The following is a 72,089-nucleotide window of genomic DNA, read 5'->3' as shown; positions in this document are numbered from 1 at the left end:
GAGATATCTGCACTCCTACATTTATTGCAGCATTAATCACAATAGCCAAAGTATGGAAAAATCCTAAATGTTTGTTGATGGATGAATGAAGAAATATGATTATCTATCTATCTACCTACCTATCTATCTATCTACCAATTAACATAATGGAATATTATTCAACCTTTAGAAAGTTGGAAATCCTGCCATTTAGGACAACAAGGATGAACCTGGACAGCATTACGCCAAGTAAAATAAGCCAGACAGAAAAAGACAAATACTGCATGGTATCACTTATATGTGGAATTTAAAAAAAAGTCAAACTCATAGAAACAGAGAGTAGAAATGTGGTTGCTAAGGGCTGGGGGTTGGGGGACATAGGGAGAGGCTGGTATTGATAAAATGTACAAACTTTCAGTTATAATATGAATAAGGTCTAAGGGACTAATGTATAGCACGGTGACTACAGTTGATGACAGTGTATTGTATAATTGAAATTTGCTGAGAGAGTAGAACTTAAATGTTCTATTCCTCCCACCCCATCCAAAAAAAGGTAAGTACGTGAGGTGAGGTGATGGATGTGTTAATTAACTCAATGTGCAGGGGGCGGGGGGAATCCTTCTACAACGTATATCACATCACAACGTTGTACACTTTAAATCTCTTATAGTTTTGTCAATTATACCTCAATAAAACTGAAAAATATATCCATTTCTCTCCTCCCCCCCCCCCACTTAGCCTGTCTGTCTAGTCCCTACTGTGACGTGTATCAATATCAGCTAGTATTGTGCATCCATTAATAGCATTAGATTTGATTTAATCTTTTGCTCCCAATTAATAATTATAAGATACTTAGCAAGCTTATCCTAATTTTCAGATATCTCCCGAATTCCCCCCTTGTTTTTTGATGTTGTATTGTGTCTATATCACCTCGATTCTGTGCTATGTTTTCTCTCTTAGAGCCTTTATTTTATCATAGGACTACAAATATATAGGGTGGCTTGTCCTCTTCTGCTTGGATTTCAGGATTCAGGGGATACTTTGTCACTTAGTTTTGTTGTAGATGTTTTGGTATCATAGTTGCGATGTCTATTTTTAGGGAAGAGATTCAAAAACTATGCCACTACCACCATCGTCTCAGAATTCTCAATGTCGCTTGAGTATTTAGTAGTTTTCCCTTAAATGTTTATTTTACATATACTCTATGTAAAATAGTTCATGCTTTTTAGTTCATGCTTTTACATAATGTGTTGTTTTTTAGGAATGCATATATGACATGACACCAGAAATGCCTATCATAACAGTATCTTATATTCAGATTTGAACACAGAATTTTGAAAGAAATAATATTATAAAGTACTTTGAGCATTTATCACTAAATAAAATATTATTTCTGTATTGTTTCCAATTTGCATTTCCAGAAAATGATATATTCTTTGGGTATATAAATGTTAAATATGTAATTAGATATAAGAAGAAAGAGGAGGAAGAGAAGGAAAAGGAAAAAATGTAATATTATACCAATAACCTGTGCTTTATTCATGACTTAAACTTTGCTCAGATAATTTATCAGTTCTTAGTGGAGCAATAAAGCACTGGATTTAGGTTCATTGGTACTTATAATGAGATTTCTTCCTTCAAGTAAATCCCTTATTTTAGAAGAAAAGTAAAACGTTAACTCTTAGGAATCATTATGCAATAACAAAGAGAGCAGTAAAATTTTATAGGAGTTGGACCAAGTCCAGTGACTTTCTGGTTGTGAAAAGTTCAGTGAAAATTGGGTAAATGGCTCATGTAATAGGAAGTTTAAGTAATAAAATGGGGGTGGTGGAGAGATGAAGATTTCCCCAGTCCCAACCCACTCCAAGTACATAGAGTTTTTGGTGATTGTTGCCTTATAATGTTGTGCTCATTATAGTCATAGGAAGAATATCATAATAAGGATGCACTTTTGGTGTTAAAAAAAAATAATCCATGGTGGTAGGGTCTTGGGGCTTAAATGGAACTTGGAAGATATTATTATAAATGTTGTTTTCCAATGATCCTCATCTTTGCTCCCTTGGTGCTTAGAAAGAAAACTTCAAATAGAGTAATGTGAACTACTAGGTGTTAGGTTCTTACCATATAGCTAAGAGCTAGGGATGTTACACACATGGGACTTATTTGGTCCTCCCACCTATGAGAGACATAGGTGAGGAAAGAGATACACACAGAAGTTAGGTGACTTGCTTAAGGTCACAGAGCTAGTAAATTGTAGAGGCTGGGTTTTATCTCAAATTAGTCTGACTCTTGACCTGTGCTCTTAGCCCACTGTTTTGAGTGTGTTTAAAAAGCCACATAGTTTAATGTGGGAAGGTGAATCTTTTAAAGGGTTTCTATTACTACCCAATCTAAGTTTCACTTAGAGAGCCTGGGGGTGCATCCACTGTGCAGAAAATACAGTTCTTGACAGAGGATATCATAGTCCCCCTTCAGTACATATTCAGCAGAGGATCAATTCAGTTGCTCAGCTGACTCAGTTCTTCTCAGTGCTACACAGTATACCAGTCTTCAGGAACATGAAAATGGATGAGACACAGTCTCGGCCCTTGGGTCCTTTGGAGGGGCAGCTTTCATAAAAAGGTATATATGTATGAAACAAAGTAGAAGCTCAATTCTAGAGAATTGCCGAGGCAGTCTTCAAGCTGCAAGTCTGAGGGAGGCAAGTAGGGGAGTGATGAGTGGTGGTTACCTAAGGGTAACCAACTCCTCTTGGTTTGCCTAGGACCTTCCCACTTTTAATACCGAAGGTCCCACATTCCAAGAACTGTCTCAGTTGGGCAGACTGAAATGGCTGGTCACATAGGTTTCTGCTGATTTGGAACATTACCAACTTCCCATCAGGGAACTAGTGAATCCCTAGTCAGTACTATGAGGGAAATCAACGTTCATGATCATCACCCTAAAAATCATGGTCTAATTTTCTATGAGCAAGATTGTAATAAAGCAAACTTGATTTGCTGCCTTATTCAAATTGTAAGTTCAATGAGTTTCCTTTGCTCTTATCTGGTAGGAATCCATGTTGTCATCAAAGACCTTACAACCTAACTGTGAAGACAGAGGCAATCTTATGTGGGCCCAGACAAGGTAACAGGTACACATAGACTGCTTATGAGGGAGCCGACTGTTTAGTGAATAAGGAACTAGGTTAGAGAGGCTCTGAGTTCAAAAGTCAACTGGCAGGGTTTCAACAACAACATCATCCCTAGAACCGCCCTGGGAGTGCAATCACATACCACGTCAGCAGGATCATCACCAAGTTTAATATACCCATTTACAGCTCACAGGGCATGGGGCTCGTTATATGATTCACCAAAGGCATTCTTTTATTGTTTTGAACTTATGGTGTTATTTTACTGTTTTACAACAAGGCTTGTCTTGTCATATTCCCACTATAAAGATGTCCAGAAACTTGGAGAATTGTGTTTTAAGGTATTATATCACATAATTAAAATTTTGTTTTTCTCTCTCCTTTTTTCCTTTCTCCCCTCCCTTGAGACCCCTTCTCATTCCATCTTTTCCTTTTTTCCTTCTTTTTCTCTCCTCTCATCTTCTTTTCTACCCCTCTCTCTTCTCTCTTTTGCCATCCCTTTCTCCCTCCCCCCATGCCTTCTCTCCTCCCTCCTTTATCTCCTTTTCCACCCATCCTCTGAAGAAACAGGGGATTTTGGTTCTCTTCAGATGCAGGACTCATTTCCTCTCAGGTGCTTCTTATCACAGAACAACTAGGAGGGTGACTTGCTGAGAACTTAACTAGAATTTTGTTTTCATTGCTGTAGCAAGAAGTCTCCCTGAATATTTCACAGCACAGAATGTATGGGGCTGACTTTCTAATGCCTGAATGCTCTGTGCAAGTTCCTTAAGTTCTAGTACTGGTGAAAAGAAATAGTGCAAACTCTTTTGGGTTAGAGTAAAAAGAGAAGGAGGTAGATGCTGAGGGGAAATGAAATGTTTTGTTTATTGGTTTTTTTGAGGAAGTGGGAGAGTTGGGGGACAAGGAAAAGAAGAAGAGCAAAGCTCAGGAACTGGGACAATTCTAATACTTGAGGCCCATTCTTAAGTTAATTTTCAAATTGGTGGTGGTTCCAGAAGTGCTAGGGCCATTGACCCAGGAATAGGACAGCACTGAGGGTCCTCTTATGAATTCTCTAGTGCAATCTGATTAGAAAATCCATGCCAGGACCACATCTTGGAGACCAACTAGCATCTTTGGCTACCCCATATAGCAGCAGATGCCTTGTCTGACTCTTCCCAGAAGCCCCCTGTGAATCATCCTGCCACCTCGTGAAGAAAAACTCTAGCAATATCTCAGAGAGAGCATTCAGTGGCAACTGGAAAACAAAAAGCCTAAAGAAGGTGCTTGGTTACCTGTAATCCAGGGAAACAAATGGTGCACCTTCCTGCATCTTGAGATAGCTGTGGAGAGAGGGATGTGTCCACCTCTTTTACAAACCAAACACTCACAAGATCAAGACAGATGAGCCTTTATACAGATTGTCTATGTTAGGAGTATATGAGAGAGTGGAACCTAGTAATGGAAAGGAAGAGCTGACATTTTAATTTTAGCTCTACTGTCCTCCAGCAGCTATTTACTTGCTCTGTGAAGTTGGCAATTAACTAAAACTCTCTAGTCTTTTTTTCATTTGTGACATGATCTCTTTGAGTCTCTTATAGTCATTCTTTCATTAATTTCGGAGGCTGGTACACTTCCGGTGAGGAGAAAGATTCTTTAAAATAAAAATTATATTGAATTTTAACCTATTTGACTTTTTAAACAAAAATTAAAACCTCCCACTTCATGTATATCTCTAACCAGTCCTTGAGATCTGAACTGATTGAATTCAGATGACTCAGTGTGTCCCTTGGATAATGCACTGAGCTTGGGAGAGCAAGTCTGAGCAAGAACTTTTCTCCACTTGATATATCATGTAAGCCACGATACTTCGCTATCTTCTCAACTCATTTGACTTCATAAAAAATATACTGCCTAACCTGTTTAACCAGGCAGGCCTCCAGGAAGTGACTTTTTTTCTTTTTTTTCTGTTTTAAACCATAGATTCTTGACTAAATTTTAAAACAGAAAACCAGTTCCTTGCCAAGGGACTTTATGACTGTGTTACTAGCCAATAAACCAAGGAGCTATGAAAAATAGTTGCTCCGTACCTTTACCGGGAGAGTAACGGAATGCCCAGCCAACACAGTCATTATTGTACACTCAGAATTTTAACTCTAGCGACAATGGAAAAGTTTCTCCTCTGTCACAGGAACATTATTACATTTTACTTAATTTCTCTGTAGGATGCTTGAGAAAAATACCATCTCAAACTACTGTATATAGCACAGGGAACTCTATTCAATACTCTGTAATGACTTATATGGGAATAGAACCTAAAAAAGAGTGGATATATGTATATGTATAACTGACTCATTTTGCTGTACAGCAGAAATTAACCCAACTTTGTAAATCAAACTAAAGAACATTTAGAATAAACATTTCGAAGAAATAGAACATCTCTTTATAAGGTCGTATATTTCACCTTTTGGAAAATAGCCAGACACAGCATGTTGGGTAGCTCTGTCACTGGAGTATTGGTTTAGGAAAGAAGAAAATTGTAGAGAGACAACAGAGAAAGAGAAAACTATTTTCCCTAAGAAATCGTAACAGAGGAAAAAAACTTAATGTTCATAATGTGGTAGGTAGTAAGGCCTCAGTCCTGTGTTTTGGTTTATCAGAGGTATAAAAAGTTGCAACAATAAAAAAAGATATACTAAAATTAGGAATAATGGGAGCACACTGACTTTAATTTAAGCCTTAAACTATGTCTTAGGCCAAGAATGCTTATTTTTATGAGTTATAGTATAAGAAATACTGGGTAAAGAAGATAAAAAAAAGGCATGATGGCATGATACTAATTTCCTTCAACTAATTTCTAGGATGTTCTTGAGTATTTTGAACAGACCTAAATTCCCTTATTTTGTGTCTGTTTCAGGTAGTAAACTAGAAACAAATGTCATCTCACTTGTGGGGGAATAAATGAATAAAACATTGAAATGCCTCCCTTTTTTTCCACACATTGAGGCATTTTCTTCCTGGGAACATGAAATATCCAACTAAAAAAGAGTCTAAAACCAAAATCAAGGCTTAGGTCTGAAATCCTATGGGAAAAATACAGTAACATAAACTTTTCACTGATATTCTCAGTCCAAATATTTAAAAATTCAAATGGACATTAAAAATTTTCTTTCAGATAGTCTATCTAGAAACACAGAACAAATTAAACATACAAATATACTGTTAAAAACTGTACAAAAATATTGAATATTCACCCATCTTATTTAAAAAGCTCTAACATTCTTTGCTGATAACATATTGACATACTTATTCTATATATCAAATGCTATTTAAAGAGCAGGGATTAGTCTACAGAAAGCTAAATAATGATTAAAAGTTTAGAAATTTTTTCTTAAAGAATGTAATCAAAATCAGTTTTTGAAGGGATACAAATTCTAAAAACATAAGAAGTAGGTAAATTACAGTGTTCAGGATTTTTATCCTTTCTTCCTTGTTTTTCAGCACTGGACAGCACAGTGACCCTAACTTTTGCAGGGAGACGGAATGCAATTCTTTCCAAGCCTTGAAAACTTTTGAAAATGCTTTGAGTGGCACCACTTCTGTTTATGCACATCTACCAAGAATAGAAATTAAATTCATTCAATGGCATCTCATTATGTTGCAATATATACAAAATATCTTGCAAAATAATCAAAGGTAGTTTATGATGGAAAAATAAAAGTCTTTATAGTGGCAATATATAGATAAGCAGAAGTAATTTGGAAAAGGCAAGTCAAACTTAAGTGCAAAAAAAAAGGTCTTGGCTTTGCTGACTCCACAAAAGCTTATCCTACTTTATACTCCTTGAGGAAAATGAAAACCCTGTAATGTCTTTGATGAAGGGAGTGGGGAATGAAAGTGGAGAAAGGTGAAATAGCATGTCTTCTTTTCTTTTTTCCTCCCTCTTTCCCTCCTCCTTTTCCTCCTTCCTTCCTTCTTTTTTCCCTTACTTCCTCCCTCTCCCCCTCCCTCCTTTCCTATCTTTCTTCTTTCCTTCTTTTCTCCCAGCCTGCCTTCTTTTCGTGATTTATTTTCAACAACCATTTATCAAGCATCTGTACATTTTATGCATCATGTTAGGTCCACTGTGAATGAAGATGGCTGGAAAACAAGATGTGTGCAAAGTTAGAAAGGAGAGCTGTCTGGAAAGATAGATTGAGTTTACACTGTTGAGAAAACTGAATGTCGGATTAAATTATGGTAATAGCTAATATTCATTTAGTGCATGGCTCTTCTAAATATTTTACATATTTTGACAATTAATTCTTTCAAGTATCTTATGAAGTAAGTGCTATTATTATTCTCTTTTTAAAGGTAAGGAAACTAAGGCACAAAGAGTTTAAATAACTTGCTCAAAGTCACACAGAGGTACATGGCAGAGCTAGAATCTAGATTTTAGGCTGCCTGGTTTTATAGTTCGTGCTTTTAACCATGATGCTACCCTGTGAGTCGATTTCAACTTTATTTTGCAGGAGCCATTTTGTTCTTGGGCTTAGTTTTATTCAGTTAGTCCCCTCACCTGTAAAGTAAGGATAAATAACAAAAATACCTACCTCAGAGGGTTGTAGTGAGGATTAAATAATATATCAGAAACTGTTTTGAAAAGTTATAATGTGCCATATACCATTATTGATATTCTAGTAGTAAACATAAAACAAGTATTCAAATAAATAAAACCTTGGGTAGTCGTTATTTACCAATGGGCACAACACTTACTGATATTATCAACTAAGTATTGACCTTGATTAAATGAATGAAAAAAAAATCCTAGAAGGAAGGGCAAATTGAGAGGGGATAACAATGGTCACCATAGTGACACTGCTGGCGAAACTATGATCCATGTGACAAATATTGTTGCGTGCTTACTGATAACGGGGCACTTGACCAGATTCTAAACAAGGTCCCAGCCGTCATGTGCTTGCAGTGATCATTAAGATGTGCACCACACTTCATGGCTTGTGAAAGGTTCTCAAAACCTCTACTGCATTTGATCCTATCATCCCTTGAAAAACCTGCATGAGAGATGAAACTATTCCCATTTTCTAGATCAGGAGTTGAGGCTCAGAGAACTTGAGTGACTTTTCCAATGTCACACAGGGAGAATGTAGAAGATTCAGGACTCAAACCTAGGTCTCTTGCTTTCCAGAACACCATTCTTTCTGCAATACCAGGCTGTCTTATGTCATAATAATAATACTTGAGCACTCACTGTATGCCAGGCATTGTTCTAAGGGCTTCACATAAATTAGCTCATTCAACCCTGACAACAACCCCTTGCAGAATATATCCTATATTGCTTCTGGGAAATACCAGACTGTTTGTTAAGGTAAAGTAATGTCTTTTGACACACATTGATAGACTTCTCTTAGCCTGACAGTGCCTCTGTGAGGGCATTCAATTCTATGATTAATGAGTCTGCCCACTTGAGATGCGGGAGCTAGCCTCGAGCAGGAAATTCTCTCCAAGCTGGTCTGAAAGTAACAGTGGGAGAAAATGTTCCTTCCTGTTAAGGGAGAAGAAAGATTAGTGCTGTTGGAATCTTCTTCTGAAAACCATAGTTCTGTGTTTCTTCCATGGCAGTAGTAACCTGTCTAGAGTCCTACAAAATGAATCTCATGACTAAGTCTGCCTCTTTCGTCTGCCTCTTTCACAACTGAGATGTGAGAAAGTTGAGATGACTCCCTCCCCTGATATACTAGCCTGGGTCAAGGCTAGAACATAAATAGCAGAAAATGGAATGAGTGAGTGATAGCACCCAGCTGGAAACCAGAAACCTGGCACCCTTTGACCTTGTTATTACTAAATGTTCTTTTTTAGAAACAGAAAGACTGTTCAAGGGGAACAGTGAGAACTGATCATTGATAACAATTCAACAGTCATAAGGAGAATAAAACTTAAAAAAATAAAGTCTAGGGCATTTATATGAGGTCTTCATGTGGGTGAAGGTCACGGCCTGTATATAATAGCAATGATTTTCCAAAGGCATTTCATAGGAAAGAGAAATTATGGCGATATTTGATCTCTTCCTCACTCTAACTCCCCAACCTTGTAACCCTAGGACTTCAGCCGTGGAATTGCACACCTCAAATCAGGTGGCTCAGACTGGCCTGATGTTTCACTCATCTTTTTCTGCCAATGAAGCACTGAGAATTGTATACTCATACACCCAGCAAAATGCCATGTTTTGAGTTTAGAGAATCAATACTTTGTTTGTTTCTAATAGAATATTCTATTCTTATTCCTAGAGGTTTTGTGTGTGCATGCGTGTGTGCATGTGTGTGTGAATGCACACATATGTGCTTTTTTGGTGGTGGGGAAGGTAAGGGGGGGTTTGAATTGGGGTAGGGAAAAGGCTAGTTCTCTACATCAGGGGTAAATTTTCATTTTTTGATTCTATCATTTAATTTATTTAATTTCTCCAAGGGTACAGTTTTCTTTCTCACTAGCAGTGTTCCTGAGAAATCAATGCAACAGATTAATCACATTTTTAAAATGTTCAAGTTTACTGACATGAGAGAAGAGAAGGATGAAAAAGAAAGAGAGCACTTTCCTCACTAAATAGAAAACTTCTTTAAAAAGTCTTTGGTAAAGCACTTCTAGCGAATAAGCTGTAACAGCTGGGTGGGACACTGAGATATTTATTTATTTTTTAAATTAAGGTAGCTAATGCAGACATTTGACAATTAATAAAGAGATAACTCTGGAGCCAAAATGATGTTGGGCACTCAAAGTGGATTTTAGTTTAAAAAAGGAAAAAGAAAAACTCCACATACTCTGAAAATGTATTTTATGGGAAGGAAGGAACCCTGAGCAAATTAATCAAGTAAAAGAACTTATAAATGCACTTCAGTCTCCTCTGTAATAAATAACCAGTAATCAACTGTTAAAACACAGTCGTCTTCCTGGGCCTCTATGTATGCTAAAGATTCACCAGCCTCTTCTCTTCTCTCCTTGATTGTAATGTAGTAGGTGGATGTTGCCTTTGACACCTTTTCCATTCTCTCCCAATATGTGGCATTAGTGCAATTTGAATTTAGTTCCAAGGTGGACTCTGATTGGCTGAATTCCATGCCCTTTGCTAGTGATTGCTTTGAAAGTCCAGAGCTAAGCCAATCTTTTCATAACTTCTGTCTGGTGCCATAAGTGAGCTCCTTTGAACAATCAGATTGAGGAAGGACTTTTGTTCCATGACTGGGAAAGAGGCACACTTTATTTCCCTCTGCATGTGAAAAAGGGAGTATGCAGCCTTGTTTATCATTGGCAATTCCCTTGCAATCATGAGGTTGGGGAGAAGAAAAGAATCTAGGTCCTTGATGACATTGTTGACTTGTTTGATTAACCTACTGTGATGTCTGCTCTTCACTGGACATCCATATACTTGAACCAGTAAGTGTCCTTACTGGCTTTCAGGCACTTGTTTCTAAAACCGTTTTGATCTATATATATAGTGCAAGTCTTTCCTCTTGGTGATGAACATAGGGGATATAAAGAGAAACTTAAAATTCATGCAACATTTACACTACTTTCTGTGAAAAAACAAATAAGTACAAATGAAAATTTTATTTTAATTTAAAATTTAAATCTTTGCCCATTTAAGATTTCACTCTCAACATCAGAGAATAGGGACAATATCTAAGTTATCTTTGTGTTCCCAGTACCTAAAATGGAAATTGAATAAATGAATAGTCCCATCTAAATAGTGTCTCTACCACATGTAGTTTAACTAATATACTATTTATTTTTATTTATTTATATAGCCTGTATTAGCTCAGTGGTTTGCAATCTCTTTAGAATTATGACATTTGATTGCTTGATTTTGAGTACATGGAACACTCGGTGAGCTCACTGCGTAGTCGGGGAGACAGACTGTAAATAACCATTTATAGTATAAAGTAATAGACTTGGGAATAAAATCCTCCCAAGGCCTGTAGGAAGGAGCACCTGTATCTGACTGCAGTGTGGTCTTATCAAGAAAATATTTCCAGATAACTACATTCTTAAGAGTTGTGTAATAGTTTGCCTGGCAAGCATGAGGGTTGGGGTGGTGAAGAGGGTACATTCTAGGCCAAAGGAATAGCATCTGTAAAAACAGTTATGTGGAAAATAAATCGTGGCATGTATAAGAAAATCTAAATAATGGAACATTTCTGGAGAGGAACAGAAAGGAATCAATATTTGTTAAGCAACTAAGTTGTGCTAGGGCCTAAGCTAGATTAATGTATATGATCTTATTTAATTCTCACAACAAACACTTCATAGATTAGGAACAGGAGGCTCAAATAGCTTTGGTGACTTGGTTGTTTCCACACATCTAGTAAACAGTGGAGCTAGGATTTGAATCTGGATTAGTTTGGAGCTGATATTCAGGCTTTTGTCACTAAAATGTGATGCCTATCTGAGTCTTAGGGCACATAGAGGCCACAGCAGGAGATAAAGCTTCAAATTTAGGGAAGTCAGATATGAGGAGACCTGTGTTCCTTACTGAGAAGTTTGGATCTTACACAGTATGGAGATGTCCAATAGGGAGTTGGAAGCACAAGGCTGAGATGATTTAGCTGGTGATAAAAAAAATTGTCAGTTACCATCCTATTGGTTGTTTTCATCACATATGCATAGTCAGAATCATTCAGTGATAACTTTAGGGTGTGAAGGGAGACGGCCAAAACAGAGCTTTGGGATATAATATTTAAGGGGTATTTATGAAAAAAGAGCCAGAGAAGGAGACTAAAAGGAGTGTCCTAAGAGTTAGGAAGGAAACCAGGAAAGGGCAGTGAGGTGGAAGCCGAAAGAGTTCAGAATTTCAACCCAGAGGTGGTAGTTAAGGGTATCAAATATTTCAAAAGAAAGTAACAGTTAATTAAGCTTCAATAATGTAGGTTACCCTATCCTTATCCCTGTTGTAATCTAGTAAATGATGGGTGGGTATAATTAAAAAGCAGCTTCTTGGGACTTCCCTGGCGGTCCAGTGGTTAGGATTCTGTGCTTCCACTGCAGGGGGCATGGGTCCATCTCTGGCCAGGGAACTAAGATCCCACATGCTGTACAGCACGGCTGAGGGGGAAAAAAAAAAAAGCAGCTTCTCACTCATATTCATAAAAACATTCTTACATGAGTGGTCCCACAATGGGAACAATATATTTTGGGAAACACTGATACTGGAATCTGAGTTGGAAAAGGTGTCAGAATTCACCTAGGCTCTATCTTATATAATGGATGAACTAGTTGTATCCTTATGTCAACACTTGCCCATCCAAGTACACAAGAGGCTTATTCCTGATATCACTGAGGTTAGAGGTCTATAAGACATCTGACTTTCTTGTTTACGTCAATCATTTCCTCTTCATAATGTATCACTTAAAACAACAACAATGATAATTCACGTGTTTGTATCATCTTTATGATATCTTACAGGTTTCAAAGCACTTTCACACTATTTATGATTTTGTCTCCACAAGCCTGTGAATTAGGCAGAGAAATAAGTAGATGAATTATAGATGGGCAAACAGAGGCTTACTGTGGTTAATGGAAATTAACCCAAGTTTCCTTAGAGATAGATTCATGAGGTCAGAGGAAAAAAATCAGCTCTGATTCCTAGTCTTCCTTCAGTCACAGTACCATTAGTGGATGATTATATAATCTTGGATTCTAGTATCTCCCTCTTTTTCACTTTTTCCTGTAAATCTTGTTTCTTCAACTCTGCAGTAATCCTCAAAGGATGCATTCCAGATTTACATTTCTTCTGGCTGAATCTTCTAGTAAAGATGGCCCATGGGGCTGAATCTTCTAGTAGAGATGGCTCATGAGCAATGGTTTTTCCCATGTCAGTTACCTGGCATTTAGACCACATTCCCAGACTTGCAGTGAAGATTAAGAAACAAGTGCTGCTTATTTAAGTGAGTGAACTCCCTTTTATAGCTGGATAAAATGGTGCCATGGTTCTATTTTCATAGCATTTAGACGAGGGATTAGAGCGTCATCTGGGTAATTGAACCACTATAGAAAGTCAGTCTGGTTATTTCAGACCTGTTGAATAGGTTTTCCTTTTGCTTGAGTTCTCCATACAGTTCTCTGTCCTGGTTAATTGTTGGGAAAGCTGCTGAGCTAGCTCTTTACTGCGTTTAGAGAAGGTGCTGCAGAGCATGGACCTTTCATGCCCTACAAATCAAAAAATTCACACCCAAAGACAGACATGACTTTTTATTTTTCTGACTTTTTTTCTATAATCTAAGAGCAGTGTTGGAGTTAGTTTTCAAGTTTTGACATTTAGAGGCCTAGAGATACACAGAATTCATAACTTAGAAAACTGTGCAGAAGTGTAACTTCTATGGATAGGAGTCTTCTAATGAACCTATCTCAACAGATGTACTTGTGGTTTACAAGTTGTTTCTGGTGGTTTTCCCTGTGGATCCTCTGCTGCTGCTCTGTCTATGCTTTTTCTCTTTAGAGGCACTGTTCAGAGGAAAAAGGAATACGTCTGTGACGCGTTTGTGATGTATCTATCTTATACCTAAAGACATTTGATCTCTCTCCCAAGGTCATGCCATCATGCACTTATCCAATTGATCTACCTCACACACGCGTGCGCACACACACACACACACACACACACACACACACACACACAGACTGAATGAGATTCCCATGTAAACTATTAACAAAAAGAAAGGAATTGCTAAGACCTCTTCTAACTCCCATTGCTTCTACCTTGCCCTTTAATGGATATGCATGACAAAAGTCACAGCCTTTAGATAGGAACAAACTGCTTTCCTCCCATTCTATTTTCTCTTGGATTAACTCACTGTCCTTTCCTTGACTCCCCTCTTCCCTCTTCTTGTAAACTCAGCATCAACAAATGTGATCTGCATAAGATCCCATTCAAGTTAACCTCTTTTAATGCCTACCCAACAATTTGGTTTTTCTGAGTAGTTAATCTGAATGAGGAAATATCTACAAGGCCACTTGGCAAGACATGAGATTTTCCATTCTTTTTGAAAACTAATGAAAAGGCAATTATTGCCTCACACTATTCTGAGTATTCCACAAAGAACTGCTCTCCACTTCCTGAACAGAATCCCCAGCTACTGCCTTTTATCCTCAGCCACTCCCTCACTTCTTGGCTTGATGTTGTCTGACCAACACTGAGACAAACATATCTTTGGGTCTGGGGAAGTGAATGCATTTTTCAGTTGGCAACAGTTATTGTAGAAGCAGAGAACACTTGTTGAGTGTGTACGGTGTACCAGGAATGGAAGGATATGCAGGTAGATGAGACAATCATGCTCTTTGCAAAGAGCTCCCTGTCTAGTAGGCAAGACCACCACGTAAACAAATTTGCTAATTTCAATTTGTGAGAGTCTCAAATCCAAAGAAGCTCATGCTATGTATAGAGATAGAGGAGAAGAATCTGTAACTAGCTTTGGCAGTGGTGGATAGGGAAGACTTTCTGGAAGAATTAAGCTCTGAGCTAGATTTTGAAAGATGAGTAGGAATTGTGAGATGGATAATAGGGAAAGTGGAGGTGGGGTGGTAGGGAAGGGCATGGAAAAAAATGAGATTAGTAATAAAGATAAGGGTCAGTTCATTATAAGTATTTGGGGAACACGACCAGATTTGCAGTTAGAAACATCATTTTGACTCTACCTAGATGATGGATTTGAATGCAAGTGCTGGGAACAATTATGTATCTATTTAAACTTGGGGTTGCCAAACTACTGCCAGGCAATTCAGGCCTAGAAACTGTCTGTTTTTGTAAATAAAGTTTTACTGGAACACAGACACACCCATTTGTTTATGTATTGTCTATAGCTGCTTTCATACAAGGGCAGAGTTGAATAGTTGCTACACAGACTGTAGCACAGAGCCCAAACTGTCTACCATCTGGCTATTGACAGTAAAAGTTTGCTGATTTAAGTAGTGCCAGAGTTAAGGTAATAGAGGATAATGGGCTGAACTAAAGCTGGAGTAATGGGAATAGAAAGGAGTGGGTGGTACAAGAGTTCTTCAGGAGGAAGCGAGGATAGGATTCCATGAGTGACTGTACTGGAGGGAAGGGCAGAGACATGAGAGACAGAGGAGTCTGGGAAGATTCTGGGTCTCCATTTTGCACAGTTTTAGCAATGTGTCTTTCATAAAGATGCACAAGAAGCTGTCTTTTTCCTCAAGGAGCTGCAAATCCAGTAGAAGAGATAAGATGTGTACATAAAAATCTTTAATACAAAAGTGAAAGAAATGAGGCCATGGAATTTCAGAAGAGAGAGATGATGTTTAGATGAAAATTTAGTGAAGGCTTAAAAGAAGAGTAACAGTTTGAATTTTGAAAATGAGGGAGGATTTGGACATATGGATGAATAGGAGCAAGGGTCTCCTGGAGAAAGAGGATGCAGGAGCACAGGTAAGGATCTGGACACCAGGTTAGGAAAAGACAGCAAAGCCAATTTGAGGAGTGTGGACTTTATTGGATAGGCAATGAAAATCTGAGGGTTTTAAGCAGGAGAATAATATCAGAGCTGCACTTTGTTTTTTCTGGCAATGAGATTAGTTATTGAATAGGGAAAAGACCCAAAAAAGGAAAGGAAACTAACATTTGTCTTTCAAAGCTGGAAGCTGGTCAGCTTTGCTGACCTCTCAGTAAATATTTGTCCTTCCTTCATGTTCCCATCACACCCCAGGACTCCTAGAATTAGAGCATTTAATATGCTATGTTGTAATTGTTTACTTGTCTATAGAACGTGAGAGGCCAGGCACTGCAACATTCTCAGAGAAAGTACATGTAGTGGTTAAGACTTGTCTGGGCTTGACTTTGACTTGACCTTACCCTCTCCATACCTTGATATCCTCATCTGAACATAATAATAACTGTAACTGCTTCTACAATTAATAATATTTGTAATGATTTCTTGTGATTATTAGATGAGTTAATATGTGAAAAGCACTAAGAACAGTGGCTGGCTAGTAGGGAGGGCTAATAAATGCTATTGATTATTAGTCCTAGTGCTCAGCTCAGTGTTTGGAAACTAATAAGGATTTTGTTCAATGAGCGAATGTAAGTGCCTACAATAAGCCAGATGCTTTGTACTGGTTGTTTGGGTTTATCCTCACCACACCCCTATGAGGAAGATACTATTTCTAATTTTAGGCCAGATGAAAGAGCTCTGATGGTAAATGACAGAGCCAGAATGCAGACAGACGTACCAAGCCCAATTTAATAGGGAGCTGGTAGGAAAGAGAGAATTTAAAGAGATGAGGGTAATGGATGGACTCAAGCCCTGGAGGAGGTGGGAGAGGAGCTGGGTCAAAAGCACAGGTAAAGGTCCTCGAGAGCTTTCCTGAGACAACACAGAGGAGATGCTCTGGATGGTAAGGAGAGGGAAGTAAAATCATTAGCTGAGAGTGGAGGTGGGCAGGGCTGGGAAGTCTGCTAAAGGGGGAATCAAAGAATATTCCACATTTTTTTTAACATCTTTATTGGGGTATAATTGCTTTACAATGGTGTGTTAGTTTCTGCTTTATAACAAAGTGAATCAGTTATACATATACATATGTTCCCATATCTCTTCCCTCTTGCGTCTCCCTCCCTCCCACCCTCCCTATCCCACCCCTCCAGGTGGTCACAAAGCACCGAGCTGATCTCCCTGTGCTATGTGGCTGCTTCCCACTAGCTATCTACCTTACATTTGGTAGTGTATATATGTCCATGCCTCTCTCTCGCTTTGTCACAGCTCACCCTTCCCCCTCCCCATATCCTCAAGTCCGTTCTCCAGTAGGTCTGTGTCTTTATTCCTGTCTTACTCCTAGGTTCTTTATGACTTTTTTTTTCTTAAATTCCATATATATGTGTTAGCATACGGTATTTGTCTTTCTCTTTCTGACTTACTTCACTCTGTATGACAGACTCTAGGTCTATCCACCTCCTTACAAATAGCTCAATTTCGTTTCTTTTTATGGCTGAGTAATATTCCATTGTATATATGTGCCACATCTTCTTTATTCCACATTCTTGAGCTTAGGTGACTAGAGGAATGATGTTGCCATTTGTAGAGATAGAAATACACAGATTTGTTTTTTGGTATGAATTTGAGGGTTTAGTTTAGATATAAAGAGCTTGATGCTCACACAACATTGAGCAATGAGTTGAAAACGTGGCCCCAGAGCTTGAGTGAGAGGCAGGAACAGGAGAGAAACTTGCGGACGTCATCTGCCTGGAGGTGAGGGCTAAGTCATACGCATGGCATCTGTGAGCATATTCACAGGGTAAGTCAGCTCCACAGGCTAGTTCTTGATTCAGCCTGGATTCCACACCCATCCCTGGTACATGTTCTGAAGCTGATTTGTGATACTGCGTGTCCTCATTGGCCGATAGAGACACAGCAAGTGACCAGTGTGCAAAGAGTCCTTTTTCAGGTTCTTCCTGCAGGAATGAGAAGCCATGGCTGGGAGACAGATAAACTCTCTAACCAGGAGAAGAGGAGATGGGAGGGGCGAAGGTGGGCCCTAAAGTGTCAACTTCATCTTAGCCTTTGGTGCTGGCAACCGAGCCCAACCTCTCCTGATGTAATCAGGCACAGAGTTTCAGAAATGAATTGAATCTGCTTAAAACTATTCCCCCTCCCCAATCCAATGCAAATGAACTTATGTGGCCAGAGAGGGTCATAAACACATCATAAAATCTGACCTTTCCAAGAGGGGATTATCTGTAAATAACTGTGGTTATCCCCCTGGGGTACTAGGCATAAGCCTGGTGGAGGGGCTGAGAGGAGAGCGATTTCCTCCTCTCCCTGAGCATCACACTGAGAGGCAAATGGCAGAAGGGCTTTGCAGAGGCTCAAGTATAAGCCCCTATAGTCCTACACCCAGTTCTCTCTGGCATGGCTGCTGCTGCTTTGACGGGACTCCCTCTGCTTTGCTGAGCAATGGAATGTGGCTACCGGGAAAAGAATATTAAGATTTCTGTTTCTAAATATGTCACTGGTGAAGCTCCTTTTAAAATATTAATTGTGGCAACGTTGGAAATGCATAAAAGAACTGACAATGATGCTTGCTCAGACCACAGAAGGTTTAATTTCAAAATGCGGTTTTGAATTTTTTTTATTTCTGCCTGTAAGCAATGGATTCATCAAAATCCTTTCTTCTGAATAAAAGAAGAGTCCTTAATGGTACCCATTCACTGTCATTAATGTGGAGGAGGTGAGTGATACGAGAGGGGTCTATATTATTTATGATAAGCCAATTTGTGAGCCAAATGATTTCAACAAGGCCTTCCAGCTGATACTGAGGATATAAAAGATACAGGGAAGAGGCAGTGGAAACCCACTGGAGTGGTTGCTAACAGATCCAGTCCCTTTGATTTCCAAGATAAGAAAGCATGTATCCTGTTTGTTTAAAATTTGGGTGTAGTGATCACCACACAGTTATTCAGTTACCAATGCCAATGAAATCTTTTGTTGTTTGCTAAATTGGTAGTTCATTTCCTCTTAATAATTTCCATCTAGTAATCCTAAATATATTAAGAATCGGAATCCTGGGATCTTGTGGCTGGGAGTTTCGTAAACCTAATGGTGTGAGCAAGATTGTAATTTCATTGAGAGTAGGGACCATGTCCCATGGTTTTTTCCCTGTAATTGATTTCTAATCTCAGAGCTTTTTTTTTTTTTTTCCAACACCAATACTCATAGGGCCTGGAAAAGCTTTGGTGCCTATAAAGATATAAAGAATGTGGTGTAGAACATTCATTCAACAGGAGGAATATCACACTCAACTGGGTGAAAATTAGTTTTTGTGGGTACCGGTGAAAATATCTTAGATATTAACAATCTAAACTCTCCAAGGCTCAGACCAATGTGACAAATTAGTATTTATTTCATGGGTGTGGGGGAAGCAATTAGGGGGAAAAATTGTCTAGAAAAGCTCTGTGGGGAAGGGAGATTTTCATCATAATTTTAAAAAGGTTGAGAAGCACTGGAGGCTGGAGAGGAAGGAGCCCTGTGGTTTGGAATCAGAAGCAGTTTTTTGGAGTCTCCACCCACTAACTACCAGCATAGCTCCTCATGTACCTAAGCCTCAAATCTTCATCTGTGAAATCGTGATCAGGTACAAAGAAGGGACCAACCTGCTCACTTCGCTAACATATACCCTTCACCTAACAGTGACTAGCATGAAATAAGCTCTTAATAAGAATTTATTGAATGAATGCTAAAGGAATGAATGATTCTCCCCCAAAAGGTTGTTTGATGATTAATTGATTGAGATGATGACTGCAAAGCTCTTAACTTAGTACTGGGCACATTTTAGGTGCCTAGTCATTGCGAGTTGCCTCTCTTCATCCCCTCCTCCCTGACTGCCCTGCACACACAGATTTCACAGATACAGACATGAGACCTAGACAGGGCAAATAACTTTCCTGATGTCATAGAGCAAGTCTGTGATCCTGCTGAGAATTGAAGCTGCTTCTTTCAGCTCCAATTGAGCCTTATTTGATTAATTATTATTATAATTATTTTCCTAGAACATTCAATGAGTTCTCTATATTCTTGGAAAGACAGTTCTTGTACCACTGAAGTATAATCAAACCATATCTATATTGATTTCAGTGGGGCGCCATCTGGATGCACGAAGCACACATTTACACGCCTGGAGCAATAATGTAAGTGCTTTGCTCTGCCAATAAGAGGGTCTTGAAAGGGCTTTGGGGAAGCATTGTCTGCCAATAAGAGGGTCTTGAAAGGGCTTTGGGGAAGCATTGTGAGGGGCAGACTGACACATGGCACTCTCTCCAGTGTAACGTGCAGACAATTTGAGAGGAGGGCTGGTAGGTACAATGTAAGGGTTTGGAAAAGCTAGGCATTCAGGTGGCAAGGAGCCGGGTAAATGAAGATGCACCATCCATACTCCAAGTGCTGAGTTTATAAACCTTGCATCGTACAGCAACATATTCTTCGAACTATCATAAACTCACAACATTAGGGAAGGTGGAATCTCCTCTAAGAATTTTCGAGCCATCAACTTCAGCAACAATTCAAGTAGTAAGATGTGAGTGCTCCTTTACCCTCCTGAAGATCCTGCTTCCTTCTTATTCCATTTTAGTATTTAGTAGCACTTTATGCTTTTACAATTTTTAGTAAAGCAATTTGAAGGGGAGAGGCTATAACTTAGGCCCTTCACATACTCACCCTGTTTTCCTACATTGCATATAGAAGATCTTCAAAAATGCATGTTGAACCAATGAATGTATTTATGGTTAAAGGGAAAAGAGGGCAGGTCTAACACTGATCACCTGTTATGTTCTCGGCACTGTACGATGCACATTACAGGTGTTATTTCATTTAACCTTTACAACTAATAAGTAATTTGCCCAATGTCATAAAATTATTAAGTTGCTGAGACTGGAGTCAACTAAGGTTATTTCAGACTCCAAGGACTATGCTCATTAAGAAAAAAGAAATCTTTCAGCAGCCATGAGAATGCCCCCTAAAAGACCTTCCACTACAGGGAGTGTAATAGACCAAAGAGCCCAGCAGCAGTGACCAAAGACCCAGCTGCTGTTGTCAGTTGTACTCTGACAACTATCTCCACTTAAACACAGAGGCCATGTTTCCCATCGGCTGCTCTCCAGCCAGTAGCTGCGGGCAGCAGGGATGATAATGCAGGCCGATTTGGCTTAAGGACAAAAATTCCTTAGACTGCATGGTTCCACCCAACCCACCACCCAGTCCATCTTTCTTCCACTGGGGTCACACTTGCATTGTGATCTGATGGTTCTTCCAGCCTCCTCCCACTACCTTCCGGTTTTCACCTCATAGGCATTTGCCTTAATAAAGTGCTTGCACATTTAATACATTCTTGATGACTGCTTTTTAGAGGACCTGATTAACACAGTTCTAAATACTTTCTCCATTCCAAGCTACAGAGTTTCATAGCTTTAGTTTTCTTTTTTCATTTCTTTTGCTTTTATTTTTTATTGATCTTTAGTATTGTTTTCTTTGTTTCTATTTCATTAATTTCTGCTCTGAGTTTTATGACTTCTTTCCTTCTACTAACTTTGGATTTTGTTTGTTCTTCTTTCTCTAGTTCCTTTAGGTGTAAGGTTAGATTGTTTATTTGAGATTTTTCTTGTTTCTTGAGGTAGGATTGTATTGCTATAAACTTCCCTCTTAGAACTGCTTTTGCTGCATCCCATAGGTTTTGGATTGTCATGTTTTCCTTGTCATTTGTCTCTAGGTATTTTTTGATTTCCTGTTTGATTTCTTCAGTGATCTCTTGGTTATTTAGTAATGTATTGTTTAGCCTCCATGTGTTTGTGTTTTTTAAGTTTTTTTCCCTGTAATTGATTTCTAATCTCATAACATTGTGGTCAGAAAAGATGCTTGACATTATTTCAATTTTCTTAAATTTACTGAGGCTTGATTTGCGACCCAAGGTGTGATCTATCCTGGAGAATGTTCTATGTACACTTGAGAAGAAAGTGTAATCTGCTGTTTTTGGATGGAATGTTTTATAAATATCAATTAAATCTATCTGGTCTACTGTGTCATTTAAAGCTTTTGTTTCCTTATTAATTTTCTGTCTGGATGATCTGTCCATTGGTGTAACTGAGGTGTTAAAGTTCCCCACTATTACTGTGTTGCTGTCGGTTTCCTCCTTTTTTTTTTAATTATTAATTTTTTATTTATTTGGCAATCAATGAATTTGGAGATTTTTCATGTGCTTCTTGATAATTTGTATTTCTTTTTTAAAATAACAGCTTTATTGAGATATAATTTGCATACAGTACAATTTAAAGTATATAATTCAATGATTTTAACTATCTTCATATGGTTGCACAATCATCACCACAATCAGTTTTAAAACATTTTCATCACTCCAAAAAGAAACCTCTGATTTCCTCTTTTATAGCTGTTAGTAGTTGCCTTATATATTGAGGTGCTCCTATGTTGGATGCATATATATTTATAATTGTTATATCTTCTTGGATTGATCCCTTGATCATTATGTAGTGTCCTTCCTTGTCTCTTGTAACATTCTTTATTTTAAAGTCTATTTTATCTGACATGAGTATTGCTACTCCAGCTTTCTTCTGATTTCCATTTGTGTGGAATATCTTTCTCCATCCCCTCAATTTCAGTCTGTATGTGTCCCTAGGTCTGAAGTGTGTCCCTTGTAGATAGCATATATATGGACCTTGTTTTTGTATCCATTCAGTGAGCCTGTATCTTTTGGTTGGAGCATTTAATCCATTTACATTTTTTTGTAATTATTGATATGCATGTTCCTATTACCGTTTTCTTAACTGTTTTGGGTTTGTTATCGTAGGTCCTTTTCTTCTCGTGTGTTTCCCACTTAGAGAAGTTCCTTTAGCATTTGTTGTAAAGCTGGTTTGGTGGTGCTGAATTCTCTTAGCTTTTGCTTGTCTGTAAAGGTTTTAATTTCTCTGTCAAATATGAATGAGATCCTTGCTGGTTAGAGTAATCTTGGTTGTAGGTTCTTCCCTTTCATCACTTTAAATATGTCATGCCACTCCCTTCTGGCTTGCAGAGTTTCTGCTGAGAAATTAGCTGTTAACCTTATGGGAGTTCCCTTGTATGTTATTTGTCGTTTTTCCCTTGCTGCTTTCAATAATTTTTCCTTGTCTTTAATTTTTGTCAATTTCATTACTATGTGTCTCAACATGTTTCTCTTTGGGTTTATCCTGCCTGGGACTCTCTGCGCTTCCTGGACTTGGGTGGCTATTTTCTTTCCCATGTTAGGGAAGTTTTTGACTCCAATCTCTTCAAATATTTTCTCGGATCCTTTCTCTCTCTCTTCTCCTTCTGGGACTCCTCTAATGCGAATGTTGATGTGTTTAATGTTGTCCCAGAGGTCTCTTAGGCTGTCTTCATTTCTTTTCATTCTTTTTTCTTTATTCTGTTCCATGGCAGTGAATTCCACCACTCTGACTTCCAGATCACTTATCCATTCTTCTAACTCAGTTATTCTGAAGATTCCTATTGATTCCTTCTAGTGTATTTTTCATTTCAGTTACTGTATTGATCATCTATTTGTTTGTTCTTTAATTCTTCTAGGTCTTTGTTAAACATTTCTTGCATCTTCTTGATCTTTGCCTCCATTGTTTTTCCAAGGTCCTGGATCATCTTCACTATCATTATTCTGAGTTCTTTTTCTGGAAGGTTGCCTATCTTCACTCTATTTAGTTTGTTTTCCTGAGGTTTTATCTTGTTCCTCCTTCATCTGGTACAAAGTCCTCTGCCTTTTCATTTTGTCTATCTTTCTGTGAATGTGGTTTTTGTTCCACAGGCTGCAGGACTGTAGTTCTTCCTGCTTCTGCTCCATAGCTTAAGTTAGTTTTCATCAAACATTTCCCCAATACACTCCTAATTTAGAAGAGAATCAACATGTGATTTTCATCCCTGGTGGTTTGTGGGGCCTGCCACAAGTATGAGATTTATGGAAGCTTATGCTTCATTCTGTAATTACTTGTCCAGTGTCTGTCTTCACTATAAGATAACAAGCCCTGTGAAGTCATGGTCTGCAGCGGTCTTGTTAACTGCTATACCTATTGCCTAGAATAGTGACTGATGCATAGTAGGTGCTCAATAAATAAAGCCTGAATAAATGGGAAAAACACGTGTTTATTTTTATACTCCATTATGTAATCATATTTGTTTGATTTTTTAAAAGGAAAACTTATCCTTAGCCAAACTGAGGTTTAAATGACATTTTAAATATAATATTTAGCCTTTACTCTTAGCACATTAGCACATATCCTGCGGGTAAAAAAATATCCCTGTTTGAAAGTTATGAGTGAACTAATTTGCCCAAAGGACAACATTAGGAAGAGAACTCAGAGCCTTCTAACTACTAGTTCAAGGTGATTTCCTTTCTAGGCACAATGTTCTTTTGTATTTATACCTCGCTATTACATTCCAGTTTGAGAAGTTTTTCTCCCACTTTGCCATCGCAGGCATTCCTATTGTAATTAACTACCCAATTTGTTATTTTTCTTTGTATACATTCTGTTCCCTGCTAACTTTTTTTAAGCTATGCCTATTCTGATTCTTACTTTTTAGTTTGGAGTATCTGGAAATTTGGGCAGGGAGGATTAGTGCAATCCTTGACATCATTGGGCATATTCTCTTGTTTGTCTCTGAATCACTGAGCATAGATCTTTCACTCTGTCTTTGCTGAGGATGGAGTTTTGTTCTCATTAAATTGTGGAGAAATGCCTCTTTGTGGTGCAAGTGGGTCACGCTGAACAGTGGTGTTTAATTACCCTCCCTCTTCCACACAGACCCTAACACGTAGAGATGCTCAAAATGTTCTTGTCCTCTTTTAGCTGAGGTGAGCTGGATAGTGCCAACTCTATCCTTCTAGCTCTGGCTAAAATTCTCAGAGACATACCTGACTCCCTTCCTCTCATAACACTTATCCAATCTATCAATAACTCCTGTTGGTTCTATCTTGAAAATGTATCCAGAAGCTGATCAGTTCTCACCACCTTCATGCTGCCTTCCTGGAACTAGACCCATCTCCAGCTCGCATTATTGCAGTAGCCTCCCAGCTGGTCCCCCTACTTTCATCCATGTCCCCTTATAGTCTGTTTTCAATACTTTCAGGATGGAAGGCAAGCATATCATTCTGTTGCAATCCTCCACTGGCTTCCTAAAGAATCCAGAGCAAAAGCCTGAGTCCTTAGAGTAACCTCCAAGGTGCTACTTGACTCTCAGATCTCACTTTACTCTTCTCCAGCCACACTGGCTTCCTTTATATTTCTAAAAAATGGCAGCCGTGTCCAGCCTCAGGGATTTTTTTCACATACAGTTCTCTGCTTGAAAGGCTCTTTCCCCAGATATGTGCATGGCTCACTCCTTTACTTCCTTCAGGGTTCTGTTCAGATGTCATTATCTCAGGGAAGGTTTCTTTGGCCATACTATTTAAAATAGTAACCTCTCCTACTCGTGACACTCTTGATACCTTCCCTTTGTTTTTCATAAGTGTAAGCCTTACAATCACCTGAAAAACCACATATTTTGCCTATTTATTATTATTTTTGAATTACTCTCCTCTCACTATAATAAAAGATATATGAGGGCAGAAGTTTTTGATTGACCACTGCTGTATCCCTAGCACCTGGCATGCAGTAGTCATTCAGTAAATATTTGTTGAATGAAAGAATGAATGTTCTGCCTCCCCATTTACCATTCCATCCTCACCTCGAATATGAAACTGTTACCTGCTCTGTGAAGCCTTCCCAGCAATCATGACCAACTGCTTGTCCCCTCCTTTTAAATGGAGCACTTTGGATACACATTTTATAGCACTGATCTATGCTATAAATGTCCATGGCATTATTTTTTGTCCTAAACTATTAGCAACTCAAAGGAAGGGATGGTAATTTATTAATCTCTGTGCCCCTAGCATTTAGAACAATACCTGGCACATAATAGTCATTCAAGAAATATCTGTTGATTGAATAAATTAATGAATGGCTGGTCCAAGAGAAACACAGCTATCAGCAAACATGTTTACTATTTCAAAGTGGTAGCTGGTGCACAATTATCATCATTGTTAGTGATAACAGCAATGATGATACCAGAGTCTTCCTTGAGACTGAAATGGGACATCTGCAAAATTTTCTTGAAATAAAATCTCCTTGATTGGGTTTTAGTTTCTTGGCTTCCATCTCATTATGGCAAACGATTAGAGGGCTGAAAATCAGTTCCACTGTCTAAGACAGTTTCCCATTAAATTGGAGAGCATGTCCTGTGAGGCAAGACTAGGAACCTTGATAAAATAGTCAAGATAAATCAGCATTATCAAGATTGAGCAAACATAAAGGCATTAACCATATTCCTAAGATTACTCAGATCTCACAAGAAAGGCAATTAGGTTAGTACGATCAGATTATTCTAGCAAGATTTTTCTCTTTTATTTTATGATTTTATTTTAAAGAGAGGCACTTCTCTGAAGAAACAAAGCTTTGGAGAACTTTCTCTGGTATTTTTCTATTCATAAAACAAATCTATAGGACTAGAAAACATAGGCAGTGACATATATATTTAATGAGTGTTCAGAGTTGCTACTGCATAATAAAGGCCGGGGAGATGGAGTGTCATGTCACGAAGTGTTATGATACCACCAAGAACCTTAGAATATTTGGTAAAGTTGCTACTGTCTATGTGGCAATGGAAATGTCACGTTTATCTGCCAAAGGTTGGCAAATGGCTGGTGCAGTATTTTAGCAGAAGTGAGTTTTTTTGTTTTTTCACAGTACTATACTGTATTTATTGATACCTCAAGTTTACATCATCTGTTTTCAAGATGAATCATCTAGCTATCAGTACAGAAGTGAGCTTTTTAAGAGAGGGTAACAAGTGCCATTTTGATTTTTGTGTTTCAACAGGATCACATATTTATTTGGCTTTTGCAACTCTGGTAGTTGCTAAATTTGCCCCAAGAGACACCAAAATCTTTTCCTTTGCAAAAGACGATTCCTATGATTGGGTGAGGAAACACCAGAGCCCAATCAGGAGAAGAATTCTGTATTTTTTAATAGTGCTCTACTTTTCCAATTTCTCTTTATTAAAAATTCAGCTTCTGTTGAGTACAGAAAGTAAAAACATGCCACCTCACTGATGTATGTAATGAAGTGGTTCTGAAAACAAAAGAATAAACTGTGATCTGAAAATATTCCACCAAGTTATGAAAGCAGATGAGTCCTTGACAAGGGAATCAGCTATAAATTCAAGAAAAAATGCTTTGCAGACTTCAGTGGAGGCATTAAATCTGTATTTTGCAAAGCACAATTTGTGGTGTGTGTGTATGTATGTGTGTTTATATATCTATATCTAGACTATATATAGATCTTTCCTTCTCATATTAAAAAAAAAAAGCCAAAGCAATACAGTGACAGTAAAAATGCCACCACAGATGGTGTGTCCATTCATGTGGATAAGTGTCACTGAGAAGACTGAAGCACACCCTGTGCTCTGTGTCACCCCCGCTGAGTGCCCAGCCCTCGAATGACTCTCTGCTGTTCCTGGTTGTACCTCCTGCATGTGACACTGCCTGTTCACCTCATGGTCTTCAGGCTTCATTTGCTCCAAAGATGCTGTTCTTTTTCTGCTTGCTGCAGACCAGGTTGGACGGTACGGCTGTCGCTTCTCAGCAGTGACGTCCTATACCTTGGGTAGCTGCACGCCCTTGTCACAGTTCCTCGGCCCCTTCTGCTTGCCATTTGGCCACCCTTTGACACTGGAGTGGGTTAGTTCCCTGACTAATGAGAAGTGTGGCACGTAGGGAGGCTAATGAAGTGGCTCAGTACGTTGCATGTGAATTCTGAATGAAATTCTGGCACCACAGTCACAAGCTGCACTAAGGGCTGGCTTCTCTAGAGAAATAAAACAAGAGATTCTTTTAAAAGCTTCTTTTCTGATCTCTCAGCCTTCATGCCCCTTCTCTATTCTCACCATTCCTTTCTGCCTACTATTGCTAATCTTGCTAAAAACTCAGTCAAAAGAATATAATCCTCTGTTAAAAACAAGCAAAACAAGACAAAAAACTATCTATTGTGATTGGACACAATCTAACCCCCTAAACCTGGCATTCAAGGCTCTGTACTAATGTGAATTATACGAATAGATCCAGCAGCTTTTAATCTCTGTGTCAATAAATGATGACAATGAGAACAATACTAATATGTGGTTTTATTGGGCCCTATTTATTATAAAGATCATTCACTTTGATGGTAATAAGTTCATTATTCTCATCGATCACATGAGGAAACTAAGCTTTCAGATGCTTACAAACAGAGCACTTTGCCTGAACATTTCTGAGGAGCACCATTTTGACATTCATTTGCAACATTTAAGGATTTTGAATAGTAACCCAGAGACGTGAATTATATTATACTAAGCCAAGTTTCTCTATTCTTTGTCCATTCTTGTTGAGTAGATAGGATACTCTCAACTGATTATTTGGGCTTGTCTCACTCCCATGGAAATGCAAACAGACTCCGGGATATCCTCTAAGGGATGTCCTCATGTAGACATCCGAAGAAGATCATATCTATTGCACACTGAGGTCCCTGGAGGCCGTGGCATGGCTCTTATGATTTGATGTTTATAGCCAAAAGTAATTGGTTCAATATAATCCCGACCAGGACGTGGTATTATTATTTTTATCATTATCTTGCTAGAGCCATAAAAGGAGAAAGAGATGCTATGGAAATGGATACAGATGCTGTTGTCACCTTTTCTTGAGAAGAAAACAAGCAGTGATACTATTCTTAAAACTATGGCGTAATTCTGAGCCCATCCTATGCACTCAATAATTATCTGGGGAAGCATGGGAACATTTTCTCTATGTATTTAATGGTGATGAGCAGGTATCACTGCTGTCTGGAAAGCCATTGTCATCTTACCCCAGCAAGAATGTTCTCAGATTCAGAGGTTTGACACTTCCTGGATCCAGACCATGGGATAAGTTTGGGTATTCTCATTTTGTCAGTTTCCCTGAACTGCTCAGTGTCACATGAACAAAAGAGAATGAAATAACCTGGGGACAGCTGAAGTGCTGCCTTCATGACTTCAGAATTTCTATCCCAACTGAGCGGCAAATGGAATCATGTTACTGGCCATAAAGAGGTTACTTTCATTGAGCATCTTCTACATGGCAGGCAGAAGGTAAGCTTCTTACTTCTTTAGCCCTGATTCTCCCACAAACCCAACTGGGTAGGAATGATTATCCCCAATCTACAGACAAGAATACCAAGGTCCAGGGAGGTTAGGTAAATTATTCAAGTTTATAGAAATAGTAAGTGACAGAACCAGATTCTAATCAGCTCTTCCTGACTACAGCGCCTGTGAGTTCTCTAACACATCACTCTGTTTCACTCTGTTTTGTAGTACGGATGTGAAGTGGTGGAGATGAATTGAGTCATGTGCTACACACACTTGATCTTCTTGACTTCTCTCAACAGCTCTAAGAGGTTAGTGTTACTATACCCATTTATAGATGAATAAACTGAGGCTTAGAAATTATGAATAAGTTGTATCCTAACTTTCTATACTAAGGGTTTTACTTGGTAATAGTTTCTAAATAGCTGTAGATTTCCACAGCATCCTGCCTGTGTTTTCACAACTTGGTTTGTGTGCATACATGTGGATGTTTTTGATTCTTTGAATCCCACAGAAAGGCGATCTTCCCAGGGTGGATAAAGAGTTTATGAAATAGGAGAAAATATGTAATTGGAGGGTAGTTGGCAGGGCCCCTTCTAAAGTATTCCTTGGGGGCTCAAAATTTGAATGTGCATTACTGAATATAAATCAAGTAGTCCTTTATTTTTTGCTTACTTATTTTTAATATGCCTTAGGTCTTCTCTATGAGGGAAAAAATAGAATGAGACAATAAATGCATGTTTCTTTGAAAATAGATTGTCAGCATCTACGTTTGAGTAAAGAATAAGCTGGTTCCTGAAAGACTGTTTTCCATAGAATGGAGTCTACCCTCCTCAAATCGGTACTTGAAAAAGGGACCTTTTCATCTGAGAGGCTGGTTTGTACTGTTGTTGTCAAGCAGCTTTTTACAGATGCTTCCACCCAATAGGAACTTCACCCAGAGTCATTGAGTTAACAGCTTGGCGGTCACATTGTGATTTATCAGTGATGTTGCTCCTCTGAGTGCAGAGCATATAAAAGGATGCTGTTGCATAGCGGCAATGATCATGGATAAGACGGACACTTCAGAAACCAAGATTCTTAGTAAAATAATAACACTTTCTCTTCTGTACATGCCATGATGCAGTCTCATGGATAGTGTGGCATAAACTGTTTGAATACAGTTTAGCCTTTGTAAACAGCAAATGTGTTAGTGGAAATCCTGAGAGATTATTTGGGATGTTGGATTTTGTTTTATAGCATCTCACGGTCCTTATGCTCTGCATGAATTACTAGGTTGGGGGTTTAGTTTGGGGTTTAAAAAGATCAGGCCTTTTCTCTTTGCAGTGACATTGGATTATAGGCTGACCTCTGAATGTGCCTGAATAAAAGCAACTCCAAATTTGGGAGGATGATTGGATTATGATAAAGCTTTCAGGATAACTCCAAGCACCTCTACAGCAGCCAAAGGATTTTCAGGGCCACACCAACACACAGTAACTGGCTCTAATTCTTTTTTCTCTGGCTTAAAGCCTCTGAAGAAACTTAATAATTAAAGAGCTAAACCATCAGAGAGTTTTTAAGGACTTGCACATAACTGCTTGTTTTGGCCCCATCTAAATACCTGACAGGTTCCAGACAGAATGAAAAGGAGCAATGATCTAAAACGATTTTAAGACTAGGGTGTATATAATAATATCCTGGTTGCTTGTTTGGAATGCAGGAATTAGACTACAGAGCTGTAGATGGATCCATTAGCATGTACTTGCTGGTCAAGATTGTGGCACACCCAATCCCTTGAAAGAGACCCACCCATTTTTAAGCCACCCACAAATAGTTTTCTTGGTTTATTCAGGACTTCTGCCTACATGTACATGTTTTTCTCTTACAGACCACACAGCATGTCTTGTGGGTCAGGAGAAATATGGAGGATGTAACAAACACACTTGCTTCCTACTGGAATGTGTGTCTTCTGTCCAGATTTCCTTCAGTTACCAAAGTCTGACCATTTCAATTTCTCAGATGTAGTAGAAAAGGTTTGCTTGAGATACAAGTCAGGTTTGTTATAACCACTTCCAAAGGATACCTTTAAGTCAGGTGGCATTTGAGTGTATAATAATTGCTTTAATATACATTTGCCAAATAGATTTATTATTGCCATATTGAATAATTTTCCCTATTGTGGAGAGGGATACAATAGTCTGAATTAGCCCAATCCTATCAAACAGGAGATTTTTTTGGTCAACTCGTCTTATTTGGATTCCTTGCTTAAGTGTGCTAAGTAGCTTTCTAAGATGGTCCTCAATTATTCCCAAGTCCTGGTATGCATGTCCTTATGTAACCCCCTCTTCTCTAGCATGGGCTGGGCTTAATGACTGGCTTCTAACAACTAGAATATAGCAACAGTAATGGGATATCACTTCTGAGACTAGGTTATAAACCTGTGACTTCCGTCTAACTGCTGCTCTCTGGCTATCTCATTCACTCTGATGAAGCCAGCTGCCATGTTGTGAGCTGCCCCATGGAGAGGCCCATGTGGCAAGAAGGTAAGTGTGGGCAGCCTCTGGCCAATAGCAAACTAGTCATAGAGGCCCTTAGTCTAACAACCTGCAAGGAACCAATCCTGCCAACAACTACTGAGTAAGCTTGGAGGTAGATCCAGCCCCAGTTGAACCGTGATATGACTGATACTTTGACTGTAGTCTTGTGAGAGACTCTGAGCGGGAGGACTTAGCCATATCCAGATGTGTAACTCACAGAAACTGTGAGATAATAAATGTGTGTTGTTTTAAGCTGCTATTTTTGGGGTGATTTGGTGTATAGCTACAAAAAACTAATATATGAGGCAAAGAACCAACCTTTCCCCCTCTCTCTTCTTTTCTCCCCCCCACCCTACCTCTGCTTTTTCCAATGTTGATTAAGCAACTTCTATGTGCCAGGCACCACGGTAGGTGTTTTGAATGCAGTATTGGACACGACAAATGTGATGGCTGCATTCACAGGGCTCATCTCTTGTTGAGGAGATAAACCCTGAACAAATGATCTAGTGAGTGACTTGATAATAAAAGCAGAGTACTTTGGAAACATGGCAGGGGGACTTGAATTATTCTGGGAGAGACTGGTCATCAGTAAGACTTCTTAAGCCATGAAATATGAATGGGGTGATTTTAATTTGATTTCCCATGGAGTATGCTCACTGGAAGAGAATTCTCTTCCCAGAAGGCATCCAGCCACACAGACACACCTATATTTCCATAATGTGATAATGTGGCATTTGAGAATGGAAACACAGTTGGCCCTCAGTATCCACAAGGAATTGGTTCCAGGATCCCCCGCAGATACCAAAATTTGTGGATGCTCAAGCTCCTTATATAAAAAGGCATAGTATTTGCATATAAGCTACGCACATTCTCCTGTATACTTTAAATCATCTCTAGATTACTTATAATACATGATATAATGTAAATACTTGTCAATACAATGTAAATGCTATGTTAAAGTTTTGCTTTAGGGAACTTTCTGGAATTCTCTTTTTCTGAATATTTTTGATTTGTTGTTGGTTGAATCTATGGATGCGGAAGCCATGGATATGGAGGTCGACTGTATCAGCCGATATCGACTGTATCGGCCATCTGCCGATGCTCAAAAGTTTTTCTTGGTTAAATAATTCTTGTTTGCGTGTCATCTGACCTATTTTTTAAATTAAATTTATTGCTTGAGGGCTCGTCCCCTTGCACTGCCCTCACCACCTCCAGGTAGTGTGTCTCTGCATTTTAGTAGGAAATTTCTATAACTATCTGTTAAATTACAAATAGCTAGGAACTTGAGAGTGTTGCTTGAGAGTGTTGCAAGAGCAGACATGATTGTTGATTATTTCTATGCTTTTTTTTTTTAAAGGAAAAAGAAATCCCCAAAGTTCAACTGATAGTGATTATGAAGGCCACTTCTATCAAAACACACAGTTGAATGATATGAGGATGGCAACTTGTATGTGTTTATTTTCGTCAAACTCAATCTGCAATATCCTTATCAGCTCTCCCAACATTCCTAGGCCCTGGAACTCCACAAAAAGGTCAGTGTAAAGGGACACCAAAATTTAACTTAAATTTGATAATCCTTAGAATTGTTATGATAAAAGGGCTTAGAGTAATGTAGATGGATGTGTCCAGTGATATAGGTGATAAATGACTGTGATGAAGGTGATAAAAAAATGAAAAAGATGGGAGTTTATTCAACTGGGGGACAAAGGATGTTTTTTATAATGAGGGAAAAGGACAGAAATTAGTTGGTAATGTAGAAATCATTGCTGAAGACCAAGGCTGTGAGTGTTCAAAGTTGGATATAATAATAAAAGTTGCAATGCTTCCTCAAAGTGATCTGGGAGGCAAGCGTGGAGGAGACACTAGGGCTGGTTCTTACAGTCATCTCTGGGTTAAGCAAATAAAAAAACAAGATGGGATCCACAGTTTCAGATTAGGATGGTTTCCTTGGCAGACTTGTGTGCAGTGTTTCTGACAGTAGAGAAAAAGGGTGTGCAAGAGGAGAGGGAAAGTAGAATCAGTATAGATATAGATGCCAGTATAAGCAGACCTCCTCCCCACGTTTCTGCCTAGTAGCTGATAAGATCTCCTCTGAATGCTGGCAGGTTATTGCTCATAGAGAGGACTGAAATATGAATATAATTAGCCTATAACCATATGAGGACAATAGAAAGCAAGATGGTGTTTTTAGAAGACCGAAAATTCTAAAGTTCCTTAATAAGCTTCTTAGTATAGTTCATTTTATTTGTTTCTGGAACCCAGGGAAGACAAGCAACAGTTTACGATTATGGGATTATATATGACACATACCGAATATATGATTTATATGAATCATAAAATGTACGATTTTTTATACTTAGCATGATTTAATTTAGTTGCTGCTTAATTCCTGAATTCTCTTAAGTTAAAAAACCCAAAAGTTATAATTAACTATTAATGTTAATGAATTTAAACCTTCCAGAAAGCACAAATCCAAAAGGAAGTGTCCAACAGATGATATGAGCCAGATATTTTATGGCCTTTCTTATTTTAGTTTCAAATAGTCTAAACATCAGTGGAAAAAAAATCTCTATAGAGTTTTTCTGTTTTATCCTTCTAGAGCACAATTTTCTGGCCTGATACTGAGTATGGTCTTCCAACAGGTACACAATTATCTCACATTGGCAGTATTTGCCATCTGCCAGATGAGCTGGGCAAAGAATCCTCTATAAAAGGCAGGGAGAATTCAACAGATGAGGAAAGTACATAGTGAGATTTCTTTCTTTTTCTTTTTTTTAAAAGTAAATTTATTTATTTATTTTTGGCTGTGTTGGGTCTTTGTTGCTGCTTGTGGGCTTTCTCTAGCTGTGGCGAGCAGCGCCTACTCTTCGATGAAGTGCATGGGCTTCTCATTGCGGTGGCTTCTCTTTCTTGCCGAGTATAGGCTCTAGGTGTGTGGGCTTCAATAGGTGTGGTTGGCGGGCTCAGCAGTTGTGGCTTGCGGGCTATAGAGTGCAGGCTCAGTAGTTGTGGCGCACTGGCTTAGTTGCTCCATGGCATGTGGAATCTTCCTGGACAAGGGCTCGAACCTGTGTCCCCTGTATTGGCAGGCGGATTCTTAACCACTGCACCACCAGGGAAGTCCCCATAGTGCGATTTCATAATGCAGCATGGTGGCATGGTTATTGCTTAATTGTGGTCAAGGTTATGGATGTATCTTTTCATTGTAAATGACAGAGAACATGACTCAACAGCTAAGGTAACAAAGAATTACTGGCTTCTGGGACTGTAAAGGCACAAATATTGAATAGATAAGGCTGGATCTAGCAGTTCAACCATAGCTGGCTTCTCACAATGCCAGATGGCTGTCAGTGTTTCTGGAGGTCATAAGTGTCCTTATTTATATCCATCAAGAAAAGTGTGTCAGTGGATGAGCAAGGGATCTTTTTTTAGAGGCCTCCATCAAACGTCTCCTTACATGTTATTGATCTGCACTGAGTCACAGTCTCATGTCTAATCAATCAGTATGGACATGGGAATAGGACCTCTTGATTGGCTGAAGCCATTCTAGGCCTATCCCTGAAGCAAGGGAGGGATCAATTTCCTCTTGAAGTACATTGATTGAATGAGAGAGGATCTTACACTTGAACAAAACTCAGAATACCATTGTCAAATGGAAAGAAAATGGATGTAGGGCATCAAACCCCAGCAAAATTCTCTGAAATGGGCAAAAAGCTCTTTCACATTGGGATGGGAAGGTGTCTAGAGTTCCCTCAGTTTATTATATTAGATGCAACTGGAATGAAATGTATGGCCTTTCGCTATAGGCTAATAAAGGAAATGGCTGTTTCTCCTGTGGAAATGCCAACAAGTTCAGTGTAGAAAGGGGGAGGCAGTGTGAGGCCATTGGAATGGTATTTAGGAAGGCTCTGGTTCCCAAACAAATACAACCACAAGTTGGATATGTGACTCTGAGTCTTTTAACTCTTCTGGGCCTCTGATGTCAGGTAGCTTGTGACTTTAAACACTGTGCCTTTCTCTGAGATGAGCGGGTGTACACAGCATAGTTATGGATTATCTATTTACAAGAATATGTAAGAACTTAGAATTTTTGTATCATTTTCTTAAGCTACGAATAACGCAATGGCTGGTAAAAGGACGCATAGGTTATTATTTCTTCCATGAATGATTGAGACAGGGCCATAATTAATCAACAGTCATACAAATGCCAAAAACTGGTAAAGTGGTTTAAATAGGAGGAAAGAAATCCTCCATACTAACCCACAGGTGACCTTCAACAGAGAAAATGGGTTTTATGCCATAAATAAACATAATAAGTTAATGAACAGGAAGTGGCTCATTGTTTAAAAAAAAAATATCATCTGATTATCTCTTGCTGATTATATAAATGCCAGAGAGCAATTTTAAGTTTTCTAAAGATAACTAGCATAATTTACAAATGCCTTTATACAGAGTAGCAAAGGAGTGTGCATGTGAAAAAAGTATGCTGACCTTGCCAAAAGACCTTTATAAATTAAGGTGTGAAAGAGAACACAGATTCTGTTATACCATTCTGTCACTGACCAACACTTTAAGCAAGAGTTGGTAGCTAATTCTTGATTTCTGAATAAAAAGATAAAGAATCCTTTCAGAGGAAACAGATGCAATTAAAACAGACAAATCTCATCAGAGTATTAAAACCAGTCTTGGGTTTTTCACCAGAAGTTCAGACTCTGGAATTAGGGATTCTGAGATCAGATCCCAGTTCCAGGACTTGCAGCTTTGGCAAGTCACTGAATGTCTCTAAGCCATGGTTTAAACATCTATAAAATAGGGAGTGAACAGTACCTACTTGATAGACTTGTTGTGGGTATTAAATGAGGGAATGGACATAGAGCCCTGAGGATAATGCCTGCACATAATAAATGCTCAAAACCTGTCATCTCTTAGAGAGGGACTATATTCTCCTTCCTGGCTTCTGTGTAAGAAACTGCATGAATGTCATACTTCAGGGATCAATGTCATAGGTTAACCAGTTTTTCATGACTCACCTCCACCCACTCAATGAACAGAAACTCATATCATCCCAGGCCTATTCAGCCTGGTTTGGTTCACCATGATTTTGCATTGTCCAGCACAGTGCCTGACCTAGTAGCAGGCATGCAATGAATATACATTAGTGCTGTAGCCTGGGTAAGCAGGTAGCTGCTCTGGCCTGCTGGGTGGTGCTGATGAGGGAGCTGGTCCCACTCTGGCCAAGCGGGGGGGATGTGTTGTTTTAACTTGTTGCACATTTTCCTTTTCACTGTCCGGAGCACTGACCAGGCCTGCCTGTTCCCCTCAGTCTTCTCGCCTAAGCCAACCCCACCCATCTAACTCCCTTATCCATTAACACACTCTCTTACTGCTTTCAACATGATGTTTCAATACGGTCTCAGCATATCTGAAAATAAGTGTCCTTCTTCAACCATTGCTAGAAAATATTTTTATGACTATAGAAAAGATTTCCTGATCTTTCATTTCTTTCTCACTTTTCAAACCAGAGATCTTTACTTGCATGTGACAATATTGGACAACTACATTCTTTTGCCAGTTTCTGCAGCGAAGGAAAAAAGCTGACATTTCTGAGTACCAAAAATGAAGCAGCATTGTGCTAAGTGCTTTTACATAAATTACATAATTTAGTAACCTAATAACCTAAAAGATGTAGCAAGTGTTAATATTTTTATTATAATCCAGGAAACTGTGGCTCAGAGAGCCTAAATAAATGGTTCACAGACTAGCAAGAGCCAAAACTGGGATTTAAATAGAATTTAAAAGTCATGCTATTTCTATTTGATTCCCTGCCTCCTCTATATTATATGCTTTTGATCATTTTCATCACATACTCTAGTCATCTTAAAGCACAGGTCAAATGTTGCGTATTCTTTTATGCCCAACAATGACTTTGTTAAAAATGTTTCTTTTTTTTTTGAGTGAAGATTTAACCAGTATTCTAGAAGTAAAATGAATCTCACAAGTCCTTAGAGAGAAACTGAAGCACAGAATGTAAGAGCATAGAATTTGGAATCAGATAGACATGATTCCTGGGAAACATAATTAATCATCTTTCTGAGCCTTAGTTTCTTCATCTGTAAAATGGGGATTTTAACACCTAACACAGAGGGGTTTTGAAATGAAGTGAGGTAATACCTATAAAGCACTTAGCACCAGACTTTAAACAGTATGCTCCCTTCAAGACCAATGGTTCTTTCCAAGAGGTACCCAACTAGGTTGTGAATTCTCTGAACCCACATGATCCTCATGTCTCAACTCTGAGAAATAAGAAAATAGGTACGGTAAGGTGTGAAAAGAGGAGAAAAAGTACTCATTTCCAAAAGGGTGGGTTTTGGCACCTAAGTTTTTCAGTAGCTTCTGGATTGCAGCTGCCTTCAAAAACTTGGACGTTGCAGTTGCGAATACACAAAGAATTAATACGAAGTGGAAACAAATGTCCGTAAACATTCTAGCAACCTATGAGGCCAACTAGTTTTTCCCAGTTCTAGTTTTCTTCATCTTCCAGGTTACCTACTACTGAATATGAGCTATAAACTAGCTTACCTACTTTAGTAAAAGATGTTTTGTATGTTTGACCTTTAAAATCACATATGTCAGAGAAAAATTTTTCCCCTTCCATAATAAACAGCAAAATGCTTCTATACCTCCAATTAAGAATACTGGGAATTGTTTTTGAACAAAGATAAATCAAGCAATCTCCTTTATTTAACAATTGTTTAGAGCAATATAAGAGAGAGAGAAAGAGAGCATGCACATTTTTGTTTTTTAACAGTCTGTCCAGTTGTCACATGGATTTCTTTCTCTTAGTCACTTATAGGTCACGAAGTTGGAGAAAGAGTGAGAGTTTACGCAACCAACAAACAAGTTTTTACCACAAAGAAGAATACACTTTTGTTTATCTAAGTCTGGAAAATGATGAATCTCTTAGCAGGTGATACTCACAAACCCAATACGTGTAGTTCAGGCTTTAAGAAGCTTAAACTTCCTGCACAAATGAAACTGATTCCCTGGAATGTACCTCCCTTCTCAGCCACACATCCTGGCTTGGGAAACTCATACTCAGCTTTCAAAACAGCACTGAAATATCACCTCCTCTTTGGCTCTTCCCTGGAGGGTAACTGCTTAGTATGTCCATAGCACCAGGAGTGTGCCTCTAATGCAGCTCTTCTCACTCCCTGCCAGTGGTTTGTTTAGGTGAGTGTCACTGCCACTGGGTGTGGGTACTTTGAAGGCAGGCATTCTATTCAGTCCTTTGTTCCCAGCCAGTATCCCAAGGATTGGGATATAGTTGTTTACTACACTTCACTGAATGAACAACTGTAATATTGACCGACTTTTTTACCTACTGTTTTAGCTTTTTATTTCTTTGTTTTAGTTATTGGTTATTTCAATTATTTGCTCATGATTCTGCTATTTGAGCAGGGCTTTGTGGGGCAGCTCTTTCTGTTTCACGTGATTTGGTTGGGATGGCTCTGCTGGGGCTGGAAGATCCCAGGTGGCTTTAGCTGAAGTAGAAGAAAAGGCTGAGGTCTAGATGGTCCTCTTTCCCTTACATCCTCCAGGGCCTCTCTCCATGAGGCCTCTCTCTGTGGGACAGTTGACTTCTTACTTGGTGGCTCAGGATTCAGGAGGGGGAAAGTGGAAGCTGTCAGGCTTCTTAACGCCAGAACTCTCACTTTTATCCCATTCTATTGTTCAGACAAGTCGCAACCCACCTCAGATTCAAAGAGAGGGGGAAATCAATGGAAGGAATGGAAGGAATTGTTGCTAGCCATCTTTGCAGACAATCTACCATGTTCTATGCTTGACACCTCAGACCTAAGAGCTCTGCTGAGGACTGGAAACTACTCTCTTGTCATAAATTATTTCCCTGTTATATACCGAGATTTTGTGGAAGATTTTAGAAATACTATTTTGCATTAGAGTTTTAAATTTTTTTTGTGGGGGGTGATTGTGGGTGGGTGTAATTGTGGTTATTTGACTTTTCTCTGAAAATTTTCTATGACAAGATTTCTGGGTTAAGCTTGTTTCTGAAAAGAGGAAATAATAACTGCCTTAATTTTATGACTATTCTCTTACATGAGTATCTTTGGACTTTGGGGAGTAGTCAAATTGAGAGAAGTCATATGAAATAAAGTATCCTTTAAATTGAGGTCCAAAGAGAAGGTTCTCTTTAATAACAGATAACGGGGAGTACTTATAATATAATTATAGGTATGGCATTATATTCACCTATATTTCATTTTTGCCATTATGTACAACTATCTCCCCTCCATCCAAAGTAGTTACAATAACCTTTTCTTTTAAAGAAAATCTGTTTTGTAGTTTTCTCTTCTTCTTCTTCTTTTTTTTAAACAAAATGAAAGCTACATAAAATTAAGATGAAAGATAGAAAACAATTGCACACTTACTCAAGTGCCTACTTAAGCTGTTTGCTCTCCAGAGCCTTTTAAAAATATGATTTTTTTTTTTAAAGTAGAAGAAGTACAGGATACATATAATATTGGAGTTGGGAGAGAGAGGCCCCTATTATCATCTTGCCCAACACCTCCATTCTGTAGATGAGAGTGACTCTGGAAGTTACATAATGCAATATATGAAAAGTCAAGAAAAACTATTACTTAGAGAAATGTGTTAAGAATGAAAAGTCACAGAAATTCATCTTTGAAATGTTATTTAACTTTGTATATAACCAGAACTCTGGAAAAAATGGGAAGAGATATATATGAAGGCAATTAAAATACTCATCGTTCAGTAAATACCTTTAGCAAGAGAGACTTAAAATTCTAGTTCTCTTTACCTTTGAATTATAGCTAGATAAGGATTCACTGTTTTAATTACAAATCCTAATTTGGAAATGTTCATAATTTGTAAAAGTTAGTCCATATTTGGAACCCAGAATGCCATGTATTGTCTTCAAATATACTGTTCACATACAGAATAGAACATGTATGCATGTGTAACCGGCCAGTCATTAGCTTCATACAGAACCTATTCTTTCATTCATTCATGAGACAAATACTTATTGAGCTCCACTGATGTACCAGGTAACATTCTAGTCACTGGTGACACAGTAATGAACAAAACAGACAATCCCTTTGCTTATAATGAGAGTTTACAATCTAATGGGAGACAGTATTTTTTTACTTTGGAATGAAGCCTAAGCGAATGCTAAACGTTCACTGATGTTGACATCTCTGAGTGCAGGGAAATGGGAAAATACTTCTCAACCACTCTGAATTTGTCTTACCCTTTCCTCATCAAACTGTAACACTTCCCACTTACTAGCACATTTTTTCCCCCAACAATAATAATACAAAAATAATGATACTAATAATACAAAAGTTTTGTTGGATTAATTCAAAATGTTGTTGTTATTATCATCAATATTTATCATTATTCCAGCAGAATTAATCTGAATATTAGCATGGTATAGAGAACTGTAATGTAATACCAGAAAGAACTTGCAAATTCATGATGGGCACCTCTGACCCCCTTTTTAAAATGTGTTCATCCCTCAGGGTTCCTTCAGTAGCTTACTTGTATTTTAGCAAAATGTTCATTCATTTAATTGTTGTCTGTATATTTGCAATCATCATTAGATAGTGGTCTCCTTGAAAGTAGGACTATACCCTATTCATTCCTTTATATCTATAGCATCAACCTGATTCATTCAGCAAGTGTTTATGCAATCAGTACCTTATTTAAGACTTGATTGGATCCAGGATCATTGGACCTTGCAAATGCCTTGTGAGGCAGGTAGCACAGGTGTTATTTACATTTTATAGGGAAGAACCTGAAATCTCTGGAGGTTATTTATTTTATGCTCAAAGCCACAGTGCTTATGAAGACTGGACAAAGAATTTGAATTTACATCCTATGACTCCAGGTCCAGTGCTCTTTCTCTGAAACCTCAGCCCCTCCTTGCATTTATCTGTCTATCTCATTGTCAGGGGCATGTCTTCATCACCACTCTCTGTATTCCTGTTTTGTTTTGTTTTGTTTACACCTCTTCTACTTGCTTAACCTTGAACTGAACATTTAACTTTTACCCTGATTCAGTAGTCATAGGGGAAGGGAGGCTAAAACAAATAAACTGTTCTATTATTCTTTAAAAGATTAGTCACCACTTTTTCTTTGGCTCCCATACCTTTGATAAGTCTTAAGCAACAGAGTCACCTAAAAGAGTTCTAAGGCTATGAGTATCTTATTCTGACTTGAGCTTTGTAGTACTTTTCATTGTATAAAGATTGAGAAAATTTGAGTGAGGGGATGATACACTTAGAAGACCACAAGGCTGGCAACATGGAGGAAGAGAAAAACAGTTATAGAGAGATTACTTAGGGGACAATTATAAGAGAGTAACAAACACACACACAAGTTCTGACACGCTAGATTGCCTTACATTAAAAAGTGAAGAGGAAAAGATAATCCAGAAGGAAGGAGACTGAGAAAAAACAGTGCAGGGTGAGATAATGAGATCTTTAGTTTTCACATACTAAGATCAAAGTGTGGTCCTTAGACTATCTGAGCTTTTGGTTATCAAACCATAGTGGTACCCAAATATCTGACTTACTGATTCAGACTCTTGAAGTAAGGCCCAAGAATCTGCACCACAATAGCATCTTTAGGCAATTCTTATATACACACTAAAGTGTGAGAACCAATAGACAAAAGCAATGTTTTATGAAGTACTGTGTGCACATAAACCACCTAGGGTCTCGTTAATATACAGATTCTGATTCAATAGGTCTGAAGTGGGTTTTTAAACAAGCGTGTGTGTTTTTAAACAAGCTCCCAGGTGATGCCAATGCTGCTGGTGTGCCAATGCACTCTGAGTAGCAAGTTATTAGATACTGGGGTAGCTGCAGTGACGTGTGCTGTGGAAGATTAGATTGAAAAAGTAGATTTTAAGAAGCTTCACTGTGATTTATGACAGAATTCTTCTTTGGCAACTCATCAGGAAAATTTGCTAGAGATTTCAAATTACTTTGCAGTGTTTTTGTGGGTGGGACTCTCATTTGGACTGGCCAAGAGGCAGCTTGGCTCTATGCAATTTCAGTTGTAAAATACTGGATGGGAGACCAAAGGACTCCCTGTATTTCTGATGGGGGCTCCTGCCCTGCCTTTTCTAGTTTCAAATAGTTGGAAAAAAATGGATTCTTTGTGTAGCATATCACTCAGGCTAGTTTATTATTGCTCATCTGTTTTATTCCTGCCAATTAAGAGCAACAGCTGTCTTGCAGGGATGGTGGTCGTTAGGAAGTGACACAGCTGTGGGATTTAGATGAGATAACAGTTGTACAGCTAAGACAAGGCATCACTGGAATGCAAAATACCATAAGCCTGATTTATAGCACATATCCAAGGGGGAAAAACTTAAACCAAAATCAACTAAAATAACAACTCACCCTATAGGGAAAACAAAACAAAATATCAACTCAGAGATGTTTAGCCCCAAAGTCAAGTTTTCTTAGACTATTTTAAAAACAAGATTTGGACTAAAAATTGACCTAGAGAGATTCCAATTACCTCAGTTGCCTACAGTGCCCAGAGTTATGAATTTGTGTCTGAGATTTAAATATTTATGCAAAATTCATCCTCTTCTTGCTCAATACAATTTGACATTTCCACATCCCTAGGCCTTAGTGTGTGACAAAGAGGGTGGACTTGCTGAACACAAAAACAATGATCAGTGACTAATATTTAGAAAGTGGTATTATCAAAGTAAAAATATCTCTTCACCAATGGAGTGACTCACAACCCAGTGGACTCTAGATAAATAATTATTTTCTTCTTTTTAAAAGTAAGGGGACTTCCCTGGTGGCGCAGTGGTTAAGAATCCGCCTGCCAATGCAGGGGACACGGGTTTGAGCCCTGGTCCGGGAAGATCCCACATGCTGCTGAGCAACTAAGTCTGTGCACCACAACTACTGAGCCTGCGCTCTAGAGCCCGCAAGCCACAAGTACTGTGCCCACGTGTCACAACTACTGAAGCCTGCGCATCTACAGCCCATGCTCTGCACCAAGAGAAGCCACCACAATGAGAAGCCCACACACCACAACGAACAGTAGCCCCCGCTCTAGAGAAACGCCGCAACTAGAGAAAGTCCGCGCAGCAACAAAGACCTAACACAGCCAAAAATAAATAAATAAATTTATTTATTTATTTATTTTTAAAAAGTGAGAATAGAACCATCATTATAATTGCATATTTCAAAAGAAATGTAGCATGAATAATACAATTAGTTATTACAATTAAATTCTGCTACCTAATGTTCCTTACATACATCCCAAGGTTTTTCAGACATCCACATCTTTGTCTTCCTGTTGGAATACATCCTTTTTCTCATCCCTGAACACCAAAATCTTACTCATCTTTCAGAAACCATATCATATACAAATCCTCTGTAAAGTCTTCTGGGATCCTCTCAACTGAAATTAATATATTCCTACCTTGAATTTCCATCACTATTTAGCTGTCCATGTCTTATGTCACCTATACCTTTCTCCTTGGAATTACAGTTACCTAAGCATTAGCTTTATCATCTTTAATCTTTAAGTCATTTGAAGTCAAGATTTGTGTCTGATTCACGTTGGGAGCTATATTGCTCTATTGAGTAAGTGCTGAATTAAAAAAGAAATGTTGGTTGAACAAGCTCCCTTCAAGGTTCTGGGAAGGGAGCACACTTATTAATTCAGCTTTGGTCAAGGAAGAGTGACTAGAATTTGAGAGATGAACAGGGAGGGGACAGAGGATGGGAAAGCTTGCTCAGTCAGGAAGATCAGATAAATTAACCCAGACAATGAATGGGCTGGCTGTTGTAACCTGGTCATATGCTTGGATTGAATGTTAAGGTTATTACTTCAGAGTTGCTTAAGTTTCTTAAGGAAGGGCATCAGGAGAAAGATTTCCACAAAATACGGGGTTCATATATGGAGGCACAGTATTTGTATTGTTACTGTTCCTGTGCCACTGCATAGTACCATATTCCTAGTGTCCAATTTTGCCAGGTTTGTTTGTGCTGAACCTGAAATATTTCAGCACAGATCCTTAGTAGGAATAGAAGTCATCTAGCTAGAATTGATTTGTTGCCATTCATCACATTTAACACAGGGATAGTAATGATAATATATAATTTGCTAAGGGACATGAGGAATTGGTACGTGCTTTCAGAGAACAAAAGAGTACTTTCTTGGCTGTGATGGTCAAAGAGGGCTTCGTTCATTCATTCATTCAATTAGTAGATAGTACTTGAGTGCCTGTTTTTCAAGTCCTTGTCCTTATGGAGTTTATGGTCTTGTTGGACAGCTATATTGTCAATACAATCACACAAACAACTGTAAAATCACATCTATGATAATAGTTAATGAGATAATTGCTGTATAGTGTTTGACATATTTCCTTGGACCTATTAAGCAAATGTTTAATAAATACTAGCTATTCTAGTGATTAGTTCTTAATCTAAAAGAAATGGTGTTATAAAAGGTGTTTGAGCAAGGAAATGAAAATGATCAGAGATGTGTTTTCTGTGTAATTTAGGGTTATTTGTCAGAGAACTTCAAGAGGAAAGCAACTAGAATTGGGGACTCTTGTCCTCTTTCAAATTTATATTACATGTGTCATGAAATAGGGCATCTGTAGTGGGAAGAGAGAGGTGGAAACATATTAGAAAGATATGGAGAATTGACATAGAATAACTAATTTGAATGACAGCAGGTAGACGCAGAGATTTGGATCATGGGTGACCACAAAGGTGGGGGTGATATTGAAAGAACTTGGGGGACATAGTATTAGGAACAGACTCATGAGGGGGATAATGAATTACAATTGGACTCATGATGAGATTCAAGGATGGAGGATTTCAGAGAGTGGGTAGGGCTAGAGATTTAGATTTGGGAGTCACTCACATGGACTTATTGTTAAAACTGCTGGGATATATAAAATTAATTTTGAAGGATCACAGAAGAATAAGGAAAATTTAGGAACCCCCTAAATTTGGGGGGTTGAGAGGAAAAAATTTCTGAGAAAGAGAAGGGAGGCCAGGAAGACAGAAGAACCATGATTGTGCAGGGTTAATGCAGCTGTGGAGGGCAGGGATTCTATACGACAGGAGCTTCCAATTCCTGGGAAAGCTTGAAGTAAATGGCAGCTGAAAAGGGCTGCTGGGTTTGGCCATAGGAGATCACTGATGATCACCCAAGGACCAATTCAGAAAAGCTGTATGGGGCGGCCAGATTTTTTGAGGAACACTCAGGAACTGAAAGCTGTGAACACAGACTGCTTTGAAGAGAAGTTGGGTGGCAAAATTAAAGAGCAAGGTAATAAAATCATTTAGGCTGTGGGAGTAGCAAAGGTGAAGAAAATTTTCTTAGACTTTTCATAGACCTGAGCCAGGATCTATATTTGAAATATGCAGGTATTTTCCATCCTATGGTCTATAGTTGGCTAGATCAAACAATCTGGGTGAGCTAATGAGATGAAACTGGAGCAGATGCATTCTAATCTGCACCGAACCTGGCACTATTCTGATTTGTTATAGAAAAATGATGTAATTCCCTTTCTAAATTATTGAAACTGGCTATGGAATGGCAGACTAGACCTCCATTCTACCTGCTAGAGGTAGTGCACCTTGGTCAGACAGATAATGTTCATGCTAGGCTCTTGGTAGTGGTAATGAACAGGATAATAAACAATTTTAATGTTACACTGGTTTACTAGAGTGTCAATCTGATCATAGCACTATGAATGGAACCACAGCTACATGCATTTCTAATTTTGATTTAATGACATGAGAATTACTGAGTCCCATTTCTGGTTAGAGCTGGAGGCAATATTCTACAAGGCTGGTAGAGTGTGTATTACATATGAGTGCATGTATATGTGTGTGTGTATATGTATATATATATATTATATATATACATATATACACACATATAATAACTACAAGTTATTGAATGCTACTAGATTGAAGGAACGATGAATGATGGATTAGAAATACTAACTATAATCATTCCTACCCTACAAGATAGAGAATATTATCCTGCTTTTTAAAATGAAGAAACTGGAATTGTAGAAGTTGTCCAAGGTCACACAGCTAGCAGAGAATTGCAGTTAGAATATATGAACCCAGCTTTTCCTTTCAAACTCTTTCTCCTTTTGGGATGTATAAACAGGGGAGAAACATAGGGATGAGGCATATTTTATAAGGGATAGGAGGAAACTATTATTGGAACTTGTGTCTTGAATTGCATTGAATTCATGAAGTGACCTAGTTTTTCTTCATCTTTTATGGAACTTGTTGTTGTAAAAATTTGGAGTCACAAGAGACCTTAGGCAACCTCATTTTTGGAAACTGAGGCTAGAGATTTTCTTAGCATCATCCAGACTCTTCATGGCTGAGCCAGGACCACAACCAGACCTTCTGCCTCCAAGTCCTCAGTCTACTCATCTAGGTCTTAAAATATATGAAGAAAGGTGAATGTATGGATTTCTCAGTGACTTGCTTCTATCATTTAAAGGCTTTTCAGTATTCTGGGCAGACTCTCCTTGTAAACCTTGGGTGCCTTGAACTCATGTGGATATTGTTATGTTAAAAACTTTTCTCAGTAGAGTTCTATTATGTTTTGACTGATATTTAATTTTTCTTTTACAAGTTGAATGATATAACGGCTCTAAGGTGTATGGCGTAAAATTTGTTGTTAAAATAAGGAATAATGGCATGTCAAAGCAATTTATATTGACAATTTAATTGGAAATGCTGCCATTAGCATAAAACATTCCGCTTGGTATAGGTTTTACATTCCTATTAAATAAGAAAAAGTGAACCTCTACACATTATTATCAGCATTATACAAATGATGATTGATACTGCAACTTTTTATGCTGTGATATTTCATTAAAGTAGCATGAGTGTGATGATTCTTAAGGTCGTTTATGTTTATCCAGAATAAAGCTTCAAAACTTCTTAAAGAAGTTTTGGCTTATTTGAAAAAATGGCATTGGTCTATTATATAAGGCACTATTGCTCCTTTCATTGTGGCTAAACTTCAGAAATAGATGCTACAGAGATAAAATACCACCTGGGATATTTCTCCCTTAAAGCAGGACAGTAATTGTAACAGGCTTGGTGCTTTGAGGGTTTATTTTAAACATTCCTAAAAAAGTAGAGTTTGTAATTTTCCTTCAGATTACAAGCTGACATTTTGAAAAAAAAAAAAAAAAAGAGTAGCAGGGAATGCAGCACTTCTGTGTGGTGGCAGCTGATAATTACCATAGTGTGAGTGGGGCTAGATATAACCCAGGAGTTTTAAGAAGCATGGCAGATCACAGTGCTTTAAGAGTAACTCAATTCGGGAATTTTGCTTTGTTAGGCAAATTGAACTGTCTTGCTTCATGGATCTCATCTCACTTTCTTCTTTTGCTTTCCAACCAAGAACTACCTTTCTGTCTTCAATTCTAAGGTTGTTGCCAGGAAGAGCTACATGCAAAACTCAAAATGAAATGTAGAAAATCTTCTAAAGGGAACAGTATGAAAACAGTTCTCACCACATGTAACGGCTCTGGAAAGGTCCACTGGGCAGTAGCATTTTGCATCATTTAAGATGTTTACACTTTTTTTTTCAGAGAAAGTAAAGAAATTGTTTTATCGCTAATGTCAAAATAAGGAAATGTCACACGGGCTAGGCTTTGATATGTGCCCACCTGGGGAACTTACAGGGAATTGTTAATCCAATTGTATGAGAGAAGGATGGCTCCCCGTGAAAGGAAAATGGAAAGACTATATTTTCAACTGCAGTTATTAGACATACACAATTTACTTTTAAAATTAATTATGCAGTATAGTTGCCCAAATTGGGTTGCTGACACAAAAACAAATGTGTGTATGGTGTGTGTGTATGTGAGAGAGAGAGTGAGAGTGAGACAGAGACAGCCAGAGACAGAGATACAGAGAGACAGACTAGTACATGACCAGGACATTTCTGAGTATCTGTGATCTAAAAGTCAGTTGAAGGTTCAAATTCCCAAGAATGCAGATTGTAGTAACTGCTATTGCAATGAAATCCTATTACTCAAGAGTCACATTCTATATAATACGAGTTATTATTTGTTCTAAGTAAATACCCATTTCTAAGCGTTTAACCCAGGAAACACCCCAAATGTCTCCCTCTGAAAATGCTGAAAGTATTTGCAATCAGGAACAGATCCAGATTATGTGGAGTCCAAGATCCTCTTAAAGAAAATAATACAAAGTTGTGAATATGAAATTAGATTCATGGCCCTGGAAAGAGCCTTGAGGGGCACTGAAGTTGAACTTCATTAATTCTGTGGTAATTCCATTTGTACTTGGGAAATGGTCTAGTTTATATATAACAAAGGTGGAAACCTATCCACATTTGGTGATCCAGTGTTCCTTCAGGGAACACTGTGGTATTTAAGTCAGAGCTAACTTTGCCCTTATTGGTCATTTTCTTCCAACACTCATCTTTTATGCTACCATGTCTGCCTTCATTGATTTCTATTCTCTCTCCTACCTAAATCATGCAGATATGACTCTGCTTTGTACCTCTATCACTGCTTCTCCAAGCTTACATCTTCAATAAATACTTTATATCATCTTGTGTTAATACAGCATCCTGTTAGTGTTATGAGCTGAATTGTGTCCCTCCCGGCTCCACAATTCATGTGTTGAAGCCCTAACACCCAGTACCTCAGAATGTGACTGTATTTGGAGACAGGGCTTTAAAAGGGGTGATTACATTAAAATGAGGCTATTAAGGTGGGCCCTAATCCAATTTGACTGGTAAACTTATAAGAAGAGGAAATTTGGACGCATAAAAGAGACACGAGGGATACACATGTACACAGGGATGACCACTGAAGAGGCAGCAAGAGCGTGGCCATTTGCAGGCCAAAAAGAGAGGCCTCAGAGGAAACCAACCCTGCTGGCACCTTGATCTTGGACTTCCAGCTTCCAGAGCTATGAGACAAAAATGTTCTGTTTGTTTAAGCTACCGTGTCTGTGGTATTTTGTTATGATAGCCCTAGCAAACTAATACAGTTAGCTAGAATTTATCAAATAAACTGTCATTAACCAACATTCGCCTCACCTCAGTATACTTAATAATATAACAGAAGCTAACTAAGTGTCCATAGGCCATCAAATATAGTGGCTGAATGAAAGAATAAATGTTTGCATGCATGCATGCATGTATACAATTAGGATAGATTTCAACAGGAATTTATAATGAAAAAAAAACATTCTATTTTTTTTCCCCTAGGACAATGTCAACTTCAAGGGAAGACTGTAGTAAAATCCATGTTTTAACAGGTCTTACTGATGATCAAGTATATATTCACTGAGTCCTTGTACGGTGGAAATTTAGGAAAATAAGAGTTGACTAAAGTTCCCTAAATGTATCAGGACACTGAATTATGACAGACATTCTTTTTCTGATGGAAGTTGTGTCCACAAGGTACAAATTACATTTTTTTATGATATTGTACGGTGGGCTGGCTATTTACCTTAGGGCTTACAGGTTGCTGCCTGAAACTGTGAAATTTCCTTGAGTGTAAAAACCTACATGCTCAGCTTTCTGAAGAAACCTTAGGAAGACCTGTTCACACAACCTATGACTCATGGGATGTGGAACTAATCTATGTCAGAAAGCCAATTTATTAACTTGTAATCAGTTATAAATTACTATCCCTTTGAGCATGGTAATTCAGGAGAACTAATTACAGTCTACATGGTTCCTTGGTGAAAGCATATTAAGAGCAAAGGGAAATATTTGTTCTTAAAGGAGAGTTTCACCTCGCTAGAAGTGCCTTCTGACAAATTGGTCTTCTGTTTTCTGGGGATATTTTATTTGGACTTGGAAGACTGTTTCTTCATCTACTATTCTATTGAATTATTTTATAAACATTATTTATTAAGCCTCTACAATGGGCCAAACATTGTGCTAGGCATTAGAAATACAATAATGTACAATACTGACATTATCTTTGTCTGCATGGAACTTATATTTTAATTGTCATAGCTTAGCTAGTAAATTGCATTTACTTTTCCCATTGATTAACAACATTTCTTTTTACTTTAGCTCAGGAGTGCTGCTATTTACATTCTGTAATGTTTATTTCCATAAATGTTTATCAAAATATTGTATATATCTAATAAAATCCTTTTTCAAAGAATGGTTCAAGTTTTCCATAGAGGCTTAAGGCATCCAAATTCAAGGCCTCCCGTGGGCCAATACTTTAAAGCCCTAGGCATCGTAACACAAGTCGAAGTGACAGGAAAATGAATCTTCAAATAAACACTTTTATTTCATAGTTGTTCAAGGCAAGGTTAAATATTTCGATCTATGTATTTTCCCCCCTGTGTTGGAAGGACTCTACTGGGCTAATTCTCTAAAAGCAGAAAAAATTTCTAGGGGTTTATAGGTCAATACTTGATTTTATGCTTTCTCTTTCTGTTGACAACAAATCAAGTGAAATTTTGACTTTCCTGGATTTTCTGCGTGCATGTCAGTACCACTTGTTCCTCTTCTTATGACTTTCTTGCCTACCTAGCAACTCTGATTACATTGTCTGACCTTGATAAGCCATGTCATAGTTCTTGATGTTCGCACACATATAAAATCATTTTCCGGTTTATGATGTTAGAAGAAAAGAGAAGAAGAAAACATCTAATTTCAAGGCATTTTATATTTTCTGAGTTGCTTCTGTAGATTTTTATCCAAGGAGTGAGCTTGTAAAAGAACTGCCTAAGGTGGAAATGTAGGAAGGCAAAGATCTACAGAAGCGGCCGTTTATCTAACCACATCACCTTTCCGAAGCCATGATCCCTGTGAATCGGATAAAGTGAGCTGACTGGCACAACAGCCTGAAGGGTACAAAAACTAGACATCTGAAGAGACTTTCTTGTTTCAAGGATATACCTAACCTACTTTAAAAATATTCCTTTAATGGGGAGTTGAAAGGAAGTTCCTTCCTATTATGAGGTCGATGACTCCCTAGTTAGATTTTCCCTTTGTCATTTTGGGTGACTTTAAGTGGAATATTGTGATATTGTCTCTAAAGAGACGCTTTTTCCTTTGGCTTGCAAATAAATTAGATATTTCAAGAAGACCAATTCTCTGCTTTTAAACACTACTTATTTATAATTTCTTATTAGAGCCTCAACTAACATTTAAAAAATGTTACCATGATGCACATAAATACTACTGGCAAAGCTTTTATGGCTACTGATGACACTATAAAAATATGCCTTCATTTTAAGAACTCTAGAGGATTTGTACATCTGCATAGCTCTAGAGTCCCCTGCTTTGTGGGGGAAGAACTGATGGAGAAGATGAGATCATTACCCACTCCTATCCTGTTTTCAATTTGTGAGAAGCCTGAATAAAAAGTACTTTCCCTCACTGTAGGTCTGCTATACTTAGTTTTATTACCCTCATATGTTTATTAGACACATAAGTGTCCTTATAAAGGAATTTTAAAATTAGTCCTTGTTCAATCATATATATGTGGTGCAATGTTCCTATCTTCACATACTTATGGGGATAAACATTTTGTTTTGGTTCTAAATCTTTCCATGCTAGTTTAGTATAGACTGAAGACATGCTCAAATAGAATCGTTGCAAGGGCCTTTGGTCTCTTGATTTTTAAAGTTTTTTAATCATGCAGTTGGAAGAGCCTGGCCCAGGGAGGTGGGGGCCTTGGTCCTACACCTCACTCCAGCCACTTGCTGGCTATGCCCTCTGATTATGACCAAGACACTGGACCTCTCAGAACCTTAGTCTTCTTGTCTGCAAAGCGATAGTATTGCACTTATCTCTATGCTCTTTAAAGTTTTTCCAACTCTACAAGTCTATGGGTTTCTTTGAGAGGTTACCAAGGCTACGAGAATTACAGTCTTGGTAGTTACTGCTACCAAGAATACAATTACATACTGTATGTGTGATTTTATTTGTCCTTCAGCACAATTAAGCACCTCCTGGACAGTGACTTCACTGTATTCTTTTCTGATGATTCTTAGTATTTTCAAAGGGTATAACCAGAGTTTCATATGGTTCCATCCACCTTTGCTGAAAGAGATCAGACTCAAGAGAACATAGTCTTTGGCTCACCATCATTTACTGAATTAGTTTAATGAAATGTAAATGAATGAGCTTCCACTCAGGTACAGTTCTGTGTGAAGCTACCTATAGAGGGACAGAAATTCATTCAACATTTGGTCAGACTTACTCTCAATCAATGTCAAGACTTAACCTTAATCTATCTCTTGAGGGTGGAAAAGGGAGCAGGACTGTTTGGTCTTAATACAGCTATTTACTTCTACCTGTCTTTATAAACAAAATTCAACATGCTATTTATGAGAGGATTTGAAAACTGCACTTAAGATGATTATTTCCCTCTATTTGTTTATGTGTTTTGTTTTGTGCTATTTCTAGGCACTAAAATATACCAAAAACAAAAACAAAACAACCATATACAACAAAGATCATTTCCTTGGAGCTTATATTCTGGTAAGGAAGTAGGGGAGGCTGACAATTAACAATAGACATAATAATTAAATAATGAAGTGTGCAACTCTGTATCATATATGATATAGTATGGGTTAAATACCATATGGGAGAAAGAAAAAAGCAGAAGAGAGTTAAGGGGATTAGGATGCTGGGGGAGGTGGTCTGTAATTGTAAATAGGCTTTTAGGTTTATTGCATATGGAGAAGGTGGCATTTGAGCCTGAAGTAAGTGAGGGGATGAGCTGTGTAGATAATAGAGAAAAAGTGTTCCAAGAGAGGGAAGAGCAAATACAAAAACTCTATAAAGTTGCACAGTGCCTGGAGTGTCGAGATATATCAAGGCAGCTAGAATGACTGCAGCAGGAGGGACAAAGAAGAGGCAAGGGGCAGATCACATAGAGCATTAGCTGAACATTTGCCACTTGTTTCTCCAGATCCATTCTTTTCTCTTTTACACACTGTTCTGTGCCCTGAAAGGCAGACATGTATGGACTATAGCAACAAACTCCTTGGCCTATCACCTCCCAGTGGGGTTTAGCCAATGTGAGTTACAAATAGAAGATGTGAAGGCTGGAGAATACTGAGGTGAGGAAATTACTCCCCTGGCTTCTTCCCTGCTGGGTTGCTGCTTAGTGACTACCCTTTTACCAAAGGCCACAGCTCCTGTCAGGCAGCCCTCTCCATGAAGCTACTCTCCTGGGCTCATGTAATTGGTAACTGCTTTCTCCTCTTGCCCCATTAGGACTACAGATGGTTATAGCTCTCCACTGCTCCTAGCCTCAGGGTAGTGCACCATCTATAACTGATCTTTTTAAACCTCACCCTCACCTTTGTAAGTAGCCCCTTTATTAAACTCCCTTCAATCACCAGTTTAATTTTGCTACCTATTTTCCTTACAGGTCCCTGACTGACAAAGGTGTTAGAAACTATTATAAGGATATTGGCATTTATTCTGAGAGAGATGGGGAGAGATGCAAAAGAGTGACTTATATTCTAAAAGATCTGCCCAGCTGCTGTGTTGAAAATTTTAACAGGGCAAGGTGGAAGAAAGGAGAACAGTTGGGAGGCTACAGCTGTAATCCAGGTGAGACACATTTCATTTGTATCCAGCTATAGAGACCAGTTATTTTGAGTCAATACCCAATCAATCTCAAATGCATCTCACAAGCCCTGATACAAAACCATAAACTTTTACCACAGCCTAAAGTCCTAGATGGCTTGTAAGAAGCATTTCTCTGTGGCAGTTCTGGTACTATTGAGACAAATTCTGTGTATTACTAGTAGGGTAATTAGTGATTATAAATAGAATTTTAAAAATCGAATTAAGTGCTCATCACTTATTAAATATCATTCCATTTTTCTTCATAGGTCATTTGCTCTCTGTTTCAAGAATGAGATGTATTTTTAAGCACATTTTTATTGTTGTTTTTAAAATTTTTTATTTTATTGTGGTAAAAACACTTAATATGGGACCTATACTTTTAACAAAATTTTAAGTGTAAAATACATTATTATTGAATATAGGTACAATGTTGTACAGCAGATCTCTATAGAGTTTATTCTAATCTTGCTAACTGAAACTTTATGCCTGTTGATTAGTAACTCTCCATTTCCTTTTCTCCAAGCCCCTGGCAACCACCATTCCACTCTTAGATCTATGAATTTGACTATTTTAGATGACTCATATGAGTGGAATCAAGTAGTATTTGTCTTTCTGACTAGTTTGTTTCACTTAGCATAATGTCCTCAAGTTTCATCCATGTTGCTGCATATTACAGACTTTCCTTTTTTTAAAAAAAGGCTGAATAGTATTCCATTGCATGTATATACCACATTTTCTTCATCCATTCATCTGTTTCTAGATATTTAGTTTTTTGTTTCTACTTCTTGACTATTGTGAATACTGCTGCAATAAACATGGGAGTGCTAATTCATTTTTCCAACGTACATTTTTGAATGCTTACTATATTTTTTCCCAGCAAATGTTTCAAAGTTAAGAAGGGTGGGATGGCAGTTGGGGGGACATATATGAATCGAATATATACATACCAAATTTCAAACCGACAAGAGCTGTGCTAGAAAGATACAGGAGTGTTGAGAGGCTGTAACAAGGTGAGCTGACCTAGCTTGGGGGAGGTCCATGGAAGACTTCTCTTGCAAAGAAATATTTGAGTTTTATAATAAATAGAACTGTGTTCTACTTACAGTAGTAACAGACAATTTCACCAAGAATAGGAGTTCCCTCATACTTGGTAAAACCAGAATTCCTTTAGTAATTCTTCAACTTGGTTTATTTGAACCCAGATGGAGGCTATTTACTAGTTTGATCAAAGCAACTGAGGTAGAATATCGTCTACTTGCTCATGGTTGGGTTGTGGCCATGAGGTTAGACTAATGTTGGGGCTCCTCTTAGGGACTCTGTGTGTGATTAGTTATGTGCGTGACTTGTTTCCCCTAAGTAAGGAGCAGATTTTCTGTGTGCTGAGTAAAACTCTGTCCCAGGCACCGTTCCAGGGATTTAAGTACATTCACTCTTCCCTTTTCCTCACAGTCCACATCTAATCTAGTCTGTCAGCACTACCATGAAAAATATATCTCCAATATGACAACCTCTACTGTTTCCACCTTAGTTTAACCTACCATCATCTCAAATTTAGGCTTGTATGATCTTCTCATTGGACTTCCTGTTTCTACTCATTTGTCTCCATAATCAGTTCTCCACAGAGAGGCCAGAATAAGGTTAAAAAGTTAATCAGAGTATGACACCTCCACCCCAACTCAAAGTTCTCCAGTGGTTTTCCTTTCCCTGGCTATGAAAATGGGAACTTTGTACACTGCTGCCAAAGTCCTGGATAATCTGTCCTTTGACTTCCCACCCATCTGCTAATGCTCTCAGTCTCGCTCATTGTGATCTGGCCCATTGCCATTCCTGGTACCCTCGAAATATGTGCCTGCCTTGGAGTCTTTGCACTCACTGTTGCTTCTGCCTAGCCATGCATACTCTTCACACAGATGATCACATAACTAATTTCTTCTCTTTATCCAGGTTTCTTCTCCAATTCTCAGAGAGGCTTTATTGATCAGTTAATTCAAAATGTCAAGTTTTCCCCTCAGTCGCTCACCTTGCCCTCGGCCCCTTGCTCAACTTGATTTTTCTTCATAGCCCTTACCACCTTCAATACAATATGTGTTTACTTGCATATTTTCCAGAATATAAATTCCAGGAGAACTGAGACACTTTCTTTTTTTAAAGATCACTCCATATGCTCAGAATCAAGCATGGTGCCTGGTACAAAACAGTATTCTGCAAATATTTCCAGAGTATTCAGATTGGCTGAATGATCTCATTCAAAACTCTTTGCCTATAATGATCTTCAAAGGCAAGTACCAGAGGTCCAGAACCACCCCATAGTACTGTTTTGTTCCTTTTAGTGCCTTGAACATAGTAGAAATTTAGCAAATGTTTCTTGAATAATAAATGAATATAATCATGAACATTAAACTCTGCAAATTGCTGCTAAGAGGCAATACAATTTTATAAGTAAGTGCATGGTCTTTGTGGTTAAACTGGGCTGTTTGAATTTTATATCTGCCACTTGCTTTGTCAGATTGAGCAAGCCACTTAACCTCTCTGAGCCTGGGTTTCCCGACCTGAAAAATTAGTTTAGTAGTAGGACTAGCCTCATGGGGAGGGTTGTTATGAGGATTAAATAAAGTGAGGAATGCACACCACACTGGGTTTGCATGTGTTATTAATAAAGTAATCCTCCAGCTTGGGTTAAGTGACCTCCTCGGCTCCTTGTGTTTTTTCTGTGGCAGAGCAGTTATCTCGGATAATATTTTCTGTTTGCCTGTTCCCCTACTAGGTTTTAAGCCTTTGGAGGGCAAGGACTGAATTTTATTAATCTTTAAATTCCCAGAACCAGTACACTGAAGGTCCTCAATGAATCTGTTTTGAATTGAATAGGACTGAATTAGAAGTGACAGCCCTCATTCCAGAAAAAGAAGGGCACTGAGATATTGATCAGTGTCAATTTCAATGAGTCCTTAATAAGCATTGATAAGGCACAGGCAACTACCTATAGGCATGTTTGCAAAAAGCTAGTGGCAATATCCATCAACAAGCTGTAGACATGGGGTCTTAGTTGTGGTGGCGCAGGAGAGAGAACGAGGAGGAGAAGAGCAGTGCCCGCTGGAGGAGAAATTCCCTTGGTGACGACTTTGTCCCCTTCCCTGCCACTACTGCCTTTTGCCAAAGCTGGCTTTCTAAAGGCTCCAATTGGATCTCTCTTATCAGTTGCTAGGTAGAGCCAGTTGTGTCAGCTGAAGTAGTGGAAATTTCTATTCAACTTATAAATAGTTGAAGAGCCTGTCTTGGCGAAACATGAACTGAGCAAGTACTCCATTTTCTCCTGGGAGGGGGATCAGGATTCAGTGTATGATGCGGTCACGTCTGCCCTGTGAGGGCCTCTGCTCCTGAGCCCACACAGCTATAAGTTATTCATGGGAACACAACAAAGACTTCGCCCTAGTGAATAATGAGCATTCTTCTCCTGAAGCTTGCTCTCCAGCGAGAAGCCGAGGCGTGCAGGATCACCCTGTCAGAAAGAGAAATGGACCTCACATCCTTTTAGGGTTGGCATACTTTGCAAATATACACAGTGATGCCCTGAGCAACTCAAGGAAGCTCCAGGGACCTTTGTGCTCTCCCTGGGGACATGGGGACGGGGATTATTCTTCCTTTTTCAGGGGAAGCAGAGAAGATACTTTCAGTGGTGATCAAGTTTCTATCCTGGCTGCATATCAGGTGTTTTTGTTGTTGTTTCTTCTTTTGCTTATATTTTCAGGTCTTTATTCTCTGATGCTTGTAATTAAAAGATCTGAAATTTCTCAGAGTGATATTTAGTTCTTTTATGTACAACTATTATTTTTCTTTAAAGAGGATATCATATCACAGGATGAATATGGGTTCGTGGGAAGGAACCCTTTCTCTTTTTGGGTCTTCGGCTTGTAGAATCTCTGGGGGGCTTCATAATGGATAGTGAGAAAAAAAGGTATTGGTTTTGAAATCAGATAGATTTCAAATTCTAGGTCTTTCCATAGGTTACCTAACTTTTCGGAACTCTATAATGGGGGAAATTAAACCTCGAAAAGTTCTTACTGAATGACAAATCAATGTCCAAAGCATCAGGCTCCTTCATACATTAGGTGTTCAACAAATGTTAATTCCCTTTCTCCTCTAAGTTTTCTCAGAAACAACACTTTCTTCCTCATTAATGACTTATTTGAATGTTGTTATCTAAGTTTTCTGATTACCCTTCAGGTTATACCCACTACTCTTAGGATAAAGTTTAAACTCTTTAGTATGGCCCTTCTTTGGTCTCTTGTACCCTGCTATATCCCTCACTCACTGGCCACGGTTATTTCCTTTTGGTACTATCTTCTTCTTTCTACCTACCTAACTCATTCTTCAAAATGTACCTAAGCTGTCACTTATCCGTGTGCCTTTCCTGATCCCCACGTTGGACTTCTGTGCTCCAGTGGCACCTGTCACCTCCTCTGTTATAGCTCTTACTACACTGTGTTGGATTTTTTCTGTATCTCCCACTAGACTGTAAGCTTTGGGCACCCACCACAGTGACTAGCACATGTGAGGGATCAATGAATACGTGTTTAATGAACAGATAAATGAACGACTAAATGTGAATGAGGGATCCCTTGATTTATAAAGAGTTAAAAATGGAGAAATTTTGACAGTGACTAAGGTATGTCTGAATCAATCACTGAAGTTTTACTTCTTGTTTGGTGAAGAAAGTTGACAGTTTATGTGTAATTCTGTGATGTTATAAGTAAGAATATAGACTCTGGAACGTGAGTGTCTAGATTCAAATCCCAGCTCTGTCACTGACTGCTGTGTGATCTTGGGTTAGTTACTCAATCTCTCTGAGGCTCAGTTTTCTCACCTGTAAAGTTAGAATAATATAATTCCTATTTCAGGGGTTGTTACGAAAATTAAATGAGTTCTTGCCTTTAATGAGCTTATAACACCTATAATGAGCAGCACATGGCAGCACATGGCATATTGTAAACATTAAAAATTTAAAAATCAAAAAAACAACCTTACAATTAAGTGCAACGGACCAGGTATGGACTCAGAATGGGGCAGGGTGCCCACGGCTAAGAGGCATAAGATTGAAAGCATCTTATTACCCTTCAAAAGCTGACAAAACTGAAGAATTAATGTCTCTATAAAAAGTAATATCACTGCAACTTGTCCTTCTTCTTCCCCTCCTATGTAGAGTGGGTGAGTTTAGTGACAGACTGTTTTGGAAGGAGCTAGAAATATCAGTTTAAAAAATGCTTGGCAACCACTTTAGAATGATTATCTGACTTTGGGAGAAAGGGAGAATACTGAGGTATTCCTCTTACCCAAATTTAGAAATGTCACAGAGGCATAATGAATCATTTCTCAGAGGCTTTAAAAATATTTTTCCCATACTAAGTGTTGCCTATTGCCTATACTGCTGGCAGTTCTGAACTTCAAGATAACCCACCAAACCCCAAGGAACCTACAGAAGTTTTGGGAATGACAGGATCTTCCTCGGGTCTAATTCCTTTGCTGCACCTGGGTGCCTATGGCCTCTGGCTCCCTACCCTCTCTTCTACCCTAAGGATTAGGCTAAGTCATTCAAGGTAACCCTATTCCTCCTATCAGGCCTGAGTTCGAACATGAGCCAATACAATACTAGGAAAGGGATTTTGGAGAAAGAACCCAGCCTTTCTCTCCTGCTGGATGTGAAAAAAGAAGCGTGTTGCTCTGACTGCTGCTGGCAGTCATTTTCTAGCAAGGCCACCAGCCTTAGGATGAACCAATGCTGTGACTGGCACCTTGAGAGAGATGGGAGGAAGTGCATCCCGGACTACACAGTTGAACCTCTGCAGCCTGCCTGAACTCTGTATTTTGTCTTTTGCATTACACCAAATTTCCTTCTCGTTAAGCTGGTTTAATTTAGCTTTCTGTTATTTGCAGTCAAAAACCGTTCTAACGAAATGCACTCACGACTCTTCCTCCACTCTGCCTTGTAAGGCAGTTATTCATGTCAGTGTGGATGTCCCGATTAGGTTGTACATTACTTGAGGGCAGTTGCCATGTCCCACTCATTTTTTACTTCTTTCAGAACTTTTAACATAGTGTCCTACAAATAGTCACAAATTCACTACTTGTTGATATATAACAATGTTGAAAGCAATACACACTGACAGACTTTGGTCCCAGTTAACAGCAGTGAAAGCCCCTATTAAAGAAAAGAGTTTGCTTTTTTGATTCACAATCATAAAAGCCAATGCTTGGTAAAAGTGAACAAAAACATGGTCGTTCAGTTTTTTTTTTCTGTTTCTTGTGCAATAGTTGGATGTAAATATTATTACAAATTAAACCACTGGGAGACCTTCAAGATGGCGGAGGAGTAAGACGTGGAGATCACCTTCCTCCCCACAAATACATCAGAAATACATCTACATGTGGAACAACTCCTACAGAACACCTACTGAACGCTGGCAGAAGACCTTAGACTTCCCAAAAGGCAAGAAACTCCCCATGTACCTGAGTAGGGGAAAAGAATAAAGAAAAAACAGAGACAGAAGAATAGGGATGGGACCTGCACCTCTGGGAGGGAGCTGTGAAGGAGGAAAAGTTTCCACACACTAGGAAGCCCCTTCACTGGTGGAGACAGGGAGGGGGGGTGGCGGGAGAGAAGCTTCAGAGCCATGGAGGAGAGAGCAGCAACAGGGGTGCAGAGGGCAAAGCGGAGAGATTCCCGCACAGAGGATTGGTGCCGACCAGCAGTCATCAGCCTGAGAGGCTTGTCTGCTCACCCGCTGGGGCAGGCGGGGGCTGGGAGCTCAGGCTCAGGCTTCGGAGGTCAGACCCCAGGGAGAGGACAGGGGTTGGCTGCATGAACACAGCCTGAAGGGGGCTAGTATGCCACAGCTAGCCGGGAGGGAGCCCTGGAAAAAGTCTGGAGCTGCCTAAGAGGCAAGAGACCATTGTTTAGGGGTGCGCAAGGAGAGGGGATTCAGAACACTGCCGAAACGAGCTCCAGAGATGGGCGCGAGCCGTGGCTATCAGAGGTGACACCAGAGACGGGCATGAAATGCTAAGGCTGCTGCTGCAGCCACCAAGAAGCCTGTGTGCAAGCACAGGTGACTATTCACACCTCCCTTCCTGGGAGACTGTGCAGCCAGCCACTGCCATTCCTGTGATCCAGGGACAACTTCCCCAGGAGAACACATGGTGCGCCTCAGGCTGTTACAACATTACGCCGGCCTCTGAAACCACAGGCTTGCTCTGCATTCCGTACCCCTCCCTCCCCCGGCCTCAGTGAGCCAGAGCCACCTAATCAGCTGCTCCTTTAACCACGTCCTGTCTGGGCGAAGAACAGATGCCCTCAGGTGACCTACATGCAGAGGGGGGCCAAATCCAAAGCTGAACCCCAGGAGCTGTGCTAACAAAGAAGAGAAAGGGAAATTTCTCTCAGCAGCCTCAGGAGCAGCGGATTAAATCTCCACAATCAACTTGATGTACCCTGCATTGGTAGAATACATGAATGGACAACAAGTCACCCCAAAATTGAGGTGGTGGACTTTGGGAGCAACTGTAGACTTGGGGTTTGCTTTCTGCATCTAATTTGTTTCTGGTTTTATGTTTATCTTAGTCTAGTTTTTAGTGCTTGTTATCACTGGTGGATTTGTTTATTGATTTGGTTGCTCTCTTCCTCCTTGTTTTTAAATATATGGATATATATATATATATTTTTTTCCTTTATCTCTTTTTGTTAGTGTGTATGTGTATGCTTCTTTGTGTGATTTTGTCTGTATAGCTTTGCTTTTACCATTTATCCTAGGGTTCTGTCTGTCTGGTTTTTTTGGTATAGGTTTTAGTGCTTGCTCTCATTGGTGGATTTATTTTTTGGTTTGGTTGCTCTCTCTTTCTTTCTTTTTTTAAATTACTTTTTTCTTTCTTTCCTTCTTTTTTTCTCCTTTTTCTTCTGAGCCATGTGGCTGACAATGTCTTGGTACTCCGGCCGTGAGTCAGGACTGTGCCTCTGAGGTGGGCGAGCTGAGTTCAGGAAATTGGCCAACCAGAGACCTCCCAGCTCCATGTAACATCAAACAGCGAATACTCTCCCAGATATCTCCATCTCAATGCTAAAACCCAGCTCCACTCAATGACCAGCAAGCTACAGTGCTGGACACCCTATGCCAAACAACTAGCAAGGCAGGAACACAACGCCACCCATTAGCAGAGAGGCTGTCTAAAATCATAAGGTCACAGACACCCCAAAACACACCACCTGACGTGGTCCTGCCCATCCGAAAGACAAGATCTAGCCTCATCCACGAGAACACAGGCACCAGTCCCCTCCACCAGGAAGCCTACACAACCCACTGAACCAACCATACCCACTGGGGGCAGACACTTAAAACAACAGGAACTATAAACCTGCAGCCTGCCAAAAGGAGACCCCAAACACAGTAAGTTAAGCAAAAGGAGAAGACAGAGAAATACACAGCAGATGAAGGAGCAAGGTAAAAACCACCAGACCAAACTAATGAAGAGGCAATGGGCAGCTACCTGAAAAAGAATTCAGAGTAATGACAGTAACGATGATCCAAAATCTTGAAAATAGAATGGAGAAAATACAAGAAATGTTCAACAAGTACCTAGAAGAACTAAAGAGCAAACAAACAATGATGAACAACACAATAAATGAAATAAAAAATTCTCTAGAAGGAATCAATAGCAGAATAACTAAGGCAGAAGAACAGATAAGTGACCTGGAAGATAAAATAGTGGAAATAACTACTGCAGAGCAGAATAAAGAAAAAAGAATGAAAAGAATTGAGGACAGTCTCAGAGACCTCTGGGACAACATTAAATGCACCAACATTCAAATTATAGGGGTTGCAGGAGAAGAAGAGAAAGAGAAAGTGAGAAAATATCTGAAGAAATTATACCTGAAAACTTCCCTAATATGGGAAAGGAGACAGTCAATCAAGTCCAGGAATCGCAGAGAATCCCATACAGGATAAGTCCAAGGAGAAACATGCCAAGACACATATTAATCAAACTATCAAAAATTAAATACAATGAAAAAATATTAAAAGCAGCAAGGGAAAAACAAAAAATAACATACAAGGGAATCCCCATAAGGTTAACAGCTGATCTTTCAGCAGAAATTCTGCAAGCCAGAAGCGAGTGGCATGACGTATTTAAAGTGATGAAAGGGAAGGACCTACAACCATCATTGCTCTCCCCAGGAAGAATCTCATTAAGATTCGATGGAGAAATTAAAACTTTTACAGACAAGCAAAAGCTAAGAGAATTCAGCACCACCAAACCAGCTTAACAACAAATGCTAAAGAAACTTCTCTAGGCAGGAAACACAAGAGAGAAAAGACCTACAATAACAAACCCAAAACAATTAAGAAAATGGTAATAGGAACATACATATCAATAATTATCTTAAATGAAAATGGATTAAATGCTCCAACCAAAAGACATAGACTGGCTGAATGGATACACAAACAAGACCCAATATATGCTGACTACAAAGACCCATTTCAGAACTAGGGACACATACAGACTGAAAGTGGGGGATGGAAAAACATATTCCATGCAAATACAAATCAAAAGAAAGCTGAAGTAGCAATTCTCATATCAGACAAAATAGACTTTAAAATAAAGACTATTAAAAGAGACAAATAAGGACACTACATAATGAACAAGGGATCAATCTAAAAAGAAGATATAAAAATTGTAGGGCTTCCCTGGTGGCGCAGTGGTTGAGAGTCCGCCTGCCGATGCAGGGGACATGGGTTCGTGCCCCGGTCCGGGAAGATCCCACATGCCGCGGAGCGGCTGGGCCCGTGAGCCACGGCTGCTGAGCCTGTGTGTCCGGAGCCTGTGCTCCACAACGGGAGAGGCCACAACAGTGAGAGGCCCGCGTACCACAAAAAAAAAAAAAAAAAATTGTAAATATTTATGCACCCAACATAGGAGCACCTCAATATATAAGGCAAAAGCTAACAGCCATAAAAGGGGAAAAGGACAGCAACACAATCATAGTACTGGACTTTAACACCCCACTTTCACCAATGGACAGATCATCCAAAATTAAAAATAAGTAAAAAAAGGTTTAAATGATACATTAAACAAGATTGACTTAATTGATATTTATAAGACATTCCACTCTAAAACAACAGAATACACTTTCTTCTCAAGTCCTCATGGAACATTCTCCAGGATAGATCATATCCTGGGTCACAAGTCAAGCCTCAGTAAATTCAAGAAAACTGAAATCGTATCAAGTATCTTTTCTGACTACAACACTATGAGAATAGATATCAGTTACAGGAAAAAAATCTGTAAAAAATACAAACACATGGAGACTAAACAGTACGCTACTAAATAACCAAAAGATCACTGATGAAATCAAAGAGGAAATTAAAAAATACCTAGAAACAAATGACAGTGAAAACATGACAACCCAAAACCTATGAGATGCAGCAAAAGCAGTTCTAAGATGGAAGTTTATAGCAATACAATCCTACCTCAAGAAACAAGAAACATCTCCAATCAACAACCTAACCTTATACTTAATGCAATTAGAGAAACAAGAACAAAAAACCCCCAAAGTTAGCAGAAGGAAAGAAATCATAAAGATCAGATCAGAAGTAAATGAAAAAGAAATGAAGGAAACGATAGCAAAGATCAATAAAACTAAAAGCTTGTTCTTTTAGAAGATAAGCAAAATTGATAAACCATTAGCCAGACTCATGAAGGAAAAAAGGGAGAAGACTCAAATCAATAGAATTAGAAATGAAAAAGGAGAAGTAAGAACTGACACTGCCGGAATACAAAGGATCCTGAGAAATTACTACAGTCAATTGTATGCCAATGAAATGGACAACCTGGAAGAAATGGACAAATTCTTAGAAAAGCAGTCTTCTGATACTGAACCAGGAAGAAACAGAAAATATAAACAGACTGATTACAAGCACTGAAATTGACACTGTGATTAAAAATCTTCCAACAAACAAAAGCCCAGGACCAGATGGATTCACAGGTGAATTCTTTCAAACATTTAGAGAAGAGCTAACACATATCCTTCTCAAACTCTTCCAAAATATTGCAGAGGGAGGAACACTCCTAAACTCATTCTACGTGGCCACCATTACCCTGATACCAAAACCAGACAAAGACGTCACAATAAAAGAAAACTTCAGGCCAGTATCACTGATGAACATAGATGCAATAATCCTCAACAAAATACTAGCAAACAGAATCCAACAGCACATTAAAAGGATCATTCACCAATGATCAAGTGGGGTTTATCCCAGGAATGCAAGGATTCTTCAATATATGCAAATCAATCAATGTGATACACCATATTAACAAACTGAAGGATAAAAACCATATGAAAATCTCAATAGATGCAGAAAAAGTTTCTGACAAAATTCAACACCCATTTATGATAAAAACTCTACAGAAAGTGGGCATAGAGGGAACCTACCTCAACATAATAAAGGCTATATATGACAAACCCACAGCCAGCATCATCCTTAATGGTGAAAAATTGAAACCATTTCCTCTAAGATCAGGAACAAGACAAGGTTGTCCACTCTCACCACTATTATTCAACATAGTTTTGGAAATTTTAGCCATGGCAATCAGAGAAGAAAAAGAAATAAAAGGAATCCAAATCGGAAAAGAAGAAGTAAAACTGTCACTGTTTGCAGATGACATGATACTGTACATAGAGTATCCTAAAAATGCTACCAGAAGACTACTAGAGCTAATCAATAAATTTGGTAGAGTAGCAGGATACAAAATTAATGCACAGAAATCTCTTGCATTCCTATACACTAATGATGAAAAATCTGAACGAGAAATTAAGGAAACACACCCATTTACCATTGCAACAAAAAGAATAAAATACCTAGGAATAATCCTACCTAAGGAGACAAAAGACCTGTAGGCAGAAAACTGTAAGACACTGGTGAAAGAAATTAAAGATGACACAAACAGATGGAGAGATATACCATGTTCTTGGGTTGGAAGAATCAACATTGTGAAAATGACTATTCTACCCAAAGCAATCTAGGGATTCAATGCAATCCCTATCAAACTACCAATGTCATTTTTCACAGAAGTAGAACAAAAAATTTCACAATTTGTATGGAAACACAAAAGACCCCAAATAGTCAAGGCAATCTTGAGAAAGAAAGACAGAGTTGGAGGAACCAGGCTTCTGGACTTCAGACTATACTACAAAGCTACAGTAATCAAGACAGTATGGTAATGGCAAAAAGCAGAAATATAGATCAGTGGAAGAGGATAGAAAGCCCAGAGACAAACCCACGCACTTATGGTCACCTTATTTTTGATAAAGGAGGCAAAAATATGCAAAGGAGAAAAGACAGCGTCTTCAATAAGTGGTGCTGGGAAAACTGGACAGCTACATGGAAAAGAATGAAGTTACAACACTCCCTAACACCATACACAAAAATAAACTCAAAATGGATTAAAGACCTAAATGTAAGGCCAGACACCATCAAACTCTTAGAGGAAAACATAGGCAGAACACTCTATGACATAAATCACAGCAAGATCCTTTTTGACCCACCTCCTAGAGAAATGGAAATAAAAATAAAAATAAACAATTGGACCTAATGAAACTTAAAAGCTTTTGCCAAGCAAAGGAAACCATAAACAAGATGAAAAGAACCCTCAGAATGGGAGAAAATATTTGCAAATGAAGCAACTGAAAAAGGATTAATCTCCAAAATTTACAAACAGCTCATGTAGCTCAATATCAAAAAAACAAACAACCCAATACAAAAATGGGCAGAAGGCCTAAATAGACATTTCTCCAAAGAAGATATACAGATTACCAACAAACACATGAAAGAATGCTCAACGTCACTAATCATTAGAAAAATGCAAATCAAAGCTACATTGAGGTATCACCTCACACCAGTCAGAATGGTCATCATCAAAAAATCTACAAATAATAAATGCTGGAGAGGGTGTGGAGAAAAGGGAACCCTCTTGCACTGCTGGTGGGAATGTAAATTGATACAGCCCCTATGGAGAACAGTAGGGAGGTTCCTTAAAAAACTGAAAAGGGAACTACCATACGACCCAGCAATCCCACTACTGGGCATATACCCTTAGAAAACCATAATTCACAAAGAGTCATGAACCACAATGTTCATTGCAGCTCTATTTACAATTGCCAGGACATGGAAGCAACCTAAGTGTCTATTGACAGATCAGTGGATAAAGAAGATGTGGCACATATATACAATGGAATATTACTCAGCCATAAAAGAAACGAAATTGAGTTATAGTGAGGTGGATGGATCTAGAGTCTGTCCTACAGAGTGAAGTAAGTCAGAAAGAGAAAAACAAATACCCTATGCTAACACATATATATGGAATCTAAAAAAAAAAAAAAAGGTTCTGAAGAACCTAGGTGCAGGACAGGAATAAAGATGTAGAGAATGGACTTCAGGACATGGGGAGGGGGAAAGGTAAGCTGGGATGAAGTGAGAGAGTGGCATGGAGTTATATATACTACCAATGTAAAACAGATAGCTAGTGGGAAGCAGCCACATAGCACAGGGAGATCAGCTCGGTGCTTTGTGACCACCTAGAGGGGTGGGATATGGAGGGTGGGAGAGAGATGCAAGAGGGAGGAGATATGGCGATATATGTATATGTATACCTGATTCACTTTGTTATAAAGCAGAAACTAACACACCATTGTAAAGCAATTATACTCCAATAAAGATGTAGAAAAAGAAACAAAAACAAATTTAACCACTGAATCATATTTTCATAACATGCAACCAAATATACTCCCCCTAGATTTCCCTCTATCAGGACTAATTTCAGGCAGTCTGTTTACAGAGTGAAGGTGAATTTTTTTGGTGACAAATGCACTCCTGCATTAACAAATTAAGTACACTCTCAAAGGAGAAAAAAGAGAAAATTGGGTTGTCTGTTTTTGAAGTCAAAAAAAGGACTTCTGTCCTCAGGGGATATTCAGCATTTTTGTAATCACATGGAAAGGAAAACATGTGCCTCTGGGGTATAACATTAAAATAAATTCATTTTGCTGCCTTATTCATAATGGCTAATGGCAAACTGGGAGCATTTATTTCTTGACTCCTCTTGTTCATAAAACTATGTTTTTCTATGACCTTCATTTCACTAAAGATGAACAGCTGTGTCAACTTATAGCCGATGAAGAATGCAGTCTCTGTTTCTCTATTTTTGGTATTTTATTAATAGATGAGTGGTCATGGGGCATAACAGGACCCTCAAACATTAGGATCTTGACTTCATGTCACTAGAATATTATGTTTTGCCTTTTTCTCTGTTCTTCTTGGGATGTACGATGTCTTCTATTCCTTGGAAATATGCTGCCTTATGATCAGACCCTGCTAACAGCTATTATCATTCTCCTCTGTTCAGCCCAAATTATGGTTAGTTTTTCCCCTGTTTTCTTATAACACACACCAGATTTTCCTTCATCTGTTCTTCCACAATTAGCCTCTGTCTGTATACCCATTCTCCTGAAATACTAGATAATTTATTCAGTCATGTATATTTCTTTGACATTCTCCAAGTCTAGTGTGGAGAAGAAACAATTCATTGCAGATATAGGTTACTATACACGATAGCTTCTAGTAAGATGAGATTCCCGTTATTTTTTTTTTACTGCAGAGTATTATAATTTTAAATGCTTGACTTTATGATGTTCAACGTGTTGGCGAGGTATGAATGAGGTCTGCAATTGACACAGGAGCCACTGAAAGATTCAGAAAAACAGCAGACCTTCCAGGAGTTTCCCCAGCTGACAATGTTGTAGTCATTAATGGGAACCCTAATATTTTCTCGGAAAATAGATAAGCTTTTGTAAATCAATAGTTGTCATGTCATCACAAGTAGATTTGCAGGGACTTCCCTGGTTGCACAATGGTTAAGACTCTTCACTCCCAATGCAGGGGCCCTGGGTTCGATCCCTGGTCAGGAAACTAGATCCCACATGCATGCTGCAACTAAGAGTTTGCATGTTGCAACTAAGGAACCCATGAGCCACAACTAAGGAGCACATGTGCTGCAACCAAGGAGCAGATGAGCCAAAACTAAGGAGCCCGCCAGCCGCAACTAAGACCTGGGGTGACTAAATAAATAAATAAAATATTAAAAAAATCAACAACAACAACAACAAAAACAAGTAGATTCACACAAGTCTGGGAATACTTTGAGGGTCCATAAATGCGACCATTAGTTTTGTGCCCTCTTTGACTTTTTTTTTTCTAAAGTTATTAACAGTGATGACATTTAGCTAAAAAGCAATACTATCCAAGCCTGTTTTATAAATAGCTACATGCCCACTTACTCAGGGTAAATAAATCTTCCTAATAGGTTGATTGCAGAATACACATTTATTTTTTAAAGTACTTAATTTCATTGGACTTATTTGAAGGAATAGTTCTTATTCGCAAGGCAGAGTTAAGCCTGGGCAAAACCAGTATAATTACCCTTTACTGGAGAGACTGGGAACAAAATGCTAAGCTGAGCTTCCTCTTGGAAATGAATCTCCCTAATTTCTTGTCAGCTAGAAATTGGCTGAGCTGCAGCACAAATGTTGGATTCTTTTGCCTTGTCCTACCAAAGGGCAGAGGTAAGTGGCCAAATATGGGAGATGAGAAGCACAGGGAAGAGACTGCTATCTGCAGGGATACCCAAGCAAGTGTAGGGGGATGTGTCATCTAATCCCAAAGAATTCTTCATGTTAGAAGAGAACCTATTCTTCGGTAAAAATGCTAACATGTTTCTTGGAGCCATTTTTCTGACCTTCAGATTACGTTTTAAGTCAAGATTAAGAGGAAGTTGTTTTTTCACAATATATTTCTGGCCTCTAACCTGTTACTGTTAGTTTTAAACATGATTAACCATTTGACATGACTACTCAAATGATAGACTGTTTGTATTAAACACATATTACAATTTATTTTCCCATATAGAATTAGGAATAATAATTGCTGCCAGAACGTAAAATGAGACATCAACGATAAGTAGGGATAATAGCAGCTACATGCAAGAAAAGGCATACAAAACACCTGAAGCTTATAACTACCTCTCTCTCCACCTAATGTGTTTGCATCATGATGCATCTTAGGTAGCATAGACCTTAGGTAGTCATTAAAATCACGTGAATATTCTACTGGGATTACTGCAAATAAAATATCCCATGGGTACATGGATATTTAATATTAAAAAAGGTTAATAATTTGGAGTGCATTTTACCAAAACAAGATTTCTTTTCAGGAGGCTTGAACTTATACACTTAACAGGGTACCCACTCTGTGCTAGTCACTTTGAAGGATACACAAAGAGACACTGACTCTCTTCAAGAAACTTATGATCCGCCCACCCCCCAAGTGTGGAGCAAGACAGAACAGATGAAGCAAGAAGAAATAATATCATACCCATTGATTTTTTCTTAGTTGTATAGTCTGGAGGGCATAAGTGTTGTAGGAATTTTGAGAGAGATCAGGAGAGATGTGCAGAGGATGTAGTTGGAGCTAAATTTTGATGGTGAAGAACATTTATATAGATGTAGACAAAGTTAGGTGTCAGAGATGTTGTCCACGATTCACAGGTGTTTCCTGACTTAGTCTTTTTTTTTTTAATTTTATTTATTTATGTATTTATTTATTTTTGGCTGTGTTGGGTCTTCGTTGCTGCATGTGGGCTTTCTCTAGTTGCAGTAAGCGGGGGCTACTCTTCGTTGCAGTGTGTGGGCTTCTCATTGCAGAGCACCAGCTCTAGGTGCATGGGCTTCAGGAGTTGCAGCACATGGGCTCAGTAGTTGTGGCACGCGGGATCTAGAGTGCAGGCTCAGTAGTTGTGGAGCATGGGCTTCTGCTCCACGGTATGTGGGATCTTCCCGGACCAGGGCTTGAACCCGTGTTCCCTGCAGTGGCAGGTGGATTCTTAACCACTGCGCCACCGGGGAAGTCCCCTGACTTAATCTTAATTAGATTCTCTTCCTATTATCTGAGCTTTATTACATTCTTTCATTTAACCAGCATTATCTAACATACACAGATAACTGCATTTAGTTTGAGAGAGACAGATTCCAAAGCAATAAGAGACTCCCCAATCTGATCTGAGCAACAAAATACAGATTCATCAAGCTACTAGACAACAAATACAAAGTAAAGGTCTTTGGTTTTATCTATGTTTTAACTCCATGGGTATGTGAACCATATGGCTCTAATGTTCCTAACATTTTCTCTATTCATAAGTCAGGAAGTCCTGTACAGTAGGCCAAACAAGTTTTGGACAACCAAGAACGTTCACTACTTTCATTCTGGGGCAGTTTGGCAGGTATGTTTGTCAGAGTTTTGCTTTCATTTGACTTGTTGAAAGTGAAACTTAAACAACATATAACAAGAGTGGTTTAAATAAGACCTGATAAAGCCATAGTTGACTCACTTAAAATGTTCTGTAGGTTATGTTTTAATCTATGTAAAGACAGAGATTTTTACAAAGATCTGTGAAAATTACATTTTATATTTGATATTAAATATTATTTTGTTCTTCTTGGCTGATTATATACTTCTATCTGCAAAACACAGATTTGGCATTTTAAGTCAATGACTTCACTGAGTTATTTATGCAAAATATCTTAATCCAATCTTGCCTAACATTATAGCTAAAGGCAGGCTTAATTTTAGCAACTTAAAATGCTTTATAACTGATGTATGCTGACTTGTGTAAGAATAACAAACTCCCTGGAGAGGTTCGATTAGAAAACTGTGACCCTGATTTTATCTTTAAGCTATCTGTGGTCTTAACGGTCTTTTTCAGGCTTTTAACAAAAAGTTGCCTCCAAAGTCCCTGCTCATCCAGATGTTAGAGAGTAGTAATGCCTAAGAAAAGTAGACCCCGCAGTTCAGGGTAGACATAATTGTTTCTGTGAGAGCAGCAAATGCAGGCGTATCCTCTTTTTTAACCTGGTAGAGCTATGATATAAGCCTACTTGTGATTTTGCAAGGGGACAATCTGAGAGCAGCACACAATATAATCTCTTGGAGAGGCCTGTCACAGGATCATCTTTGT

At 38.6% G+C, this 72,089-nt stretch overlaps 1 long non-coding RNA gene across 1 annotated transcript; it reads left to right on the top strand.

The window, feature by feature from the left end:
* Positions 1-28,638: 28,638 nt before the first annotated feature.
* LOC109552929 (uncharacterized) lies at positions 28,639-61,706 on the top strand. The gene is made up of 5 exons (XR_004528767.2): positions 28,639-28,803; positions 29,026-29,108; positions 32,674-32,848; positions 53,782-53,966; positions 60,291-61,706. It is a non-coding gene; the product is annotated as an uncharacterized lncRNA (long non-coding RNA).
* Positions 61,707-72,089: the final 10,383 nt, after the last annotated feature.

The sequence above is a fragment of the Tursiops truncatus genome, chromosome 11 (genome assembly GCF_011762595.2).
Source record: "Tursiops truncatus isolate mTurTru1 chromosome 11, mTurTru1.mat.Y, whole genome shotgun sequence".
NCBI lineage: Eukaryota > Metazoa > Chordata > Mammalia > Artiodactyla > Delphinidae > Tursiops > Tursiops truncatus.
The sequence above is the reverse complement of the archived record's forward strand: the minus strand, read 5'-3'. Positions and strand labels throughout refer to the sequence as shown.